Here is a 72,089-nt window from a genome sequence, read left to right on the forward strand (position 1 = left end):
AACAAATATATCTTTAATCAAGTTGAACATTTTTATTTCAAGAAAAAGGTTCAAGAATTCCATTCAACCCCCCTTCTGTAATTCTTGCTAGATTGTTAAGGGACTAACAACTCTCATCGTCACTTTCATCACTGACCATCTCAATATTGTCGAATTTGAGGTTCTCATGGTAATCTCCATCTTTCAGTTCTTCAATCTTTTTATCATCAAACAGAACATGTATAGATTCCACAACAATGTTGGTTCTTAGATTGTAGACTCTATATGCTTTACCAACAGCATATCCAACAAAAATTCCTTCATCTGCTTTAGCATCAAACTTCCCATTTTGATATGTTTGATTTCTCAGAATATAGCATTTACAGCCAAAGACATGAAGAAAGTTTAGAGTTGGCTTCTTGTCCTTGAACAATTGATAAGGAATCATGCATCTTGCTTGATTAATCAGAGAGATGTTCTGAGTGTAGCATGCAGTGTTTACAGCTTCAACCCAGAAATATGTTGGTAATTTTGATTCTTCAAGCATTGTCCTTGCAGCTTCAATAAGTGATATGTTCTTCCTTTCCACTACTCCATTCTGCTGTGGAGTCCTTGCTGCTGAGAACTCATGTAAGATTCCATTTTCCTCACAAAATGCTCTCATGAAATAGTTCTTGAACTCAGTTCCATTGTCACTCCTGATTCTTCTAACTTTGAAATCAGGATGATTGTTAACTTGCCTTATGTGATTGATCATGATTTCACTAGCCTCATCTTTAGACTTTAGGAAATATGTCCAAGAGAACTTTGAAAAATCATCTACAATTACTAGGCAAAATCTTTTCTTTGAAATTGACAATACAATGACTGGTCCAAACAGATCCATGTGAAGCAGTTGCAGAGGCTCTTCAATTACTGAATCAAGTTTCTTCCTGAATGATGCTTTGATCTGCTTCCCTTTTTGGCAGGCATCACACAGTCCATCCTTTGTAAACTCCACTAGATGAATGCCTCTTACTAGTTCTTTCTTTACCAGCTCATTCATAGTCTTGAAGTTTAAATGGGATAGCTTCTTGTGCCATAGCCAACTTTCATCTTGACTTGCTTTACTGAGAAGACAAGTTACAGATTCTGCTTTAGTTGAGTTGAAGTCAGCTAGGTACACATTTCCTCTTCTCACACCAGTGAGAACCACTTTGTTGTTTTGATTATTAGTCACAACACAGGCTTCTTTGTTGAAGGTTACTGAGTTGCCTTTGTCACAAAGCTGGCTGATACTCAACAGATTGTGTTTGAGACCATCCACTAAGGCAACCTCTTCAATGATGACATTGTCCTTTGAAATCAAGCCATATCCCACAGTATAACCTCTGTTGTCATCTCCAAAAGTAATACTTGGGCCATCTCTCTCCTTAAACTCTGTGAGCAGGGTAGAATCGCCAGTCATGTGTCTTGAACAACCACTATCCAAGTACCAAAGATTCTTTCTGTTTCCCTGCACACATCAAAATCAAATCAAGTTGATTTTGGTACCCAAGTTTCCTTGGGTCTTGCCTTGTTAGCTTTCTTCTTCTGTTTCTTAGGTTTTATATCATTTGACTTAGGAATTTTAGATTCTTCCTTAGTCAATTGGGTTGTACCTTTGAAACCACTAAATGCAATAGAATTATCATGCATGTTATGGATAACGGGAAATGTCATTCTTGGTGCAAACATGTTATTCCAGTAAGGCATGCTAAATGGCATTTGAGGCATATTGTATGCAGCATAATATGGATTAGGTGCAAATGGCATATTAGCAAACTGTGCATTCATATTCTGTGTAGGAATAGCATTAACAGGCATGGGAGGCATGGCATTCATGTTAGGAAATTGAGGCTGAACAGACATGGGGGTAGGCATGGTAGATTTGCAATTAACAGACAAATGATTTACACTACCACACTTGACACATATTTTTCTAGGAGCATATTTATCAGGTGTGTAGTTATTGTGTTTGTTAATCCCTACTTTACCATTCCTATTGTTTTTCTTTTTAGTCTCTGTTTTTACCTCTATTTTCTCAAGTCTGTCACTTAACTGTTTGACAGTCATGTGACCAACATTAGCCCTTTTCCCATTCTTAGCTTGACTTGACTCTCCTGAAACAAATTTCTTGGAAACAGACCCATACTTATCATTTAGCTTGATTAATTTGGCTTTGCTAATGGGTTTGCTTACAGCCGACGGATGAGGATTTTTATCATTCGACGGATAACACTTTTTGTTATCCGACGGATAGTCCTCATCATCCGTCGAGTCTACATCTGTCAGCAACCCATCTATCAAAATAGGTTCTAGTTTATCTTTATTCTTTTTCCAGGCTTCATCACAAAAAGACTCAATTCCTTGAACTTTGGTGATTTGAGCATGAACATCCCTAGATGTTTTCTATGCTTTAATCACCTCTTGTTCACGCTCGAGCTACTTCTTCAAAATTTCTTCCTTTTTCAAGGACTCAGTTAATTCCTCCTTGGCAATCTTACACTCAATTTTTAGTTTCTCAAACTCAAAAAACTGAGACTCAAGCACATTATTCCTCTCACTTAAAAATAAGTTATTTTCTTTGATTTTATCATTTTTTTTAGTGAGGGACTTAAGTGTAACGCGCAAATGATACAGTTCTGTAGACATGTCATTTATGGCATCATTACACTCAGCTTTAGATAAATGTGCAAGGTTTGTAGTGATTACCTGATTGCTTGAGGAACTTGTCTCTGTTTCATCAGACTTGGCCATTAGGGCTATATTGACATAGCTGACATATTCATCTTCATTCACACCATCTGCTGCCCAGTCATTCTCTTGTGTAATAAAAGCCCTTTCCTTTTGTTTGAGTAGATCAAAGTATTTTTGCTTATAATCCACGGACTCAAACCTTTTCTTACTGGAATCTGACTTTCTACACTCATTTGCAAAATGCCCTGCCAAGCCACATTTGAAACATTTGAATTTTGACTTATCCACCATGTTTCTATTTGGCTTGGCTGCTCCAAAGTTCTTCTTGAACTTGATCTTGGCAAATCTCCTTGAGAGAAATGCTAGGTGCTCATCAATGTCCTTCATGTCATCTTGGCTTAATGATTCTTCACTTTCTGCAGCTAGCCCCTTACCCTTATTCTCACAGACCTTTGAAGTTGATTCTACAGCTTCCATCTTCATTTCCTTCTCCTTTTCCAGATCAGCAACTAGTGCAATGGATCCTCCTTTCTTCTTTCCTCTCTCCATTCTTTCATCCTGCTCTATCTCAAGCTCATAGGTCTTCAGAATGCCATACAGTCTCTCCAAAGTAAACTCCTTATAATCTTGTGAGTTTCTTAATGAGACTGTCATTGGTTTCCATTCCTTTGGAAGAGATCTGAGAAATTTCAGATTGGAGTCTTTAGTCTGATAGACTCTTCCATGCAACTTAAGAGCATTTAGTAGTTTTTAGAATCTACTAAAAATATCAGTGAGTGACTCACTTTCTTCATTGTGAAAATGCTCATATTGCTGAATCAGGAGCTACATTTTATTTTCTCTTACTTGCTCAGTGCCATCACAAATTATCTGTATTGTGTCCCAAACTTCCTTGGCAGTTTTGCAGTTGATGATGTTATCAAACATGTCTGCATCAACACCATTGAACAGAATGTTCATGGCCTTTTTATCTTTCCTGACTTGTTCAATGTCAGGATCAGACCATTCATGTAACGACCGAGGAATTACGCTAGTATTATATTATAATAATTCTAAATTATGTGTATTATGATGTGATTAAATGTGTAAGTTGTTAAACCCTAACTGCTATGTGTTATGTGTTGGCTGTTTTGATCCAAACGTGTTTTGGATATTTATTGAACGTTTTATAGTCAGTTATATATATTATATCAAAACCTGTACAGCTCAAAACTATGTTTTAAAAGCCCGTATTTCAAACAAAATCATTGGCCCTATTTTGCCAAAAATTCCCTATACCATATCGCTATTCTGAACCCCTAGACGTTTTACCAATTGACCTTTTTCGCGAAAAACGACTTTTCCGGATCCCTTCGGGTATCAAAAACCCCACAAAAATTATATTTTATTTTTATATGATCATGAAATTATCATATATCATTTTTCTTTGTATTTTTGTATTTTTCACAATTTTTGGGAATTTTTAGTATTTATTTAGTATTTATTGGATATTTAAAAATTCAATATTAATACCCAAAAATTATAAAAATTGGGGCCAAATATTTTTATTAGGAGTGTAATTAGACCCTTAATTTTACTTAGGGGTATTATTTTCATAAATATAAATACCTGAATTATTATTAATTAAATCAGTTAATTATACAGAAAAATCAGAAAAATAAAAAGAAAAAGAAAAAGGGAATTAGGGTTAGGGTTTGTGAAGAACAGAGCAGGAGGATCAAAGGCGATTTTGATCGTGATTCCGGAGTCCAAATCGAGCGTGTGAGTATTCGTTTTGAAGCTTATGATCTCTAGTTTTCAATTATGTAATTGTTTTTCGTGTTTAATTGATTGAATAGAAATTTATATTTTTGGGTTTAATTCTTGAATTCGGGTTTTGATTTCTGTTGATTGTTTGATGATTCTTGTTTTCAAACTCAGACCTTAAAAGATCCTGAGTAGTGATAGTTCGGGGTAATTATTATATTTATATTCCGCTTGTGCAGGTATAGTTGGTAATTGTTGTTAATAATGCCCCAAATCTATACCCCGGATTTGGAGGGTGTTATAGTTGGCATCAGAGCTTAGGTTTGACCTTTGAAAACAAGAACGTTAGGGTTAAGATAAGATAGGAAAATGAGATAGGATGAGAGTAAGAGTGTTAGGATTGTTTGTCTATGTGATTAGAAGTTATGAGTTGTAGGATTGTGATTTGATTGTTTTTGTGTTATTATTTTTATGTATATTAGATGGCTTCTTTATCATCGTCTACGGAGAGGACCGAGACAGATCCAGTGGATGCACCAGTAGTAGCCCCAGTGTCAGAGCAGATCTTACCTCCATTGCCACCTGAGCCAGCACCAGAGATACCACTTCCCCCGGAGGTACCAGGTTTTGCAGATTATTTTCCATACTTTGAGCCAGAGATACCAGATATTCCACCATTAGAGTTTCCGATGTTTGATATTCCTGATATGGTTGATCTTCCGCAGTGGGAGGATTTAGAGCCTCAGATTCCGATGCCACCAGTCGAGATTCCAGAGATGCCACAGATGGAGCCAGAGGCAGAGCCGCCAGTGTATGCGCCTATGGAGCAGCATGTCTTATTTCCTGCCCCATTAGCCATTTATGCACCTGTTCCTGGAGTTTATCAGTTTCCTCAGCCAGAGTTTATGGATGAGATCGTGGTAGATGGACCATTACCTTCTCGAGGTTCCAGCACTGATCTTCGTGAGCATCATACAGTGACTTACCAGCGCTTTCAGGCAGAGAGGGAGGAGAGGATTAGATGGCAGAACCAGTGTAGAGAGATCCTTGGATTGTATGAGACGCAGGAAGATGGTCCTGTTAGAGCATTACGACCAGATTATATACTGAGAGAGAGGCTACATAAGATTCATCGGATTAGTTCTCAGCAGCTTACTGATTTGAGACAGCAGGATCTTAGTGCGGAGACAGCATATCGCAGAGCATTAGGACTTACCGAGGCAGTGCTAGAGGCATTGCAGGAGGAGTTGAGCCACGTACCACCAGGATTTTGAGACTAGCAGATCGATGAGTGTTGTATTATGTATATTTTGTAGATAGAGGTAGTATAGTATTGTATGACTAGTTTGTATGAGTGTAGTTACTGACTTTGACCGATAGTAGTAGTAGCAGTATGACTGTTATATCATAGGTTTTTGTATCAAGCACTGACACCTGTAGCTGGTGTTCTACCTATATATATATACGAGATGATCTTTTGCACATTTTCTTTATTTTATTTCCAGTTATTTAAGCATTTATATTTATTTCAGTACCATTGCATATTTACAAATGTTGTTTTATTTACGATCATGTTGTACCCTTATGTTTTAAAAAAAAATTTAAAAAAAAAACACATCATACTGTTTTATCTATTCAGTTATTTAATAAGCTGTTTTATTTTCTCAAATTGACTGTTTTAATACATGTTTAATATACTGTTATTAAAGAAGACTCATTGTTTATTTACCAGAAAGATGGCACCTAAAAGAAAAGCACAACTCGACTCATCGAATGGAAACACCGAGGGCCAAAACAATAATAAACAGATGGATCAGATGTTTAATCTCATGCAACAGCAGATGTTGATGATGCAACAACAAATGCAGCAGCAACAACAGCAGTTCCAACAACAGATGTTACAGCAAGCCGCTCATCCAGGACATCAAATACCACCAGCAGCACCTACGACTACTTTCAAGCAATTTCAGTTGGTGAAGCCACCGGAATTTATGGGTTCCACGGATCCTACAAAAGCGAGAGCTTGGCTGAAAGAGATGGAAAAGGCTTTTTCGTTGGTAAAGGTTGAGGAAGAGCAGAAGACGGATTTCGCTAGCTATTTCCTAAAAGGCGAAGCTAATTAATGGTGGGAATCAAAGAAAGCTTTGGAAGAAGAAGGTGTGGTGACCTGGAATAGATTCACTGATCATTTCTTGGAGAAATATTTTCCTCGTTTTATGAAGAACCAGATGGAGATCAAGTTCCTGGAGCTGAAACAAGACAACTTATCGGTTGCGGATTATGAGACCAAGTTTACTAATTGGCAAGGTTTGTTCCAGAGCAGGTGGATACGGACGAGAAGTGGGCCAAGAGATTTCAGCAAGGACTGAAACCATGGATTCATAGCAGGGTAGCTGTGTTTGAATTGACAACTTATACGGCTGTTGTTCAGAAGGCTATGATTATTGAAGGAGAAAGCGAAACAGCTCAGAAAGAGAAAGGACCAGGGAATTTTCAGAATCGTTTCAACAAAAGGCCAGGATTTCAAGCTCGATGAAAAGTAAACTTTAGGAGGCCAGAACAAAACAACCAGAGGATGGGTAATCGACTACCTGCCCCAACTCAGCAAAGGCTTATTCGACCGCCTGTACCTGATTGCAGAACGTGTGGTAGAAAGCATACGGGAATTTACAACAAGCCAAATGTCATGTGTTTCAAGTGCAAGCAAAGGGGACACTATTCTGGAGAATGTCCGATGGGAAAAGCAGAAGTTACTTGTTTTCAATGTGGGAGAAAAGGACATATCGCCAAAGACTGCAGAGGAATTACAATGGCTGCTAGTATTCCAAGAGTTTTAGCATTACCTCCACCTCCACTACCACAGCAAAATCAGCCCAGAGCAAGGACTTTCAACATGTCAATGAAGGAAGCGGTACAGAGTCTGAATGTGGTTGCAGGTACACTCCCTGTAAATTCCGTAAATGCTTTGGTATTGATTGATTCAGGAGCTACTAGATCTTTTATTTTTGAAGCTTTTATCTCTAAGATAGATTGTGAGGTTAAGTGGTTGGATGAAGTGTTAGTCATAAAATTAGCGAATAATGATCAGGTTGCAGTAGATCGAGTATGCCCGAGTTGTGATATTGAGATAGGGAGATGTCATTTTTCAGTTGATTTGATACCTTTTAGATTAGGGGAGTTTGATGTTATTTTAGGAATGGATTGGTTATCTAGTAATAATGCTCAAATTGACTGTGCAAATAAGAGAGTGAAATTGCAAACTGAAGAAAATGAAACGGTACTATTTAAAGGTGAGAAGCAAAAGCAGAAATTCCTATCAATAATGCAGACGAGAAGATTGCTACGTCAAGGATGTCAAGCTTATTTAGCCTATGTACGGGATGCTGATAAGGGAAATTTGAAGATTGAAGATATTCCTATAGTTTGTGAATTTCTTGATGTTTTTCCAGACGAATTACCAGGACTTCCACCAGATCGAGAAATCGAGTTCACTATTGACTTGACGCCAGGGACCGAACCAATGTCGAAAGCTCCATATCGAATGGCACCTGTTGAAATGAGGGAATTAGCAAAGCAGTTGCAAGAACTTCTTGACAAAGGAATTATAAGGCCAAGTGTATCCCCATGGGGTGCGCCAGTATTGTTCGTGAAAAAGAAGGATGGTAGTATGCGACTGTGTATTGATTATCGTGAGCTGAACAAGTTAACTATCAAGAATAAATATCCTTTACCTCGTATCGATGATTTATTTGATCAACTAAAAGGAGCAGCATGGTTTTCGAAAATCGACTTACGATCAGGCTATCATCAGTTAAAGATCAAGGCCGAAGATATTCCAAAGACAGCGTTTAGAACGAGGTACGGACACTATGAATTTCTTGTGATGGCTTTTGGATTGACGAATGCACCTGCAGCGTTTATGGATTTGATGAATCGAATATTCAAGAAGTATTTGGATAAGTTTATCTTTGTATTTATTGATGACATCTTGATCTACTCAAAGACGGAAGAAGAGCATGCAGCGCATTTAAGAACGACATTGGAGATATTACGAAAGGAGCAGCTTTATGCAAACTTTTTAAAATGTGAATTTTGGTTGAAAGAAGTGCAGTTTCTAGGGCATATCATCAGTAGAGAAGGCATTCAAGTTGATCCAGCAAAGATTGAAGCTGTGTTGAATTGGGAAAGACCAAAGACGCCGACAGAGGTTCGAAGTTTCTTAGGATTGGCAGGATATTATCGAAGATTTGTCAAAGATTTTGCGAAAATAGCGACAACGCTGACCAAGTTAACTCGACAAAGTGAAAAGTTTGAATGGAATAGTAAGTGTGAAGAAAGTTTTCAAGAATTGAAGAATCGGTTGGTGACTGCACCAGTATTAGTACTGCCAGACGAGCAAGGAAATTTTGTTATTTACAGTGACGCTTCATATCGCGGTTTAGGATGTGTGTTGATGTAACATGGTAACGTCATTGCATATGCGTCGAGACCACTTAAACCTCATGAGCAGAAATATCCTACGCATGATCTGGAATTGGCAGCAATTGTATTTGCATTGAAGCTTTGGAGACACTATCTGTATGGTGAAAAATGCGAAATCTACACGGATCATAAAAGTCTGAAGTATGTCTTCACGCAAAAGGAACTAAACATGCGACAACGTCGATGGCTGGAATTAATTAAAGATTATGATGTTACAATCAGTTATCATCCAGGAAAAGCAAATGTTGTAGCAGATGCACTAAGCAGAAAAGAAAGATTGAATCGATTAACTTCATGTGAAGAATTGGTTAAAGAATTCGATAAATTGGAAATTGAGATTCGTATTCCTCATGAATCTGCAGGAACTATTTATGCTATGACTTTTCAACCAGGGTTGCTAGAAAAGATTCGCCATTGTCAAGATAAAGTGATGAGTCAAGACGACAACTTAACAGGAGAAGAGATTACAACTCAGAAAGATAATGAAGGAATTTTACGTTTTGCGTCAAGAATCTGGATCCCTAACGTGGCAGAATTAAAAGAAGAAATTATGCGAGATGCGCACAATTCGAAGTATTCCATTCATCCAGGAAGCACGAAAATGTATCGCGATTTGAAGGAAAACTTTTGGTGGCCAAATATGAAGAAGGAGATAGCAGAATGGGTGAGTAAATACTACACATGCCAGTGAGTTAAAGCAGAGCATCAACGTCCGAGTGGGTTATTGCAACCATTAGACATTCCAGAATGGAAATGGGAACATCTAGCGATGGATTTCATAGTGGGACTTCCAAGGACGAAATCCAATCACGATGCAATTTGGGTTATTATTGATCGATTGACGAAATCAGCACATTTTCTTCCAATTAATGAGAGATTTTCATTGGACAAGCTAGTGCACTTATATCTTAAAGAAATTGTGATGCGTCATGGAGTACCAGTATCAATTGTATCGGATCGAGATCCTCGTTTCAATTCAAGATTTTGGAGACAATTCCAAGAATGTCTAGGAACGAAGTTGAATATGAGTACAGCCTATCATCCGCAAATTGACGGTCAAAGTGAAAGGACAATTCAAACGATTGAAGACATGCTACGAGTTTGTGCGATCAATTTTGAAGGTAGTTGGGATGAACATTTACCCCTAGTGGAATTTTCTTATAATAACAGCTATCACGCCAGTATTGGAATGCCACCGTATGAAACATTATATGGAAGGAAATGCAGATCACCAGTGCATTGGGATGAAGTTGGAGAACGCAAGATTTTGGGTCCAGAATTAATTCAGAAGACAAAAGAAAAGATTAAACTTATTCAAAAATGAATCGAGGCAGCACAAAACAGACAAAGCAGATATGTAGACCAAGCAAGGAAGGATATGGACTATCAGGAAGGAGAACACGTATTGCTCAAAATATCGCCATGGAAAGGATTGACCAGATTTGGCAATAAAGGGAAATTGAAGCCACGATACGTTGGACCATTTGAGATTTTGAAGAAATTTGGGAAGGTTGTGTACGAGTTAGCTCTACCACCCCATATGCAGCACATTCACAACGTATTTCATGTATCTATGCTTAAGAAGTATAATCCTGATATAAGGCATGTAATAGAATATGAACCAGTAGAATTTCAGGCAAATTTGTCGTATGTAGAACAGCCAATAAGAATTCTAGATAGGCAAGAGAGGGTATTAAGAAATAAGTCTGTGTCATTAGTGAGAGTTTTATGGAGAAACCCAGTGGTTGAAGAATCAACCTGGGAGCTTGAGAGTGAAATGTTAGAAAGGTATCCTCAGTTATTTGCATAATGTGATTCTGAGGACAGAATCTTGTTAAAGGGGGGGAGAATGTAACGACCGAGGAATTACGCTGGTATTATATTATAATAATGATAAATTATGTGTATTATGATGTGATTAAATGTGTAAGTTGTTAAACCCTAACTGCTATGTGTTATGTGTTGGCTGTTTTGATCCAAACGTGTTTTGGATATTTATTGAACGTTTTATCGTCAGTTATATATATTATATCAAAACATGTACAGCTCAAAACTATGTTTTAAAAGCCCGTATTTCAAACAAAATCATTGGCCCTATTTTTCCAAAAATGCCCTGTACCATATCGCTATTCTGAACCCCTAGACGTTTTACCAATTGACCTTTTTCGCGAAAAACGACTTTTCCGGATCCCTTCGGGTATCAAAAACCCCACAAAAATTATATTTTTATTTTTATATGATCATGAAATTATCATATATCATTTTTCTTTGTATTTTTGTATTTTTCACAATTTTTGGGAATTTTTAGTATTTATTTAGTATTTATTGGATATTTAAAAATTCAATATTAATACCCAAAAATTATAAAAATTGGGGCCAAATATTTTTATTAGGAGTGTAATTAGACCCTTAATTTTACTTAGGGGTATTATTTTCATAAATATAAATACCTGAATTATTATTAATTAAATCAGTTAATTATACAGAAAAATCAGAAAAATAAAAAGAAAAAGAAAAAGGGAATTAGGGTTAGGGTTTGTAAAGAACAGAGCAGGAGGACCAAAGGCGATTTTGATCGTGATTCCGGAGTCCAAATCGAGCGTGTGAGTATTCGTTTTGAAGCTTATGATCTCTAGTTTTCAATTATGTAATTATTTTTCGTGTTTGATTGATTGAATAGAAATTTATATTTTCGGGTTTAATTCTTGAATTCGGGTTTTGATTTCTGTTGATTGTTTGATGATTCTTGTTTTCAAACTCAGACCTTAAAAGATCCTGAGTAGTGATAGTTCGGGGTAATTATTATATTTATATTCCGCTTGTGCAGGTATAGTTGGTAATTGTTGTTAATAATGCCCCAAATCTATACCCCGGATTTGGATGGTGTTATAATTCATGCCTTGGCTTTGGAACAGATGGCTCGTTTCCTGTTGCAGCTCTCATTGGAACATGAGGGCCTCTTTCTATGCAGTCCACATAGGCCTCATCTTGAGAAAGCATATGAAGATGCATCTTTACCTTCCAATGATGGTAATTATCTTTATCAAGAAAAGGAATCTTGACTCCAACATCTTTCTTGTTCATCTTGCTGAATTGTTTTGATCTTTAAACTCTTTGTAGATTAAGAGCTTGCTCTGTTACCAATTGTTAGTCCCTTAACAATATAGCAAGAATTACATAAGGGGGTTGAATGGAATTCTTGAACCTTTTTCTCGAAATAAAAATGTATAACTCGATTATAGAAATATTTGTTTTGATTAGCACAATGCGGAATGTAAACTTAATTGAATCAAAACATAAGTAATTAAAAACAAGAGTCTTTAAAAACTTTCTGGTGGATTTAAACAATTCCACCAGAGATATATATTATATATCGAGAGGACTCTATGTGCAAGAATGCTCACAGCTGCTTACAAATTGAACTACTGAGAATACAGGAAATGCTAATAATTCTGCTTACAAAGATTTCTCTATTTTTGTGTTTCTCAGCTATCTCAGTTGTTTTTCTATTTGCTACTCTCTTGGTTTATATAATACCAAGATTACAAAGTCAAAAAGACTGAACAAATATAAAAACTATCAGTCTTAAGCTTGACTGCTTTTCGTCCTCTATTACCCAGTTAATGGGCTTCCACAGTGTATTTGTATACATCTCGACGGCTGTGTGTCAGCTTTCACTGTTCAACTGCTGTTTGAATTCTTCATATGATCATCCGTCGACTTTCAGAACATCCGTCGATGGTTTAATTGATCATCCGTCGACTGCTATATTAAACATCCGTTGATAGTCATTTGATCATCCGTCGATGGCTTTGTTAATCATCCGTCGGTAGCTATTTTGACACTTGACTCTATTTCACTTATGCAGAATTACAAGACATCATTTATGTACAATTAATCAACCTATTCTGCATATCTAGTTAAAGTCAACATGACTTATATGCTACTACAGATTCTATACAAAGGTGCATATATAACTGTGCTACAAACTTATTATTACATAAGCTACTCACTCGATGGATAATAAGTTAATCATCCGTCGGGACTATAATGAGTTTCCGTCAGGACTATAATTCTTATCCGTCGAGTGCTACATAATTTCACTAAGTAAAATCTACTTAGATGTTTTGTTTATGAAATCATCAAGTACACAACATATGCACAACAACTTATTATCCATCGAGTGAGTAGCTTATGTAACGATAAGTCTGTAGCACATTTTTGCATACACATTGTTTAGAATATGTAGTAGTACTTAAGTCATGTTGACTTTAGTTAGATATGCAGAATAGGTTGATTAATTGTACATAAATGATGTCTTGTAATTCTGCATAAGTGAAATGAAGTCAAGTGCCTGATTGCTACCCGACGGATAAACAACAATGAATTCGACGGATGATCAACAACCCGACGGATGATCAATAACTCGACGGATGATCATGAACCCGACGGATAAAGAATTCAAATATCTGTTGACAGTGACAACACAGTCACATGCGTCGAGTGGATGCAAATGGAAGGTGGTAGCCTATTCAACTAGGTTTTCGAGAACAAAGAAGCATTGCCATTTCCATGATATTATGAAGATATTCAAAGATGATGGAATAGAGTAATGAAGTAGCATTGTAATAGACTAGATAGTTTTTGTTTTATTATCCTGTCTCATTACTTTGTAATATTGGTGATATATAAACCAAGAAGTAGCAACTAAGGAATAATTAAAGATACAAGCAGAGAAACATTTGTAAGCAGAATTCTTAGCATTTCTCTGCATTCTTAGTTGTTCAATATTTGTAAGCAGCTGTGAGCTTTCTGCACACAGAGTTCTCTCAATATATATTATATATCTCTGGCGGAATCATTCAAATCCACCAGAAAATTTTTAAAGACTCTTGTTTTTAATTACTTGTGTTTTGATTCATTTAAGTAACTATTCCGCATTGTGCTAATCAATTCACACATATATATATATTCGAGTTAGAATATTTTTATTTCAAGAAAAAGTTTCAAGAATTCCATTCAACCCCCCTTCTGTAATTCTTGTCATATTGTTAAGGGACTAACAATACCTTTGTTTTCGATTTCAAATTACACTCCATTCTTTCGCTGAAGTTATGTTCTTATATCTTCATCTTTAAACCTAATTCATTTTTTTGTTTTTGACAAAAAAACCCAATTCAATACATTCAAAACCCAGTTTAATATTTGAATGTGTTTAAATTAGATAACCTGATGAGCCTAGATCTTTATCTATAATTTTTTTACAGAAGATCTCACACTTTTTTATTTTACTAAATGGTTATATTGGTGACAGATCTATATTTAAAAAAAAATTCTCTCTATTTTCAGATGGATATCGACAATTTTGAAGCTAATTTGTGAGCAGTTCCGTGGAAGAGAATGAAAACTCTGTGTTAATCTTTCATGTCCTTATGATTTCTTATTTTTTTAGGTTCAAAGATATATTTTGATATTTGCAGGTTCTGGTCATATTTTTTTTAAATTAATCAGGTAGCATGTTTTCATTTACAGTTTTTTAATCATGTTTATTTGTAACTTTTTAAAATCTTGAGACTTGGCAAAAAAAATCTTGAGATGAAAAAATTGAGGCCCTGTGTATACTTTCATACTGTATGAATTATTTCATACATGACTTATCACATATAAATCATCTATAACTTTCATATTTAGAAGTATATTTTAAATGAGCAATTTTTTATATGTTATTAAGTGTTTGATTAAATGTCCAAATAAGTCTATTTTTTGGTAGCCCGGATGAATACTTTTTATGTTTATCAGGTATTATTTTTTATGGTTATTGGTTATTCTTTGTGGATAAGATTGTTAATATTAAAAATTTATTTCTTTGTTCATGTTGCGGGGAAAGAATATCAATGGCAAAGTCATGTCAAATGTGTAGTTTGTTGATTTAAAGCTTTTGATTACTTTGACATCATAATTATTAAAAAAGGTATACGATTTAGACATCATATGATATGTGTAGGTGATATAAAATGATGTGGATTCTTTTTATTTTAGAAAATTTAGATAGGATATATTGTTATACTCTATATTATATTAAGCCCATATTACACTAAATATTTTACACTTATAAGAGGAAGTGTTGTTAAGTGTTAAGTGGCATTTATATTTACTTATAGCACTTCGTAAAGCTTTGAATTGATGTTTTATACTCAATTTATTTGTGTTTTGATGTGTTTTTTGTAGTATTTTGTATATCAAGCATATATCAGGAAACCAGGTGATTTAGCATCGCGTTGATGCTAAAATGGTGTTTGGAAGGTGTCATGAAGATCGCTTGTGCAAAGACCGTCAAGAACCAGCAATTAAAGAGAAGCAAAATCAGAAGTTTTTCCAGAAGGATGGCGCACCCACGCTGGGCTAGCGCGCGGCCGCACCAGAAGTACAGAAGGTCAGCGCGCCTGCGCGCTTCACCAGCATGGGATGAAAGAATCCTGATTATCTTACAATTCTGATTTCTAGGCTTCTAATCTGCATGGGCTGCTATATAATGACAACTTAAGATCATTTTTCAAGAGAGGAGACATAACAGAGCTTAAGAAGAGATCGACAAGAAGACCTATAGCATAATTCAACAAAGGAGAAGTAGTCCTAGTTTATTCTTGTGATTCTTTGTTATAAGTTGTAATCTTGGATGCTCGTTTCTTGTTGTTGAACCTATACTCTTATTACGTACTTGGTTTATTATTTATTTAGCATAAAGACTATGTTTATTATACCATGTTAGATATATTTGAGATTTCATGTCTAATATGTTTCATGTTTAGTTTTCAGATCTTAACAAACAGGAAATATCAGTACTTACTGGAATCAGTACCTACTGGAAGTTAGAACTTAAGGATATCAGGACTTAGGTTATCAGAAGATAAATATCAAAAGATAGATATCAGAACTTAAGTACGGGAGGACTTACAGTTAAGGAAGGAAGCTGATTTACAGGAAAGAAGATCGAGACTAATACAAAAGAAGATATGCATGGAAAGAGTTAGAAGATAAGAAGACTTGTATAATATATCTGATTGATATATTTTAGGAGACAGAATTATATTCCATATCAATTAGAAGTTATCTTGTAACTGTGTACTATATAAACACAGACATAGGTTTACACTATATGTGTTATCATTATCGAGAAGATCATACATTGTAACCTAGCAGCTCTCGTGATATTTGTTCATCACTGAGAGAGAACAGTTCCATTGTAACAGAGTTTATTATATTGAATATATCTGTTTACTGTTACTTATGTTTGAATTCGATTTGATTGTATTAAACACTGTATTGAACCCCCTTCTACAGTGTTGTATGACCTAACAATTGGTATCAGAGCTTATCTGTTAACACACATACAGTAAAGATCCAAACAATCATGTCTGAAGAAGCGGAAAATTCAACCAAGCCCATAAAAACTGAAGAAACTCAAAAGACTCAAATCCACAGTCGATATGAGACTATTAGGGTTCCCATACTGAGACCTTCTGAGTATCCCATATGGAAAGTGAAGATGGCTATGTTTCTGGAAGCTACAGATCCAGAATACCTTGACAGAATTAATGAAGGACCACATAAGCCAACCGAGCTCTCTGTTGTAGTTACAGATCAGCCAGGAAAGACCATACCAAAGGATAACAATGAGTATACAGCTGAAGATATCTCATCCATTGCCAAGGATGCAAAGGTAAGGTATTTGCTGCATAGTGCCATTGATAATGTCATGTCAAACAGGGTAATTCATTGCAAGACTACAAAGGAGATATGGGATGCCTTAGAGACAAGATGCCAGGGAACTGATCCAATCAAGAAGAACATGAGGACTATACTCACTCAAGAGTATGAGCACTTTGACTCAAAAGGTGATGAGTCATTAACTAACTTATATGACTGGTTTGTCAAACTCTTGAATGATCTGTCACTGGTGGACAAGGAATATGATCTTGAAGATTCAAATCTAAAATTCCTTTTATCTCTTCCTGAAAGTTGGGATTTGAAGTCTACTACTATAAGAGACAACGGTGCTCTTGATGAAATTACTCTTGATGAAATTTATGGTATGCTCAAGACTTATGAACTTGAGATGGATCAAAGGAGCAAGATGCATGGGAAAAAGTCAAGGACAGTTGCTCTTAAGGCTGAGGAGGAATCCTACAAAGTGGTTGTCTCAAAGAAAGGCAAAGGAAAGGCTCTCATCATAAAGTCTGATTCAGAATCATCAAGTTCTGATGATGATGATCCAGAAACTTAAAGTTTACCTGAAATAGATGTTGATGAAGAGATGATGAATTTGTGTGCTCTTATGGTGAAGGGTATCACAAAGATAGCCTACAGGAAATTTAGAAGGGGAAAGAAGTTTTCCAAGAAAGAAGGAAGTTCTGATAAGAAAGGGTTCGGAAAGTATGAAGGCAAAAGTGCAAAGTCTGACAGAGGATACAACTCAAATGTCAAATGCTACAATTATGGTAAAAGAGGCCACATGTCTCCTGACTGCAAGAAAGGAAAGAGTGACAAAGGCAAGACATTTGTCACAAAGAAGAAAAGCTGGACAGACTATTCAGATTCTGAAGATCAGGTGAATTATGCTATAATGGCAAATGCAGATGGAAGCCCTGAAACTGCTGAATTGAAGGTACCTCAAATAACTTATGCTTTTCATACTGATGATATTACTGAGTTGAGATTATATCTTAAAACCATGTTTATTAGCTACAGAGATCAAACTTTAACATGTGAAAGATTAACTTCTGAAAATCTTGCTTTTAAGAAAAGGAATGATTATTTAGAAAAGGAGTTAGTTAAGTTCCATCAAACTCAGAAAGAAAGAGATGATGCTTTTTATGTTAGAGATGAAGTGCTAAAATTGAATAAATCTCTAAAAACTGAGTTAGAAAAAGAAAAAGAGATTATCAGGACTTGGACTAACTCTGGCAGAACAACTCAGAATTTATTAAGTAGTGGAAACTGGAAAGAGGGCTTAGGTTATGGAGATGATAAAAGTGAAAAAGGAACTAAACAAATTGAGCCAATTGTTGTTAAACAAACTGCTAAGCCAAAGGTAAATCCTGTTAAGTTTGTAGCTAAAACTGTAAAGTCTGATTCTGAAAAGATGAAAGAGTCTGTAATAGAAGTAAAGGAGAAGTCAACTTCTGACAAATTAGAACAGGATAAACCAGCTGAAGTCAACATAGGCTTAATGATGAAGAAGCAACTTAAGCATAAGCTGAAAGAAATAAGGAATGTCAACAAGATAAAGGCATCTAGGAAAAATAGGAATGGAAAGGAAGGTGTGAATAAAAGCAATAATTATATGCCTATTCCTAATGCTCCTAGAAAGAAATGTTATAACTGTGGAAACTCTAACCATCTTGCTTCTCTTTGCAGGAAGAATAAGAATATAAACTCTTTACCTCCTAAGTCAGGAGTAAAGAGTCAGTCTGTTAGATTTAAGCCAAAAAATCCTTGTTTTTATTGTGGTAGTTTATGGCATTCCATTTATACTTGTAAGGAATATCATATTTTATACTATGATTATTATCAAATAAAACCTTCTTTGAAGAAAGTTGCTTTAATTCTTTATAGTGTAAAGTCTGATGCAAAGTATGAAATAAGTTCTGATAAATAGCATGTTAGCATAAACTCTGATATTAAATCCGCTGCAAATGCTAACAAACTTAAAGAAACCAAAGGATCCAATCAAGTCTGGGTCCTTAAAACTAACCATTAGTGGTCTTTGTGATTGCGGGGCAACAGGAAAAACATCCTAGTACTGGATAGTGGATGTTTAGGAAATATGACTGGAAATAAAGCCCTGCTCTCAGACTTTGTGGAGAAAGCTGGCCCAGGAGTTTCTTATGGAGATGGAAACATGGGAAAAACTCTGGTATATGGAAATATTAATCTTGGGAATGTCATCATTGAAACAGTAGCTCTTGTCTCAGGACTTAAACACAATCTGCTGAGTGTGAGTCAAATCTGTGACAGAGGTTATCATGTGGATTTCTTTGAAGAACACTGTGAAGTTGTAAGGAATTCTACAGGCAAAATGGTTCTGAAAGGTTACAGGCATGGTAACATTTATGAAGCCAGACTTTCAATAAGTACTGATGCTTCTGCAATCTGTTTGATAAGTAGAGCATCAATTGAAGAAAGCTGGAATTGGCATAAGAGACTCTCTCATTTAAACTTCAACAACATAAATGAGCTTGTAAAGAAAGATCTTGTGAGAGGACTTCCAAAATCAGTATTTGCTCCTGATGGCCTTTGTGATTCATGTCAAAAGGAAAAACAAAAAAATCTTCTTTCAAGAGCAAAACTGAGTCATCAATTCTTGAGCCTTATCACCTACTACATGTTGATCTATTTGGTCCAGTCAATGTCATATCCATTGCAAAGAAGAAATATGCTATGGTTATAGTGGATGAGTTCACAAGGTACACTTGGGTGTACTTCTTGCACAAGAAGAATGAAACTGCATTTACTCTAACTGATCATGTCAGACAGCTGGATAAGTTGGTCAAAGATTCTGTTAAAATTATAAGAAGTGATAATGGCACTGAGTTCAAGAATTCAATCATGGAAGAGTTCTGCAAAGAGCATGGAATCAAATAGGAATTTTCTGTACCTGGAACTCCACAACAAAATGGAGTTGTAGAAAGAAAGAACAGGACTCTCATTGAAGCTGAACAAACTATGCTTGATGAAGCAAAGCTGCCAACCTATTTTTGGGTCGAAGCTGTGCAGACTGCTTGTTTTACACAGAATGCAACACTCATAAACAAGCATGGAAAAACACCATATGAGATGGTGAAGAAAAAAAAGCCAAATATGAAATAATTTCATGTTTTTGGATGTAAGTGTTTTGTTCTTAAGACTCATCCTGAACAGCTGTCAAAATTTGATCTAAAAGCTGATGAAGGAATTTTTGTTGGATATCCACTTTCCACAAAAGCCTTCAGAGTCTACAATTTAAGAACAAAGGTTGTCATGGAATCTATCAATGTATCTTTTGATGATAAGAAGATTACCGGACTTGAAGATTTCAATGATCACGATCAGCTGAGATTTTAAAATGAAGACTTAAATTTTGATTCTGTAAATAGTGATGACTTATACTCTGATCATGTAAGTATAGATGTCATTGAATCTGTGGTAACAACTACAAAAGAAAATGCACCTGTCCAGGGGGAGCAAGCTGAAGATCCTACCATATCTCAAGACTCTCAAGAAGCATCAGAACCTTTCACTGGCTCTTCAAGTTCTGATTCATCTAGTTTTAATGAGCCAAATTCTGGTAGTTCTAGAAACTCTGATACTTCAAATCCTAAAGGATCCAAGTTAAATTCTGAAGTCTCAGAGAGCATAACTACAGGGGGAGAATCAGAAAATGTTGATGGAGACACCATGGATCATGGGGGAGGATCTAGTTCTAGAAGTCAACTTCAATCTGCAAGGAAGTGGACCAAATCACATACACCTGACTTAATTATTGGATATCCTGAAGCAGGTGTCAGAACTAGAACTACAACATCAAATGAATGTCTCTATCATTATTTTCTATCTCAGATTGAACCAAAGAAAGTGGAAGAAGCTCTTCAAGATGCTGATTGGGTGCAAGCAATGCAGGAAGAGTTAAATGAATTTGAAAGAAATAAAGTCTGGACCCTAGTGCCAAGACCAAAGAACAGATCAGTAGTTGACATAAAATGGGTGTTCAGAAACAAAACTGACTGTGATGGCATAATTAAAAGGAATAAAGCAAGGCTGGTTGCTAAGGGTTACTCTCAACATGAGGGTATTTATTATAATAAAACATTTGCACCAGTTGCTAGATTAGAAGCCATAAGAATCTTTTTAGCTTATGTTGCTCACAAAAAGTTTAAAGTCTTTCAAATGGATGTGAAAAGTGCTTTTATTAATGGAGAATTGGAAGAAGAGGTCTATGTTGAACAACCTCCAGGCTTTGTAGATTCAGAATTTCCAAATCATGTCTACAGGCTTGACAAAGCACTTTATGGCCTTAAGCAAGCTCCTAGAGCATGGTATGAGACTTTAGCTCAATTCCTTCTGGAAAGTGGATTTCACAGAAGTACAATTGATAAAACACTTTTCTACCTCAACCATGGAAATGACTTACTTTTGGTACAATTATATATGTTGATGATATCATATTTGGTTCTACAAATGCCAAATTCTGTGAGAGGTTTGCAAAGTTAATGCAGTCAAGATATCAAATGATTATGATGGGAGAACTTAGTTATTTTCTGGGCCTTCAAGTCAAGCAGAATGAAGAAGTTACTTTTAACTATCAATCCAAGTACACCAGAAATTTACTGAAAAAATTTGGAATGCAACATTGTTCAACTGCAAGTAGACCTGATATCATGTATGCTACCTGTCTTTGTGCAAGATTTCAGGCTGATCCAAGAGAACCTCACTTAATAGTTGTGAAAAGAATTTTCAAGTACCTTAAGGGTACAGCTGATCTGGGATTGTGGTATCCTAGAGAATCAGATTTTAAGCTAATAGGTTACTCAGATGCAAATTTTTCAGGATGCAAAATAGACAAGAAAAGCACTAGTGGAAGCTGCCAATTTCTTAGAGGCAGATTAGTTTCTTGGTTTAGCAAGAAACTGAAGTCAATTTCCACATCAACTGCAGAAGCAGAATATATTACTGCAGGAAGCTGTTGTGCACAGATTCTTTGGATGAAGAATCAGTTACTGGATTCTGGGTTAGAATTTTCTAAAATCTCTATTTATTGTGATAATCAAAGTGCTATTGCTATGACAGGTAATCCAGTTCAACACCCAATGACAAAGCACATCAGCATTAGGTACCATTTCATAAGGGAACATATGATAGAAGGTACAGTGGAATTGTATTTTGTTCCAACAGATCAACAACTAGAAGATATCTTCACAAAACCACTATGTGAAGCTACCTTTACAAGAATGGTAAATGAACTTGGAATGGTTTCAGGTTCTTTCTCTAAATCTGCTTAGTTTTTGTTCTAATGCATCAGACTTTATGATCAGTATTTACAGATTGTTTTATTTTCATATAATATGTGCTTTAATTGAAATTCATTAAATGCTGATTGTTATCTGATGTGGATCTATATACTCTGATAAGTGTTTAGAATTTTCTGTGACTATTCAATCCAATGAGGATAAATGTGCTAGATGTTGACCTAATAGTCTTTAACATACTAGAAATCCCATGTTTGAATTAGTTGTTTAAGTGGAAACTCATTAACACAAGCAAATTCTGATATTGAGTTTAGTCAAGTGTACTATGTGTATCTTATTTCTAAATCACAAACTAGATTCTTGCTTCTTATCTGTCAGATTCCGATGTCAGTAAATCTTAAGGATGAACTAAATGCTGATAAGCCTCACTTATCAAAAGAAAAGAAAAGAAAACCAGATACTCCTTTGCTCTATTTAACTGCAAGTAGACCTGATATCATGTATGCTACCTGTCTTTGTGCAAGATTTCAGGCTGATCGAAGAGAACCTCACTTAATAGCTGTGAAAAAAAATTTCAAGTACCTTAAGGGTACAGCTGATCTGGGATTGTGGTATCCTAGAGAATCAGATTTTAAGCTAATAGGTTACTCAGATGCAAATTTTGCAGGATGCAAAATAGACAAGAAAAGCACTAGTGGAAGCTGCCAATTTCTTGGAGGCATATTAGTTTCTTGGTTTAGCAAAAAACATAAGTCAATTTCCACAACAACTGCAGAAGCAGAATATATTGCTGCAGGAAGCTGTTGTGCACAGATTCTTTGGATGAAGAATCAGTTACTGGATTATGGGTTAGAATTTTCTAAAATCCCTATTTACTGTGATAATCAAAGTGTTATTGCTATGACAGGTAATCCAGTTCAACACTCAATGACAAAGCACATCAGCATTAGGTACCATTTCATAAGGGAACATGTGATGGAAGGTACAGTGGAATTGTATTTTGTTCCAACAGATCAATAACTAGAAGATATCTTCACAAAACCACTATGTGAATCTACCTTTACAAGACTGGTAAATGAACTTGGAATGGTTTCAGGTTCTTTCTCTAAATCTGCTTAATTTTTGTTCTAATGCATTAGACTTTATGCTCAGTGTTTACAGATTGTTTTATTTTCATATAATCTGTGCTTTAATTGAAATTCATTAAATGCTGATTGTTATCTGATGTGGATCTCTATACTCTGATAAGTGTTTTGAATTTTCTGTGACTATTCAATCCAATGAGGATAAATGTGCTAAATGTTGACCTAATAGTCTTTAACATACTAGAAATTACATGTTTCAATTAGTTGTTTATGTGGAAACTCATTAACACAAGCAAATTCTGATATTGAGTTTAGTCAAGTTACTTTGTGTATCTTATTACTAAGTCAAAAACTAGATTCTTGCTTCTTATCTGTCAGATTCTGATGTCAGTAAATCTTAAGGATGAACTAAATGCTGATAAGCCTCACTTATCAAAAGAAAAGAAATTAAAAGAAAAGAAAACCAGGTACTCTTTTGAGATCTAGAGTAAATAATATGGAAGGGAAGACCCAAGTGCATTGCTGGTATTAAGTAATATGCATTAGAAAAGCAAATAAATTTTCTTGGTGACTTTTCACATTCTCTGATTAATGGAGAAATACTCTGACATCAGCATAAATTCTGATAAGCAGTCGTGACTCACGTACACTGAGAAGCCACTGTAAAAAGGAATTTCAAAAGATGCATAAAATGAGCACAAACAGTTGAGGTGGATTCTTGCATAAATTTGTTCTTGAGTAGACTTCATGATTGATGACAGATTTTAAGCACTTTTCTTAGTTATGCCTTATTTCTAAGATTTACCGAAGTTTATCAGACTTTAATCTTTATCTGATATTCTGCTGAATGCACACACTTTCACTCCATATGAATGATGAAAATTACTGTGGTGATTAAGTTGTTTTTGACAAACAGTTAAGTGTCATTTGCATAAATTCTGAGGACAAGTTCTGATGGAAGTTCTGATGATTAAACTCTGAAGAAAACAAGTCAATATTTGTATGAAGAATCACTGAAAAAGATATTCACTTTTTGAGTACATAAGCCATATTCTGATGACTGTTAAAATCTGATATAAGTTTAAGTTCTGATATTAAATCCTGATGGAATCCTTAATGCTTACGTGGCATTATTCTTTACTTGACTTATTTGTGGTAAAAACTGAAACAGTCATATTTAATCAGAATATTTAGGTGAGATAAAAATAGTCATAATTATTAAGGGTTAGTGGTAAACGTGTTTGTCTTGAAAAACTGCATGTGCATATTAATTATTGTTTATTTCTCGTGCCCATTAACTCCTGCTTTAACTTTTTACTGACTGTTATTATTACACATCGGTCTAAGGAGACGAGGCATCACTATTTCTACTCTTAATCATTAAATAGTCCTGAGTCCCTTAGTATTCCGATGGCTATTTAAACCGACAATTCATGTCAGCCATATCATCTTTCATTTTCTCACAAACTCACTCTCTCTCTTAATTCTCATCATTTTTCTTCTTCATAAACAAAAATGGTTCTTTTCAACTTGTTCATGAACTATGAAACTTTCAATGTAGAGTTGAGTTGTGATGACTGGCAACAAGAGTGGCATGTCACCGCCATTCCTGAAGAGATCTGGAACTCTGTTCCACAAGAGGTTCACACAGACCTCTTGTTCTTCTCGATGGACTATCAGCTCCATCTTGATCAATTGGAAGAAGAAAGGAAAGAGGCTCTCCTTCAGCAAGAACGGATCATCCGTCTTGTAGTGCTCTTTGTCAGCAACAGGAGGAACTAGTCGATAGGTTTTCTTCTAGGACTAAGGCTGTTGATGTTAAATATCTTAGACTAGGACTATCTTCTAATTTTTGCATGTAATCTATAAATTTCATGAAATGTACTCGTCTGATATATTAATGAAATTTCCTTTAATTGCAAGATTTAGTCTTTGTTTCTCTCATATTATGTGATTGTGAATTTTCTTAGTACAACCTATTAATCTTTACTTCATCCACTTAAACTGTATCTTTTGATGGATGTTTTGATTAAAATTATGGTCAATAATAAATTGTGATAATTTGAGAGACAGTTGAAGCACAGGTTCATGCATCAGAACCTGTGATAGTTGAAGCTGAGAATGTTACTTCTCAAAAAGAAATAGCAGCTAAAAGTTCTGCTACTTTGAAAAGAAAGAAATCTGTAAGTTCTGAAGCTGCTGAAGCAACTCCTTCATTGGCAAGGAGATTAAAGAAAATGAAGGCAATGAGGTATTTGTCTAAGGCTCCATCAGAAGATACTGAAGAAGCTGAGGAAGGGGATCAGGAATCTCTGATCTCACAAGAACCAATTGTCATTGAAGCCGTTTCAGCTCAAGTCAAAGACACTGTTAATGATACAAGGGTTACCCCTCATGTCTCTCCTATTAAAGCTACAGATGATGCTAAAGAACAAATTGAAAACTCTGAGTTAGATATTCACAATTTGAATATACCAAATGCTCTTTATCTGGAAGCTCCATCTACAGAAGCTCAGCCATCTACAGTTAACTCTCCAATCTTAGATGCTGAGAGACCATCTACACCAGCTCTGGAGATAAATTCTGATGCTCAGAATTTAAATGAAGTTGTTCCTGAATCTCCAGTTGCTTCACACACTGTTGTGCTGTCTGAACATAATGAGTCTTCATTAAGTTTTGAAGACAGTGTTTCTATTAAGACTCTAGTTCCCATACTAGGCAAGGAAGAATTCGTGAAGAAATTTGTTGAACAGGAAGCACCTATTCCTTGGGAGGATACTCACAGAGGTGTGGAGTGAACCAAGAAGTGGAATGAACCAGATTTTATTTCAAGCTCTAACGTTATGACAGAGCATATTGCTAAAGATGATGAGTTGCTCACAAATGCTAATTTAAAGACACAACTCAAGATCACTGCTCTATCTACCAAACATCTTCAAGGTCTATATTCTTCTACTCATGAAAAGATTGATACACTAAAGGAAAAAGCTGATAAGCTAGATCTACAGATCAAGCTTGACAAGAATAGGTATATCAGATCTACTCTTGAGAAAATTAAAGCCATTAAGAAAATTCAAGAGAAGCAACAGGCTCAAATTGATGAGGTTCTGGCTAACCAAGCTTCTCAGAAAGCTCAATTGGATGAAATCCAATCTTCAGTTGAACTTCTTCTCTCTCTCTTAATTCCTGATGATGCCAAAAGGGGGGAGAAAGTAGTTAAGTCCAAATGCTCACCTACTCAAATACTGAAGAAAAAGGATGATAAAGGTGATGACCAGGGAAACTCTGATAAGAGCAGAGGTCAAGGAAAAGTTCAAGGAAAATCTTCTACACATAACAAGTCAAGTTCTGATGCTGTGAATGCTAAAAGTCTGAAGTCAAGTTCTGATAAACAAAGTCTGATGTCAAGTTCTGATATTCTGATTCAGTCAGGATCCAAAGATTCACAGAAGTTTTTACAAACTCTGAAGCTAAAAGGGAAGCAGGCTACTGATTATTACAAAGATACTAAAATCCAGACACTTGATGAGGAGATAGCTAAAAGATTATTTCTGAAACAAAATCTAGGAATGGATTTGGAAACTCTCAATGAGGAAGAAGCTAGATTTGCAGCTGAGAAGACAAATCTTAAGTCTAAAGCTTCTGATGCAAAGAAACCTCCAAGGCCTAAGGAAAAAGGCATTGTGATCAGGGAAAAGTCAAATTCTAAGGCTTCAAAGTCCAAGACTAGATCACAAACTGAGATTGATCCTAAGACAAAAGGAAAAGAAAAGGTTGGTGAACCTTTAAAGATTGAGAAAAAGATAAATTCTTCCATTCCAGTCTATCAAACTACAATCATGATGATGATTTGATAGAAGATGAAATTGTTCAAATTCTGAAAAGAAGAAAGATAATTGAAGAATCTAAAACAACCTCTGACACTGCTCAAGTTATTCAGAATGAAGAACAACAAGTTACAGAAGAAACAACAAATTCTGATCAAGTTGATTTGAAAAAGATGACAATTGCTGATAAGAAGAAGATGTTATGGAAGAAATCTACTCCAGTTGAACCAAAATCCAATCTTATGATTAATCAACTCGCAACATTTGGGTTGAGAGCCAAGCAATCTAGAGATAGAGCTGGATTAGGTTCTGATGAAGAGAAGATACAAATAGGAGTAGAAGTTACTCTAAGAGATCCTTTCATGTTGACTGAAAAAACATATGAAAAAATCAAACAAAAGCACCTTGACAAAGTGCTGTCTGCTCAAATTATGATAGATGCTCATGATAAGGATAATCCAAAGGAAAAATTGATTTTATTTCTCAATGATGGACTAACTTACAGACTAGCTGATACTGATGTGCTAAAGAAGTCTGTCAGAGAACTTCAACATATTCACTATCTTCTGGAAGTAAAATCTGATGTTACAAGAAGATGGTCAGAATCCATTTTGAAGGCTATAAGAGATCTACTTAGAATCTCTGGTACAAAGACTTCTCAGTATATAGCAATGATTACTGAAGGTGATGGAAGAGAAATTCCTATGATGAAGAACTCTGCTAAGATGGAACTCTGTTAAGAATCATTATGGATTCAGATTGATCCATTGATGTTGGTAAAGCTACAAGGACTGTAAGTTGTAGTTAATAGTCTTATTAAACTCTTATTGCATTTAAACTTAAATATTTTTGACATCATCAAATCTATTAACTTGTATATTTTTGCACAATATACAAGTTGGGGGAGATTGTTAGATATATTTGAGATGTCATGTCTAATATGTTTCATGTTTAGTTTTCAGATCTTAACAAACAGAAAATATCAATACTTACTGGAATCAGTACTTACTGGAAGTCAGAACTTTAGAATATCAGAACTTAGGTTATCAGAAGATAAATATCAGAAGATAGATATCAGAACTTAAGTACGGGAGGACTTATAGATAAGGAAGGAAGCTGATTTACAGGAAAGAAGATCGAGACTAATACAAAAGAAGATATGCATGGAAAGAGTTAGAAGATAAGAAGACTTGTATAAGATATCCGAATGATATATTTTAGGAAAAAGAATTATATTCTATATCAATTAGAAGTTATCTTGTAACTGTGTACTATATAAATACAGATATAGGTTTACACTATATGTGTTATCATTATCGAAAAGATCATACATTGTAACCTAGCAGCTCTCGTGATATTTGTAACACCCCCAAATCCAAGGTCATGAATTCGGGTCGTTATGATCACTTATTAGTTAAATAATTCTCTTTTCATAATATTACTCGACCTTTTATTCAAACTCACACACACACAGGTTATATGCTTGGAAATAGTATCAAATAAATCATCTCCACTTATCTACCTGACGGGGCTGGCGTACAAAAAGCCTACGGAACTCACGAGCGTTCCTTACCCGCCTACGGACAGCAGTCCTGATCTGATCCATGCTGGTAGTCTGTTGTGATATGATATATAAAAGCAAGGGTGAGCATTATAGCTCAGCAAGGTATATATCCCCATAATTAAGTATGTAAGGATAAATAACACCAATAATTATACTTTGTATCTCCAAAGCGGTCTGAAAGTTTATATGCTTGTCAAATTTATAAAATTCTCAAAATCAACTACAATAGTATATCCACTGAATACTTGTATTCATCTTTTTCTCAAAATTATTTTATACTCGTACTCATTTTATTTCAAAATCTCAAGATGTTACTCGAACCAAGATTCTCAAATGGGTGTGATATATATTCCTCAACATCCCAATTTAAAACTCAGCCTTATCGGCAGATTTCTCAAATGGATTTGATATATATTCATCAATATCCTTGTTTAAAACTCAGCCTTATCAGTTCTCTGTTATATATTTCACAACAGTTTTTCCAAAATGGAAGAAAGGGACTATACTGGAATAAACCACGTATCGGTGATCAGCCGAATACGAAATTTTCTCTACTAGTAGAAGGAATACAAACCTATCCGCCTTTGGGCTCATCAAGACACTACACGGTGGTTGTCCATTGCCATGCAAGTTCGAAGTTCAATGGTCACATAGACCATATAACCGTACAATACGCCGCTCTGCGCTTGCATAATGCACCACTCCGTGCCTGGTCACTGCCCGATACCACTCCGTGCCGGGCAGGCCACATTCCAGTCCCAAAACAATTATATCTTTTACTCAAAATCCTTTTTCAAAGGAATAGGTCGTTAAAAGTTGACCTGTAAATAAGATGATTTATTCATCACTTTTAACTCAATTGATCTTTGGGAGTTGTCGGAGTTTTGAATTTAAAATCATTTTCAAATCCCTATCTGTAGTAGGGTGACACATATATTAGTCACTTGTTCTTTATTGAACGAGGAAGCAAAACTCTTATGCTTCTAGACTAAGTTCCCTAAGGTTTTGATACGTTTCAAATGATTAATCTCTTTCAAGAGTTTTGAATAATTTAGAAAGTACCTTTGGGAACTATGTCTATTTTTAAATAAGTTTTTAGAAGTTCGAAGATATTAAATATCTAAGGTCTCATAATAATTTAAGAGGGATTCAATGAATTGATAAAATCTTATAAATAAAACATCTATGTATAAGGTTCAATGAATTGATAAAAACCTTATATATAAAATATCTCTGAATATGGTTCAATGAATTGAGACACCTTAATCAAATAATCAAAACAGGATTTGGTACCCTATAATTGCTTTTTGAATAGTTAAATCTTTATTAAATAACGTGAAATGATTTATAAACTATTCAGTATATTTTTAAATACTTTCTGGATATTTAATAATCCCTTAAGTATCGCTTTATAAAATAATCAATCAAGTAAGGGTGTCCCTTAAATAAATAAACCAATATTTCTCGAAGTTTAAATCAAAATCTCAATCGTTCGCTTGATATATATATTACGCGAATGTACTTTGTTTATCGAAATAGAAATCTTTCGCGTCCGGCTCTCTCCGGAATTCAATCGTTATTAAAATATCTCCGACTCCCATTATCATATATTATATTTGAAATACGTTTCAATTTCTCATACTTGTGTAAAACGAAATTTGTTTTCGTAAACAATCGCATAATTCGTATGCATTGATATCATAGACAAGCATATATATTTGAACTGTAAATCATGACATCAATATCACAACAGTATATATATAGTATGGATCGTATGAGATAGGGTTTCGAAAACTTGCCTCGAGTAATCGAAGTGGTATGGTCTCTGGTGTTTGGTTGGCGATCTATAAACAAGAATCAACGGTCTAAGTTAGTACGCGATTAACGTCTCGCTTTTATTAAGAAACTTTCGCAACTACTCAAGTATAACGAATCTTCAATCATCACATTCTCAACACTTATATTATCACTTTATAACATGGTCGAGTTTTGAAATCAATCGTTCTCTTTAGAAAGTCCATTTCGAGTTTTAAGCTCGAACGTGAGAAAACGCGCGTCAAAACTAGGTTTTTATGCATTTCTCGCTTGCGCTCCCTTTACCAAAACATTTTTATAAAATCGAAAAATTAATATTTTCCCAAAATTCCTTTTGGACGGTCTTCTCCACTGTCATATCCATTTTTCATAATTTTTCCAGAATCTCGAAATTATCTTAAGTCCTTCAAAATCACCATGCAAGTTGACTTAAGTGCAGTTGGCTAATCGCAGAAATATTTTACACTAAAATGACCATAACTCCTAAACCGTAAATCTTCTCATGATGATCTACACATGTATAGAAACTAAAAAAAAAGATCTATCTAGTCATGGCCAGTGGTTTTCAAATTTTAACAATTTTCAAGGCCGAATGTCCTGTAGAAAATAGATCAAGTGCAAGAATGCCCAAACTCAATTTCTACTACTTGATCTTAACACAATCACTACCTATAACCATCATAAACACAAGTACTTCTCAAGATACACCCACATAAACCTTATATGCTCTATCTATTATCACATACATGGATTACAACTGAACATCTCAAGCCTTTAGCAAGAACATAATCAATACAAACACAATCCTTTGGATCTTAACACTACAACAAACATAACTCTTAAATCCAACCATAAAACCTTAAAGGGTTGAAAGTTATACCTGCTTGGACACTAGGAAGGTTAGTTCTAAGATGATTGAGGCTTGGTTTTCTTAGAAAACACTTAGAAGGGATAGATCCTTAAGAAACAAAACCAAGAAACAAGTTAGAATTTCGGAGTTACTTTTCAGCACCTCATTCAAACATTTTTATAAAATTGAAAAATAATAATTTTAGGCTGACATTTGGTACGAAGCTTACCCATGATATAGAGAAGCTATGGTAAAAACTTCATGATATTTGAATGAGTATATTTTGAGTTATGAATTTTTCTTTCTCCCTTGCTCAGAAAATCCGAACTGCTGGAATGAAAAATGGGAGAGCTTTATGTGAGGGAAAAGGGGTTGTTTTCTTTTGTGGCTAAAGTGTGGGAGTGTATAATGAATATATATGATGTATGCAGCAGATTTGACAATAATTTGGCAAAGTTATGGGTTGGTTTGATTGTGTGGTGAAGTGAGAAAAGGGAGAAGTATGGCTTGTGTACTTGTTTGTCTCCCATCACTATTCAACACTATTCCACTAACTATTCTAGTTAACTTCTAATCATCTAGTTACACTCCTAACTACTAGTTAGGACTTGGTTATGCATGGCCAACTTGCATGGGATTTAATTTCTCATTCGTTTATTTATCGTAAACGCAATCGTCGTTCCATTCCGATAGTTTCCACGTATAACGACTTGTTTCGTAGCGATTTCTTTTATCGCTTATATCCTATAACCAATTTCATTCCTTCTCTTGATTATAGAAACACCTTGATATATTATTTATTTCACGTAGTATTCCCGGTTCTACGCCATTCTTTACGGATACAAAAACACGTAGTATAATCGTGAATCTTCGAATTCCGTCGGCTTTTACATTCACTTATTTTCCTCGATAAACAAGAATATGATCTCGGATTCTCAAAATTCCACTATTTATTTTATGATGATCCCCATACGTATTACTTAATCAGCTCAAGTTACTATTCACAGAAGTTTTAAAATATTACAAAAATCAGGGTTCTTACAGTCTCCCCCCCTTAAAAGGATTCCGTCCCGGAATCAACTCATAAATAGATGGGGGTACCTTTCTCGCAGGTGGCTCTCTAATTCCCAAGTCGACTCCTCGACCTTGGGATATCTCAACAAGACTCTGAATAGCTTGACACTCTTATCCCTGAGTACTTGCTCTTTTTAACCAATGATTTCAACTGGTTGCTCAATGTAGGACAGATCTAGTACTTACTCATGTTTCACTATATTCTTGGTATCCGCATTATACTTTCTCAACATTGGCACATGAAAAATACTATGAACCTGTTGAAGGTTTGGAGGTAAAGCCAATTCGTATGCCACGGTTCTATTCGTCACAAAATCTCAAAGGACCCATATATCGGGAACTCAGCTTCCCTTTTTTTCCAAATCTCATCAGTCTTTCCCATGGTGACACTTTCAAAAATACCTGATCACCCACTTCATACTCTCTGTCTTTTCGTGCTAAGTCGGCATATTTACACTGTCGATCTTGGGCTGCCGCTAAGCATCCTCTGATCAACTCAACTATGTCCCTCGTTCTTTACACCAAGTCGGGACCTAGTAACTTTCTTTCACCAACTTCATCCCAGTACAAGGGTGAATGGCACCTCCGACCATGCAGCGCCTCATGTGGGGGCATTTCTATACACGCATGATAACTATGATTGTAGGCAAACTCTATCAAAGATAGGTGTTCATCTCAATCACCTTAAAAATCAATTACACAATTTCTCAACATGTACTCCAATGTCTGAATGATTCACTTACTTTGTCCATCGGTTTGGGGATGGTATGCAGTACTCACATTCAGTTTGGTTCATAAGCATTCCTGAAAGCTCCTCAAAAAAATCTGGAGTTGAATCGGGGATCTCTGTCAGATACGATAGCTACAGAGACTCCATGTCTTATCACAATTTCCTTGATGTATAGCTCTGCTAATCTATCCACCATGTAGGTTTTCTTGATTGGAAGAAAGTATGCTGACTTGGTCAGTCGATATATAATTACTCATATTTCATCACGATTAGCCTTAGCTCGGGGAAATCCTACCACATAATCCATGGCTATTTGTTCCCACTTTCACATCGGAATTCCTAAGGGTTGTAGGAGTCCCCTCGGTCGCTGATGTTCCACCTTCACTCTTTAACAGGTCAAACACTTACTGACCTAATTGGCCACGTCTCTTTTCATGTTGGGTCATCAATAATATTCCTTTGGATCTCAGTACATCTTGGTACCTCCAGGATGAATTGAATATCTAGAATTATGTCCTTCGCGTAAAATTTCATCTTTTAATTCTCGAACATTCGGAATCCAAATCCGGTTCGCACACCTCATAATTCCCTTCTCATCTTTCTCACATTTGACTTCTTCTCAGTCAAACATTCTCGCTCTTCATTCGTCTTCTCTTCCTGACAATGTCCCATCTTTTCTAAAAATTCCGGTTCTAATTTGATCTCAAATAGTCCATCAGTCCCTTTACTGGTGACTTCGCCTCTATCTCCATCTCCTCGAGTTCTCTCACTAGTTCCTCCGGCGTTGTCAACATCTTGAGTCTCTCTTTACTACTAAGGGCATCGGCCACCACATTGGCCTTCCCTAGGTGATATAAAATCTCATCGACATAGTCTTTCATTAACTCTAACCATCTCCTCTGTCTCCTGTTGAGTTCTTTCTGAGTAAATATATACTTAAGGCTCTTATAGTCCGTGTAGATCTCACAATTTTCTCTGTATGGATATTGTCTCCAATTTTTCAAAGCAAAACTATTGCTGCTAATTCTAATTCATGAGTAGGGTATCTTACTTCATATTCCTTCAACTGCCGTGAGGCATAAGCAACCACTTTCCCATGCTGCATGAGCATGCATCATAATCTTTTATGTGACGCATCACTATAGATCACAAAATCACCCTTTCCATCGGGCAATGCCAGCACGAGGGCTGTTACCAAACTCCTTTTCAATTCCTGAAAACTTTCCTCACATTTTTCATTCCACACAACCTTTTCCGTTTTGCAAGTAGGCCTAGTCAAAGGTCCTGATATCTTAGCGAAATCATGTACGAACCTCTCATAAAACCGGTTAATTCCCAAAAAGTTCCTATTTCCGTAGGTGTGGTTATTCTTTCTCATTGGAATACTGCCTCAACATTGGTAGGGTCAACTAACACTCCTTCACTGCTCATCAATTGTCTTAAGATCTGAACTTCATTTTTCCAGAATTCGCACCTTGAGAATTTGGCAAACAACTTTTCTCTTCTCAATGCTTCTACCACTATCCTCAGATATTCCGCGTGTTCTTCTTCCGTTTTAGAATAGACTAAAATATTATCAATAAAAATAACGACGCACACGTCCAAATACTTTTTTAACACTCGATTCACAAAGTCCATGAAAGCTACTGGGGCATTTTTTAGCCCGAACGATGTCACCAAGAACTCATAATGTCCATACCTCGTGCGAAATATGGTATTTGTCCCCTGTTTTAATCTTCAGTTGGTGATATCCCATTCTTAGATCGATTTTCAAAAAGTGTACCATTCCTTCAAGTTGGTCAAATGAATCGTCAATTCTAGAGAGAGGGTATCTGTTCTTAATAGTCAGCTTATTCAGTTCCCTATACTCTGTGCACAATCGCATACTGCCATCCTTCTTTTTGACAAACAACATTGGTGTGCCTCATGGTGACACATTAGGCCTCATCATTCGTTTGTTCAACAGTTCTTGCAACTGTGAAGTCAATTCTTTCATTTCAACCGGGGTTAGCCTATATGGGGCTTTTTGAAACTGATGATGTTCCTGATGCTAATTCGATAGCGAACTCTATCTCTCGGTCAGGTGATAATCCTGAAAGGTCTTTGGAAAACACATCCTCAAATTCGTTAACAGCTGGTATGTCACGTACATCGGGGCTTCTCTCTTGGTACCCGCCACGTATGCTAAATACGCTTTGCTATCTTTCCTCAATAATTGCTTCACTTGAGCAATATTCAAAAAATTTTGGGTCTGACGCTGACCCTTAATCACAATTTCCTTGCCGTTAGGTATTCGGATTTTAACTTTCTTTCCTTTATAATCAATCTGGGCACCATTGCTCGACAACCAATCCATTTTTAAGACCACACCAAATTCTCTCGGCCTGAAAGGAATTAAGTCCAACTTAAAGTCCTTCCCTCCTAGTTCCCACTTGTAGATTCGATGAATCTCATTAATTGGAACAACCTCTCGATTTACTATTTCTATTCGCAATAATTCTCGCGTTGGAATCACATTAAGTTTTAACTTGGCCAAAAATCTCGTGATATAAAATACTTAGTTGCTTCAGAATTAAACAGAATATTTACAGTAACCAAATTGAGTAAAAGGTTACCTGCTATCATGCCCTAGCTGGGTTGGGGCAGTTACTAGAATAATGTCCTGGTTGGTTGCAATTAAAGCACCTCAGTAGCTCTTTTCCCAAATTACATACCCCGGGATGTTTCTCCCCACATGACTTATGATCTGGTAGGGGTGACCGAAACTGGTTATGAAACGTAGTCTTATATTGACCACCTCCCTGGGCGATACTCTTGCTTACCGGTTCGCTAAACCTGGTACCCACGGCGGGTTGGGACACCGCTCCCCTCTCAGTCCTAATCGGAAACTTCTGTTTATCGCTCTGCCGCCTTGGCTACCGAACTCCTCTTCTTGCTCTCTTCCTCTTTTTGATTTTGCTCACTCTCTGCCTCTACAATCGAGGCCTTTTTGCACATAGTCTGTTATCTCAAGTAATGACATTCGGTCCTGAATCCATTGTTTCAGCCCTTGCTGAAGTCTCCTTGCCTTTTTCTCTTTCATGTTCACAAACTCCAGCACGAATCTCGACAGTTTAATAAATTTGGCTTTATACACAGCCACTGACATCTTATCTTACTTAATCTCTAGAAACTTCAACTCCATCTGAGGCTCCATAAACCTGGGAAATACTTTTCCCCGTGTGATAATCACATCAGTCTACAGGGTTCCTTTAGGTTCCCACTAATAATTTGCTTCTCCTTTCAACATAAAATTGGTGAACACAGTCTTTTGCGTCTCTTCTATGGGCACTATCTCAAAGCTCTTTTCCATTTCTTTCAGCCAAGCTCTGGCCTTAACAGGTTAGCAGTCCCTTGAAATTTCTGGGGGTTTTAACAACTTAAAGGCCTTAAAGACATTAGTAACTGGAACATGATCAACCTGGGTTGAGGGTGAAAATTTAAATTCTCTCGAAGAAGATTCATAATTTGGTCCATGGGGTTTCCGCTCTGGCCTTCCCCCTCGTTAGTATCCATAGTTTCTTTTTCATTATAATCCTCTAAGTCGAATTTATTATATTCGACTTCCTCGTGTTCTTGGTTATTTTGGTTTACCAATTCAGCAGGGTTTGCTCTAGTTTCCCAATATGCCGGGGTGGCATCGTTATGCTAATATAAAAGATCACCAATATAACATTATTCGCGTCCCTACTCATTATGTTAAAGTCGCTTAATAACTCGCTTTGTCACAAATACATTCTTCATTCCTCTTTAGTTACTCGTAACGTTGTGCCCGCGTACCTGATTTGATGTGTTAACAAAAGACGACATCATGTCGAGAATATACACGTAGCTCCTAGTGACATCCCACTCTTGGAATTCTGCGTCAGACTTATTGGTCTTCTCCTCCAGTAGTTCGGAGCTTCCTGCGTTGATTGCAGGAGCATGAAACTTTTCAGAAATTATTCTGTCGATTCTCGCTTTCCATGCCGAACCATAATGGCTTAACGGACGAAATGATTTCATATTATCGCATAGCATTCTCATCTTGGGACACGCTAAAATCTTCCTTATAGGACATAGATTCCTTAATGGTATAGCGAATACCCTTCTTGGTAGAATCGTTGTTCGTCATGTATTGAACCCTTATTATCGGAACAATACTTTCAACCAATTCAGGTAACGTAATAACCTTAATAGTAAAAGAATTAAGCATCTTGATTCTTACCTAATATATTTCCTCAAGGACACTCTATAAAGAGCTATGAGTGGCAAGACTCGGGTTTTCCAATCAACCCATGGTATTGGGGTATCGTTTTCATCCCGCTTTCTCCGGAGACTTAGCTCCACTTCTATATCAACATTATAAAAATCATGTATAATTTTCTCCTTTCCTCATTCTATCGATCTTAAACGATTCCATCAATTTCTGTATAACACTTCACATAAACACTTCAACATAACTCCTGGTAGTCCATCAACAAACTCTATCGGCTCAACCAATGGATTCTCTTTTGCAAATAACTCTTATCACTCTTTTCTCTGAGTGCTACAACTCATTCTCTTCCCTTAATGCTGGCTTTTCAATCGACTGTTAATAACTCATCCAATGCCTCAACTCTTAAGGCTAAGGTCCCCTTGGGTACTACCGTCGCGACTACTCCATAGTAATCCGACTACGAACTCGATGAGAGTTCTTGTTAACTTTTAGATCCTCAGTCTACCCATTTTACTCTTACTGTTTCCAAGACTTATAACCTTTGGCTCTGATACCATTTCTGTAACACCCCCAAATCCAAGGTCGTGAATTCGGGTCGTTACGATCACTTATTAGTTAAATAATTCTCTTTTCACAATATTACTCGACCTTTTATTCAAACTCACACACACACAGGTTATATGCTTGGAAACAATATCAAATAAATCATCTTCACTTATCTATCTCACGGGGCTGGCGTACAAAAAGCCTACGGAACTCACGAGCGTTCCTTACCCGCCTACTGACAGCAGTCCTGGCCTGATCCATGCTGGTAGTCTGTTGTGATATGATATATAAAAGCAAGGGTGAGCATTATAGCTCAGCAAGGTATATATCCACATAATTAAGTATGTAAGGATAAATAAAACCAATAATTATACTTTGTATCTCCAAAGCGTTCTGAAAGTTTATATGCTTGTCAAATTTATAATATTCTCAAAATCAACTACAATAGTATATCCACTGAATACTTGTATTCATCTTTTTCTCAAAATTATTTTATACTCGTACTCATTTTATTTTAAAATCTCAAGATGTTACTCGAACCAAGATTCTCAAATGGGTGTGATATATATTCCTCAACATCCCAATTTAAAACTCAGCCTTATCGGCAGATTTCTCAAATGGATTTGATATATATTCATCAATATCCTTGTTTAAAACTCAGCATTATCGGTTCTCTGTTGTATATTTCACAACAGTTTTTCCAAAATGGAAGAAAGGGACTATACTGGAATAAACCACGTATCGGTGATCAGCCGAATACGAAATTTTCTCTACTAGTAGAAGGAATACAAACCTAGCCGCCTTTGGGCTCATCAAGACACTACAAGGTGGTTTCCCATTGCCATGCAAGTCCAAAAGTCAATGGTCACATAGACCATATAACCGTACAATGCGCCACTCCGCGCTTGCATAATGCGCCACTCCGCGCCTGGTCACTGCCCGATACCACTCCGTGCCGGGCAGGCCACATTCCAGTCCCAAAACAATTATATCTTTTGCTCAAAATCCTTTTTCGAAGGAATAGGTCGTTAAAAGTTGACCTGTAAATAAGATGATTTATTCATCACTTTTAACTCAATTGATCTTTGGGAGTTGTCGGAGTTTTGAATTTAAAATCATTTTCAAATCCCTATCTGTAGTAGGGTGACACATATATTACTCACTTGTTCTTTATTGAACGAGGAAGCAAAACTCTTATGCTTCTAGACTAAGTTCCCTAAGGTTTTGATACGTTTCAAATGATTAATCTCTTTCAAGAGTTTTGAATAATTTAGAAAGTACCTTTGGGAACTATGTCTATTTTTAAATAAGGTTTTAGAAGTCCGGAGATATTAAATATCTAAGGTCTCATAATAATTTAAGAGGGATTCAATGGATTGATAAAATCTTATAAATAAAACATCTCTGTATAAGGTTCAATGAATTGATAAAAACCTTATATATAAAATATCTCTGAATATGGTTCAATGAATGGAGACACATTAATCAAATAATCAAAACAGGATTTGGTATCTTATAATTGCTTTTTGAATAGTTAAATCTTTATTAAATAACGTGAAACAATTTATAAACTATTCAGTATATTTTTAAATACTTTCTGGATATTTAATAATCCCTTAAGTATCACTTTATAAAATAATCAATCAAGTATGGCTGTCCCTTAAATGAATAAACCAATATTTCTCGAAGTTTAAGTCAAAATCTCAATCGTTCGCTTGATATATATATTATGCGAACGTACTTTGTTTATCGAAATAGAAATCTTTCGCGTCCGGCTCTCTCCGGAATTTAATCGTTATTAAAATATCTCCGACTCCCATTGTCATATATTATATTTGAAATACGTTTCAATTTCTCATACTCGTGTAAAACAAAATTTGTTTTCGTAAACAATCGCATAATTCGTATGCATTGATATCATAGACAAGCATATATATTTGAACTGTAAATCATGGCATCAATATCACAATAGTATATATATAGCATGGATCGTATGAGATAGGGTTTCGAAAACTTGCATCGAGTAATCGAAGTGGTATGGTCTCTGGTGTTTGTTTGCGAAAGTTGCTTAATAAAAGCGAGACGTTAATGAATATGATCTATAAACAAGAATCAACGGTCTAAGTTAGTACGCGATTAACGTCTCGCTTTTATTAAGCAACTTTCGCAACTACTGAAGTATAACGAATCTCCGATTGTCACATTCTCAACACTTATATTATCACTTTATAATATGGTCGAGTTTTGAAATCAATCGTTCGCTTTAGAAAGTCTATTTTGAGTTTTAAGCTAGAATGTGAGAAAACGCGTGTCAAAACTAGGTTTTTATGCATTTCTCGCTTGCGCTCGCTTTACCAAAAACATTTTTATAAAATCGAAAAATTAATATTTTCTCAAAATTCCTTTTGGACAGTCTTCTCTACTGTCATATCCATTTTTCATAATTTTTCCAGAATCTCAAAATTATTTTAAGTCCTTCAAAATCACCATGCAAGTGGAGTTAAGTGCAGTTGACTAATCACAGAAATATTTTGCACTAAAACGACCATAACTCCTAAACCGTAAATCTCCTCATTATGATCTACACATGTATAGAAACTAAAAAAAAGATCTATCTAGTCATGGCCATTGGGTTTGAAATTTTAACCATTTTCATGGCCGAATGTCCTGCAGAAAACAGATCAAGTGCAAGAATGCCCAAACTCAATTTCTACTACTTGATCTTAACACAATCACTACCTATAACCATCATAAACACAAGTACTTCTCAAGATCCACCCACATACACCTTATATGCTCTATCTAGTACCACATACATGGATTACAACTCAACATCTCAAGCCTTTAGCAAGAACATAATCTATACAAACTCAAACAAACATAATCCTTTGGATCTTAACACTACAACAAACATAACTCTTAAATCCAACCATAAAACCTTAAAGGGTTGAAAGTTATACCTTCTTGGACACTAGGAAGGTTAGTGCTAGGATGATTGAGGCTTGGTTTGCTTAGAAAACACTTAGAAGGGCTAGATCATTAAGAAACAAAACCAAGAAATAAGTTAGAATTTCGGAGTTACTTTTCAGCACCTCATTCAAACATTTTTATAAAATTGAAAAAAAATAATTTTAGGCTGACATATGGTACGAAGCTTACCCATGATATAGAGAAGCTATGGTAAAAACTTCATGATATTTGAATGAGTATATTTTGAGTTATGAATTTTTCTTTCTCCCTTGCTCAGAAAATCCGAACTGCTGGAATGAAAAATGGGAGAGCTTTAAGTGAGGGAAAAGGGGTTTTTTCTTTTGTGGCTAAAGTGTGGGAGTGTATAATGAATATATGGGATGTATTCAGCAGATTTGACAATAATTTGGCAAAGGTATGGGTTGGTTTGATTGTGTGGTGAAGTGAGAAAAGGGAGAAGTATGGCTTGTGTACTTGTTTGTCTCCCATCACTATTCAACACTATTCCACTAACTATTCTAGTTAACTTCTAATCATCTAGTTACACTCCTAACTACTAGTTAGGACTTGGTTATGTATGGCCAACTTTCATGGGATTTAATTTCTCATTCGTTTATTTATCGTAAACGCTATCGTCGTTCCATTCCGATAGTTTCCACGTATAACGACTTGTTTCGTAGCGATTTCTTTTATCGCTTATAATACTATAACCAATTTCATTCCTTCTCTTGATCATAGAAACACCTTGATATATTATTTATTTCATGTAGTATTCCCGGTTCTACGCCATTCTTTACGGATACGAAAACACGTAGTATAATCGTGAATCTTCGAATTCCGTCGGCTTTTACATTCACTTATTTTCCTCGTTAAACAAGAATATGATCTCGGATTCTCAAAATTCCACTATTTATTTTATGATGATCCCCATACATATCACTTAATCAGCTCAAGTTACTATTCACAGAAGTTTTAAAATATTACAAAAATTAGGGTTCTTACAATATTCGTTCATCACTGAGAGAGAACAGTTCCATTGTAACAGAGTTTATTATATTGAATATATTTGTTTACTGTTACTTGTGTTCAAATTCGATTTGATTGTATTAAACACTGTATTCAACCCCTTTCTACAGTGTTGTGTGACCTAACATACCATATTTTCATCAGAACCCACGTTGATGATGAGTCCGATTATGGGCTAATCGTTATCGTGGGGTTCTAGCGGATTTACTTATGAATTTATTTAGTTAATATGTTTTGATACCTTAGTGTGTGGTGATTGTATGATATCCTAGTATTGGTTGTGCTTATTCGTCTTATGAGCGTCGCGAACTTATAAGATAGCGTGTTAATCTCTATTGAAGCGAAAGTGAAAATAGGGGTTTAGAACTTGTCATGCTAGCATAGGTTCATGTATTTGTTATGCATGATTCGTAGGTAATTTTAACCATCTTACTTTCCCTATGTAATCAGGATAGATAACTTGTGCATTAAACTGTTTTGTTGTCAAATTCTATAGACATATAGGGTCTCTATATAATTGGTGTCTATTCAGCTTCTATCTCTTTTGTGGATGCCTGGTAGTAGGGTACTCGTACAACGAAAGTTGGCGTTTACTAGTTTCGTGTTATCTGATTAGTATCATCACCATTGCATGCTAAGGTTAAGAACAAAAAGGCTATTAAATGAAGTAGTAATGAAGTTAGAATCCCATATTTATGTTATATAATAAATTGTTAGGTAATGAATCACACACAGAGGGGGGCGAATGTGTTTTTCTGATTTTAGGCTTTTCTTGAAAGTTAATGGTTGAACAAAGTAAATTAAATCTTGTATAGAAAAGTGTTCATGCAGAATCTAAACTTGCAGAAAATAAAGAACACAGATCTTCAAAACTCACTTAATTTTTATATTAAAAATTAAGACTGTTTTGCTACAAAAGTTCTAAGCTCTTTGATGTTAAAGAGCTCAGCTTCTTCTTGAGAGTGAGACAAGAGATTTGATCTAAATTGTTACCACCAACTAAAGGACCAGTGTTAACTTTATAACTCAGTTAACTACTGGTTTACACAGTGGATAATAAACATGCTATTAGATTTTCTAATTTATCACTTGTCATTTCTATTTATAGAAAAGCAAAACTTCCATTTATGGCTTAGCATATCTTTAGCATCCCGTGTTCACTTTAATCTTTCTTTGTCAGTTAATCTTTGTCATTGATCTTGCACACTCTTCAAGCTGCTTTTATTAGACTTGTGAATCCAGCTGTTGGATTTTTTGTTGATTGTTTATCTTGGATATTGAACTGATCTGCAATTCTGTATTTTGAGACTGTACCTCGAGATCTCCAGTTTAAATCAATAGAACACTTGACATCTCGATAAGTACATGGGCTTATCGAGATCTCTAGCACTCCATATTAATTTTGGCTTGTAGAGGTCTTCAGCTTGTCGAGATCTCTAGTCTTCACATCTTCACTTTGACTTATCGATAACTCAGAGTTCTCTACTGAATGTAGACTTGTCGATAACTCTAAGTTTTCTAGTGAAGGAATGACTTGTCGATATCTTCAATCTTTATTTCTTCAATTTTGTTTTTCGATATCTTCCTGAGTTCTTTAGTAGCTTTCCTGACTTCTCCACTCTGAATTCATTCATTTCTTCTATCCTGGTGGATATTGCTCATCCGTCGAGTAGTGATTGTATCCCGACGGATGTGCCTAACAGCAGTCATCCGTCGACTAGCCAAACTACTATTTCGATGGATGTTCCTCATCCATCGGTACTCTCTGTAACTTGAATGACTTCTCGATAAGCCATTCTGGAGTTCTCGAATGACTTCTCTATAACATTAAATGTAACACCCCCAAATCCGGGGTCGGGGATCCGGGTTGTCACGAGTTCCATTTCCCTTAACAACACCCAATCTTAATAAATAATCAACTACTCTGTACTGTGACCCCACCATTAAACACACACACCACAAGTTATAGCCTCAGAGATGAATATCCAAAAAAGTAATCACAAGTCGTTTTATTCCACAATTATATGCCAATGCACCTTAAACAGGTTTCTGAATAAATTTACATTTCTTTGCCATTATTACAATTCATAATATACATAAGTCTGGTACATTATTAGTTGAAAACTTAGCCTACTGGTAATTTCTACCTCAGCTACAGCGGCCTCAACGCTTCCAGAAAGTTGCGGAACATTTCCTATCCGCTTGCGAATTGGGAGCTTGGTCCTGTTCATCTTACCTATCTGATGTTGTGTGATGAAAGAAGAAGCAAGGGTGAGCAGCAAGCCCACCAAAATAATATGTATAATGATTAATAATATATGAGCCTTCTCATAGTACTCATGAAAGTCTTTGTCAAAAGAAATGAACCAAGTTGATATCTTAATGCGATGAAGTCGCAAAATATTCAGTATATATATATACATATATACTTTTCAAAATATGGGAAGTCCTCTTCCATGCATAATACACACAGAGTTCCAGTGTATAACTGTATAAAAATATCGTTGCAAGGTGATCTCATATATCTAACCTTGTCTCAACGTTTTTCTAAAAATCTTTGTCATGCATAAGATAATCATTTACTAGATATAAGTTTAAAAGATGAAGTTACAAGATACTCCAATATACTTATATCTTTTCCAAATACTACTTGAACTACCACCGTTCAAGTTATAATTAGTTTCAAAAGTTCATCACACTGATGAGACTACAAGATAAGACTTGAATAGATTCAATCTTTGAAATATTTTGAAGGAAATGAAGTTATGATATACTTCATTAAGTCCCGATATATATATACACCTATATATATACATACGTTTCCTGAAAACCTCTGTCATGTAAAGTATGAACAGAATTGCAATATCCAATAAATTTGGAAAGGAAAGAATTTTGACATAAACCTGATATCTTGCTGATCAGGCAAAGATACCAATAAGTAACCTTTTCTACTAGTAGATGGACGAATTCCCCACTGGTCATCACCCTGGTCGTAATAGGACCTTATGCTGGACTGCCACTCAGCCACTTATACATTTGATGGACTCCCACTGAGCCACTTACACTATCATGGACGCCCACTGAGCCCATGTTGCTTATGCCGACTCGATAGATGGACTTACTTCCCGAACGTTGGGTAAGTAATCAATTCATTTACCAAAACTGCAACCTTGTTGCGAATATAAAATACACCATAGAGCCGGATCCCTCAAGTTTTGAGCGAGTATTTAAATCCCCTTTTTAAAAGGAAGATCTTAAATATAAAAATGAGTTTTGGGATCCGCTCTAACTTTTTAAAAATCATTTTGAAGACTCGAAAACACTTTAAAGAGTGTTTGGAGTAATGCTGATTTAATGAAGTAAATCAGTCCCAATATATTTAGAAAATGTCTGAATATTATTATTTAAATAATATTCCCATAAAGAATAATCTTTATACAAATAATTGAAGTAGAAGTTGTAAGACTTATACTTGAAATGAGTATTAAATAACCAAAGATATACTTATACGAAAGTAATATCTTTATTTGAATATCAAAAGTAAGTTTGATTATCGAACATTATTCTTAAATAAAATAAAGAATATTATTAAATAATAAGCAGAGTCATAATACCTCGAATGAATATTATAAATAATATTCATTAAATAAAATAAAGGAGTCAATACATCCTCAAATGACTATCCAATTAATAATCATTAAATAATATAAACTGAGTCATAAGACCTTGAATGAATATTAGATATAATATTCAATAATAAAATAAAGGAGTCATAAGTCCTCGGATGAATATTCGAAATAATATTCAATAATAAAATAAAGGAGTCATAAGTCCTCAGATGAATATTCGAAATAATATTCAATAATAAAATAAAGGAGTCATAAGTCCTCGGGTGAATATTCGAAATAATATTCAATAATATTATAAAGGAGTCATAAGTCCTCAGATGAATATTCGAAATAATATTCAATAATAAAATAAAGTTAAAGTTATCGAATAAACCTTATTCGATTAATAGTTTTGAAAATTATAACCATATATATATAAAAATATATATATTATACTCGGGAACATCGACTCCCGATTTAGAAATATGTTCACCATTTGATCCCCTATACTAAGGGTAAATTCAAATACTGCTTATCTCTAGCATAGGTATTATGCAACTGTAAGCATTTTAACCAACAGATATATAATCCAAGAATATGAAACAGGCATGCATATATACCATATCACATGCTACAATATATCGCAAGAATTTGCATATACACATATACATCACAACAACAGTAAAACGGGTAGAAAACTTGCCTGAGCGACTGGGGGTTACGAATGGCTCGGGACGAGTCTGGTAACCTATAAGCAACAAGTAAGTTGGAATTAAACCAAAGTCACTTGTAAATCTATACTCTAACCAACTCAGACTCTAACGCTCGTTTTGCGCTTACTAATTCTCTTAAGTCACTCGAGTACCCTCGGCTCCACCATTTTTAATAATTTAACCATTACGAGTTTTAAGGCGATTCCTTCGCGAGTGTCTTACCAACTGCCTATTACACCCTACATAAATGTTTCATACTTCAATTAGTCCTTCAAGGTCTTTAACCTATGTTTCAAAGTAAGGTGAGGGGTAAGGGTTCGTTCGCGAAACGTCGTTACTTAAAACGGCCGTTTCTCCTAAACCGTTCATCGGAATCAAACGAACCACATATCAAAACAAAGCTCGTAACATGAACTATCTAAAAATGGCAATGGTCAAAACCTAGCAGTGAGTTCAAGGATTCTGATGTTAAGAACAAAAATAACAGTCTACGATAAATCGGGCATTACGACGGCTATATTTACGCGATTTCCCAAATTTATACCATTCCAAATCCACCACAATTCAACCCCAATTCACAACCCAATCAAAACTCCATCCAAACTACATCATAACAGCCCCCAACACTCAATATTAACAATTTATACTTATTCCCCACATGAACTAAAAGCTTTACTTAGGTTCTTTAACTAATTATCAAGATTTACAACTCCAAAAATACCACCAAACCAACTAATCTCTACAAACTCAACCAAACTTTAAACAAACAAGCATCATGCTTCACATATACTATATCAAACATATTCATTCCTAATTACTCAAAACTAAAGCTAAGGTTTGTAGTTTATACCTTCCTTGGAGAGTGGAGAATCATGAGAATGGCTTGGAATCACCCTTAAAGTCCTTATCCAAGCTTAATCTAAACAAAACTTCAAGAACACAAATTTTAGTTCTTGAAAAACACTATTCACCATCTTCTTCCATGATTTATAGAAAAAGATTGGCTTGGAATTAGAAGCTTAAACTTATAGGGAGTATGTAACTATCCATGGGGAAGCTTAGATAAATACCTTGCTAAATAGTAAGTGGTGGAGCTTGGATCTTCATTTTGTTAAGAAAGAAGCCGAGAGCTTCATGAAGAAATGAAATATCTTTGTGTTTTGTGAGTTGTTTGCTTGGTTACTAGCTTTTGATTTTGGGTAAATTACCTTTTTAACCATGACATTTGTGTGGTTATTAATCAACCACACCTCCTTCCCTTATGTCATGCTTAGGTCATCCTCATGATGTCATCCTCCCCTCCTTGTCCTCTTCTCATTGGTTGGGTGACATCATCCTCTCTAATCCCTTTGATTAACTTCCTAATTGTTTGCCTAATGACCGCTGATCTGTTATACGGTTTGCTTAACTTTCGTTTTCGTTTATCGTTTGAGGGATCATACCCGGGATCTTATTACTTAGGTTCCCTTAACCTTTCTCAATATATTGTATTCCTTTTATGATCCTCTCTTATAATCCTTTAATTTAAATCCTTTTTATCCTGTTACCTTATACTCAATTCTTTCCGTATCTAGTGGATTTCCGGGAAAAATCAAAGTGTTCGGAATTGGATTCTGACGATCTTTACATACACTTATATGTCATATAGAGTGCCAATAAAATCTCAGAATATCCATAAAAGAACCCCTATCTAGTGTGGCATGAAAAGTTTTCTCATTCAGCAAAAACACTATTCATAAGGGTTTCAAAAAATTTCCAAAAATTGGGGTTATTACAGTCTCCCCTCCTTAAAAGGATTCCGTCCCGGAATCAGATAGAAAATGAATAGGGATACTTTCTTAACATTGCACTTTCTAACTCTCGAGTAAATTTTCCCACATTGTGGTTCTTCCATCAAACTTTGACTAGTTTGATAACCCTTCTCCTAAGCACTTGTTCCTTTTCGATCTATAACCCTTTCTGGTTGCTCCCTATAGGTTATGTCTGGTCGCATGCCTATGCGCTCATATGCCCCTATTTATCTGGCATCCGAATTACACTTCCTTAACATTGATACGTGAAACATGTTATGACTTGCTACATGTTCGGGGGTAGGGCTAGCTCATATGCTAACTTCCCAAACGTCTTAATATATCCAAGGGTCCAACAAATTGTAGACTTAGCTTTCCTTTCTTTCCGAACCTCATCAATCCTTTCCAAGGGATACCTATAACATTACTAGGTCCCCTATTTCATACTCTTTGTCCTTTCGTGTCAAATCAACATACTTATCATGTCCATCTTGGGCTACTACCAGCCGTCCTCTGATTAGATCTATCATATCCTTGGTCCTTTGGACCACTGCTGGTCCGAGCATCTTGCGCTCTACAACTTCATCCTAACATAAGGGAGATCGACATTGTCTTCCCTCAAAAATCTCATAAGACGACATCTCGATACCTGACATACAATTTATTATCGTGAGAAAACTCAATCCGCGTTAAGTGATCATTCTAATTTCTTTCAAGTCTATTGCGCAGATCTCATTATAGCTTCTAGCATTATAGCTTTTGCTTCTCACTACCCATCCTTTTCCAGTTCGTAGTCGTTACTATCTTCCGTACATAATATTATACTGGTTACACTTTTGCTCGTTAGCGTTCTATAACCTTTTAATAACCATGCCAACCTTAGTATCACGAATGTGTTTCCATTCCGAATACTACCACAACTTTATTACTCCTTTTTCAGCTGTTTCTATTTTTGAAAGCTTAATCCTTCATATAGAAGTAAAAGAATTTATTGAGAGATCACTATGATCATGAACACTTGTTATATCGCATAGTTAGTACAGAAGGTGGCCAGCTTTTAGTACTTGACAAGCAATTAAACAATAGATGGTATCCTACTAGGCTTCTATCACACAGATAGATAGTCATTCGGCAATACCTCCCCTTTCTGGAAGGGTTGTTCTTCTCAGCTTACATGAAATGAAAAGAAGAGAAAAGAACGAATTGAAGAGAATTGTATATATGAAAAAAATATAATGCCACAAAATATCTGGCTTGGAACCTACCTCTGAACTATAGAGGTTTGTCATAGGAGAACAAAACATAAATGTATTTATATCAACATCAAGTATTATAGCATCGTATTTCACATGCCTAAATATTTTCGCCATTCCGTCCATCATTCTATGGACCCATGCTCTTCCTCGAGCTTATACACAATCACGTTTGAAACTCCCTCGATATCGAAAATCGAATCTGGGATCTCATTCTAGACATCATCGTTACTAGAATTCTATGCTTGCACCGCAACCTTCCTCATATAGTAATACGACTCTCTATTGATAAGAAAGAATAAATATTCAATAGGTAGATACTCTACTTAATTAGTCTATCAATGATAACTTATACACTACCACGGCCCGATTAGTGGTACCCAATCTCAACATCCATTCCAATACAACTCTCACGGTTGTAACCAGCTCATTACTCGCAGAATCATTGCTGCATTACTATGGTCCACTACTGACCTACTGTCATCATTCACGTTCTATGAAATCTTAATATCTAACCATACGGAGTCCATACATGTCGTATCAAATCCTTCTAAGGAGGTAACATAATCACCATTCCTGATTCATGAAGAACACTCCTGATCCTGACATACATACATGACATGAAGCAGATAAAATTGCAGAAGAGTTTCAATCAAAGCAACGATAGCAGGTTAATACCATTCTTAATCATATGCCTTAATTAGAAGACTTAACTCAAGGTTCGTTTAGTCCTTTTTTGAAATATGGTCCTGGATTATTCTCAAGATAGTACCTTCTGAGATAGATAGCCCGCTCATGGCGATTACACGAATTAAACCTTTACCAACCACTATTACGGTTGGGTATTGCACAGTCATCAGAAGGAATGTTAATCTTCCAAACCATAATACAACCTGCATAGCTTTAACCATCATCACTGTATTCCTTTGGTACAAGCGCCTATAATTATCCTCTTACCTTTAAAGTGTCGGCCACCTCTTTGGCCTTTCCTGACAGTAAAATTTCCTTACAGTCAATGTCATTTTAACCACCTCCAAATAAATTTTCTACCTTATTTCAATCACAGCTTATGTGAAGATGTTTTCCTTAAAATCTGATGAGTAAAAAAAAATTTACCATTTTTCCATAAGTTATTACCTCAGTCTTTAGAGGTTAATCACTGTCATGACTGACTCTCAATCATAATTAGAACATCTTTTATCTTAAGTCCTAATTGCCCTGAACAATTTCGACCATTACTGGTTCGATCCATACCTTCTCGTGGTTTAACACGTGCCCACCTGGCATTATTATAATTACGCCATATTTCCTTCATCAAAATTTCTATTCTTGAGAACTTTGAATATTACCTTTCTCCTTGTAAAACCTCTTAAGGTTATCCTTAAATCCTTCATCAGGTACACCCTAGGCACAGGGCATATCAAGATACCATTTATTAATACCAGAATCATTGTCTATATACTTCTGAAAAATTTCTCCACTGATCCTTAAAGGTTATTATTACCTTAATCCTTTCCAATTCATACTGTCAAAACTCATACTATCCCTATTAAGGGTGAAATGCCAACCTTTATGCATTCCCCTAGGATTCATTTTAAGTTACCGATGTTTTATCCTTAGTTCCACCTTTAAAAGGTATCTGCATCCTTCCATGGATAAATCAAGTCATATAACCCTGATAAGGGTGTCTTATTCAATCATTTCCACCTCGATAGTATATGCCTAATTTCACAATAACATCTGTATTCAAAATGAGGTCAATCAATATGGCCTCCAAAAGATAACGGCAGTTATCCGCTTTTCTTTCCTAATTTGGTAACGATAACAAGGATGTTCTGGAAGATATTGGTCGTGTTCAACGCGAACTTCTTCTTAATAATTCCTTATTTACTTTTGTTGTTTATCTCAACAGTCATCTCAATGTTGGGATATCTTTCATACCTGGCGTCTCCCTTTCTGGGTATCAAGCCACCGGTCTTACACTTCACATTCTTGAAGGTCACTTCCTTCATCCAATTTTTCCTAATTTCTTACTTTCTTGTCTCCTCAGTCTATCCGTGTCTCAATATTTATCCTCCGAACTATCTCAAGGTTTCCTCAAATCCTCCCAACTTACAGGGGATAAAATATATGTATCTCTTATTCCTTCAACCATCAATTTAACTCATGGTGAATCACCCTCATCCTGACGATTACATACTTTTCTATTTCTATTGCTACGAGTCTTTAGGGTTTCCTCATACCCAACTTCCTTATCATTCCTCAAACTCTATTGCCTTTATATTCCTTTCCACTTCAGTTTCTTTTCTTTTTTATCCTTTCTCTTATCATTATTTCATGAACCAACCCAACATAAGCATCGATTTCAAACATCCCGTCATTCTGGATTCGTGTCCTCGGAACGAATCTTGACAACTTTTACAACTTAAATTCATAATTCATCATACTCGTCTGCCTTTGTTCTGGCTCTAAAGCTTTTACACTATCCCCATAACCTTGGGAAGTACTTTCCTGAAAATAATTGACTGAACTTAAATCAGTTTATTATAATCTCTTGCTCCGTGCCTTCCTTGGTCTTTCACCAGCGGGTGGTCTCCCTCTTACGAGGGTAAGTGACAAAAACAGTCTTTTGTGGTTCGTCAATCATTTAGAATCTCAAATGATTCCTATATTTCCTTTAGCCAAGCTCTGGCCTCAACTGGGTCAACTTGTTCCTTGGAACACTGAGAGCTTAGCGATTTAAAGGTCCTGAAAGAATTTCCTACCGCATTGTTTCCTCAAGGTGGTGGTTGGGGATAATAGTCTAAGTTCTGTCTAGACAGGTCCATAAATTGCCGTATAGGAGTACCGTCTCAGGTCTCCTTTCCTTACTCGACTTTCTGTTTCCTTAGTATGAAATGTTTCAACCTTCTCCCATAATCGGGGTTATCTTATACATTAAAAACCTTGTTTTCCACTATATTATGTTATGGGTTCTTTCGATCTTGATGGCGACCTCCCTGACTATCACGTTCAGGGTTTGCTCTAAATCTTATTCCTCAAACTAGCTTTCATCTAAGATCTCATCTTTAAGCTCTTGAACATTTGGAACTCAAATTCTGTAGGAATACCTCATTATTCCCTTATCATTTTTCTCGATATTAATCTTTTATCTAATTGTTGGCTCTCTGCCTTCATTCATCACTTTTTCTGGCACAATATGTTCTTTTCCAAAAATTCGGTCTGTATTGCAATCTCAAACAGCTTTTCGGTACCGGCTCCGGTTACCTTCACTTCTATTTCCATTTTCTCAAAATCTCTTATAAACTCTCCCAAAGACATTATTATCTTGAGTCTCTCCTTTTTTACTAAGGGCATCAGCCACCACATTGGCTTTCCTTGAATGATAAAGAATCTCCCAATCATAATTCTTGATTAGCTCTAACCACCTCATTTGGCGCATGTTGAGCTCTTTCTACGTGAAAATGTACTAGAGTTCCTATGGTTTGTGTAAATCTTGCACTTCTCTCCGTACAAGTAGTGCCTCTAATCTTTAGGGCAAAACTATTGCCACGAGCCCAAGCTCATGGGTGGGGATATCGAATTTTATATTCCCTTAATTGTCTTGACGCGTACGCGATTACCTTGTTGTGCTGTATAAGAAGCACCCTAATTCCTTATGCGAAGCGTCACTACACTTCACAAAATCTCATTTCCCATCCGGCAACGCCAACATAGGGAACGTCACCAACCTTTGCTTCGGTTCTTAAAAGTTGTTCTCGCATTTCTCTATCCATTCAAACTTCTCAGTCTTACGAGTAAGCCGCGTTAAAGGGGCTACTATCTTTACAAACTTGAACGAACCTCCGGTAGTGACCGGCCAATCCTACCTCCGGTAGTTTCCCTAACCATGGTTATTAATTCCTCAATGGTCCTTTATTCATTCTTGTCAGGATCCTCCATGGGATCCTCCTCAGCAACTGTCCCTTCTAGGACAACATCCTCAACCGTTACATCCTCAATATCAACATCATCTGGTCCTGCGTTAGGACGCTCTATCGGATCCATAATCTGATCTCCAATAAGTAATAACACATCATCGCGTTGTTGCTGTAACATCCGGGAAATATCGTGTCATTATTTGTATCAATATATGATTATTATGTGAATATTATATGAATTTTTGATGAATTATCTGATGATTGATAATAATATTTGGATGTTTGTATATAATAAAATGTGAGTTTGTTAATTTTAATATGTCCAGAATAAAATATAGATAATTAAGGTATTTTTCTGGTAATTTTTGGAATGTTAGATGATTTTATAATGATTTATGAATTATTAATTATTTTCTGAATAATTACAAAATTATTTTATAAAGCCGGGAATCGTCCGACTTCAACCATTTTTACGTTTTTACAACCCGAAACTCTTCCGAAAATTCCTTCCTAACCTAATCTGGTAATTCCGGACATTTTCCGTGTTTTGACTTTTTCGATCCGGATTACGGTTTGACCCGTGCGCGGCCCGACACAAAATTTTTCGATACGATAGTTATTTTGATAAATCGATAAAACCCGTATTCTCGAGAGACGAGATATTTTTATATTGTTTTCGTATATGGTGTTTTATGAAAAGCCCGATTTTGATGATTATCCAATTCTAGTATTAAATTGTATCGTTTTTGTAGTTACTTAGCGGCTAAGCAACTAATTTAACGATCCAAAATGATCTAGAACGATCCAATATTCCGTAAATATAAATAGCTTATTTCTGATTTCATTTATTTCGTTTATTCATTTGCAACCAGTAAAAATACCGTAAATACAGAGAAAACCCTAGAAACTGATACGTTCCTGAGAATCAATCGTACGAACGAAGGCGTTATCGAACTCCGATTCGGGCGTGCAGCATATCAAAACGAAGCTCTCGAAATATAGAAACTGAATCAATCATCAATTTCAACCCAGAAACATCAGGTAATTTTCTGTTTAATTGTTTTAATTTGAATTTATTAAGGATTTAAATACGAATTTTTGTTCTTGAGGTTGTTGATATGATTTGATGCTATAATCATGTAGGGAATAATTTTCTGATCACTTTGGTATATCATATGTTTGATTTTGAGCTTCACATCATATAGAAACGAGTGTTTGATTTTCGAAAATTAAAATTAGGGTTCTTGGGTTGAATATTCTTAATTGATAATTGGGGGATTTTGATTCTGGGGTTATTGGATGCAGTTGATGATTGGGTTAGCTGTATCTTATCATTTGCAATCGATTCCCGTATTTATTTGAACCAAACGATTCCCGGAGTGGCATATTCGAATTCTATGGTTCTAAATAATTTCGAATAATCGTTTTTGATTTTCTAATGATCTGAGGTTAGTATGAGCTTGGGGGTTTGATTGTGCATATTACAAGCGTCATTTTCGTATAGACATCGTCGAGTTTGAGTTCTGATTCTGCAGAATCGTGTTTTCGCCGGACATGGCCGACGTTTCGCTGGGAAGTCGCCGGAATCGACGACGGATGGTCATTTCTGATGTTTACCAATTCCTGGGTGTTTTATTAATGTATACGAACGATTTGCAGCAAGAAATAGGGCCGAACCGAGTTGTTTTGACCTCCGTTGGGACTGGTCGGAGAACCGCCGGCGATATTCGGAAACTGGGAAGAAGCACCGGTGTTCTTCGCGACCCGGTTGGTTCTTTTCGACCCGCCATGACCCGGGTTCGATCCGGATTTCCCCAATTCTGTTTTAAAAATAATGTTTCTGAAAATTCTATTTTCAAATAATTCAAAAATTGTATTTTTATTTTCTAAAATCTATTTTTAATTTCTGAAAATTCATTTTTATGATTTATAAATTCAAAAATAAATCTAAATTATTTAGTTAATATTTAATTAATTAATTAGTCAATTAATTTAAATATTAATTGATTAATTAGTTTAATTATTTATTAATTAAATTTAACTGATTAATTAATTAGATTTAATTATTCATTTGGATTTAAAAATTCTGAAAAATAGTTTCGAGCTTTAAAATATTATTTTAAATTATTTTCAAGGCTTGATAATTATTATAAAATTATTTTAAAGCCAAATTCGGGTATTCGAACCCTATTGTTTAATTATAAAATAATTCGGAGATCGTTTTAATTCCGAAAAATGATCAAAAATTCATAATAAATCAACCGTTTGTCAGTTTAATACGAAACGAACGCCTCTAGACTCAGAAAAATATTTTGCTTTTATTAAAAATAATTTTGAGACCTAAATTCCTTTGTATCTAAATGACGTTTGTTTTATGGATCATTCCGAGTCAATAATTGATTGATAAAATATTCTTTTTGACCCAACTTCAACTCTAAACATATCGAGACCTATCTGTTGACAATTCAACTTATGTGCTACATGAATTACGTGATTATGTGTTATGTGGATAATATGATTAAATGCTCTATATGTACGTATTATGTAAATAATGAGTCAGCCTGTCTTTTGAACGTTATCTGAATGAAATGTGATTCTTATATATTATTATCGGGCGGGTAGACGATAGGGATAAGTGTATAGACTAGTCAATTATATATTGTCAGTTCATTGAATAGTATTATTTGTGATAGATGCACATAGTGCGAGACGTTCAAAGCCAGATAGAGATTGTAGAAGTAAAGCCCGATTGCGTGTAATACTGAAACGAGTGGATTCAGAATAAAGATAAACCTAAGAGGGTAAATGATAAGAAAGGTCAAGTAGCCCGTCAAGGGTAATACAGATGCGACAGGACTGAGTGATATGGCAGCTAGTTAAAGATCGGAGGATTATCAATTGAGGCAAGTATTCTTAATTTTCTTTTAAATACTGCAAGTATTCCTAACCTTTCTCCTTAAATACTGCAAATATTTATTCGCTCCTATTCTAAGTTCAGAATAGTTAAACTGTTTTATATTTCGCTGCAATTACTCTTATTATGCCAGTTCTTTCCATTATTGTTTCTATAATTCGATTACTCTCTTGAGCAAATTTCCATTCGTTCGGGTTATTTGCGAACCCTAATTTGGGATGTTTTGAAATCAAAATGATTTGATATCAAAGTACTCTACTGGCTGGACGGTTATTATGAGGACCAGTGATGAGCTGGATCCTATGGGCCGGAGATGGACCGGACCCCTTTAGGCCATAGTTGCCTGGGTGCCCCATCCTTGCTTTGTGAACTCTTATTTCTTTCAGTATCAAATGAGGGCAAGGTGAATAGCTTTTAGTAGACAGCAAAAGTGGTGAGATTCCAGCTGAAGAAATGTGGAGATGTTGGAGTGATCAATACAAGGAAATTAGTAGTGAGGTAATGAAATTGTATTTAGACAATGTAAAGTTTAAAAGGTTAGATTCTTGTTTCATACTATAACCTGTAAGCGATCCTGATTATGAGGGGTTATCTGTATATTATTTTAATATACAGTTTTTTTTATTATTATTTAAAGTTGTGTAGTGACACCCAATCCTGACCCCGGATTTGGGGGGCGTCACAGTTGCTCCTCAACCTCAGGGTTCGGTGTCCCACTACCATATACGATAACGAACACAGATCTTCAAAACTCACTTAATTTTTATATTAAAAATTAAGACTGTTTTGCTACAAAAGTTCTAAGCTCTTTGATGTTAAAGAGCTCAGCTTCTTCTTGAGAGTGATACAAGAGATTTGATCTAAATTGTTACCACCAACTAAAGGACCAGTGTTAACTTTATAACTCAGTTAATAACTGGTTTACACAGTGGATAATAAACATGCTATTAGATTTTCTAAATTATCACTTGTCATTTCTATTTATAGAAAAGCAAAACTTCCATTTATGGCTTAGCATATCTTTAGCATCCCGTGTTCACTTTAATCTTTCTTTGTCAGTTAATCTTTGCCATTGATCTTGCACACTCTTCAAGCTGCTTTTGTTAGACTTGTGAATCCAGCTGTTGGATTTTTTGTTGATTGTTTATCTTGGATATTGAACTGATCTGCAATTCTGTATTTTGAGACTGTACCTCGAGATCTCCAGTTTAAATCAATAGAACACTTGACATCTCGATAAGTACATGGGCTTATCGAGATCTCTAGCACTCCATATTAATTTTGGCTTGTAGAGGTCTTCAGCTTGTCGAGATCTCTAGTCTTCACATCTTCACTTTGACTTATCGATAACTCAGAGTTCTCTACTGAATGTAGACTTGTCGATAACTCTAAGTTTTCTAGTGAAGGAATGACTTGTCGATATCTTCAATCTTTATTTCTTTAATTTTGTTTGTCGATATCTTCCTGAGTTCTTTAGTAGCTTTCCTGACTTCTCCACTCTGAATTCATTCATTTCTTCTATCCTGGTGGATATTGCTCATCCGTCGAGTAGTGATTGTATCTCGACGGATGTGCCTAACAGCAGTCATCCGTCGACTAGCCAAACTACTATTCCGATGGATGTTCCTCATCCGTCGGTACTCTCTGTAACTTGAATGACTTCTCGATAATCCATTCTGGAGTTCTCGAATGACTTCTCTATAACATTAAATGTAACACCCCCAAATCCGGGGTCGGGGATCCGGGTTGTCACGAGTTCCATTTCCCTTAACAACACCCAATCTTAATAAATAATCAACTACTCTGTACTGTGACCCCACCATTAAACACACACACCACAAGTTATAGCCTCAGAGATGAATATCCAAAAAAATAATCATAAGTCATTTTATTCCACAATTATATGCCAATGCACCTTAAACAGGTTTCTGAATAAATTTACATTTCTTTGCCATTATTATAATTCATAATATACATAAGTCCGGTACATTATTAGTTGAAAACTTAGCCTATTGGTAATTTCTACCTCAGCTACAGCGGCCTCAACGCTTCCAGAAAGCTGCGGAACGTTTTCTATCCGCTTGCGAATTGGGAGCTTGGTCCTGTTCATCTTATCTATCTGATGTTGTGTGATGAAAGAAGAAGCAAGGGTGAGCAGCAAGCCCACCAAAATAATATGTGTAATGATTAACAATATATGAGCCTTCTCATAGTACTCATGAAAGTCTTGGTCAAAAGAAATGAACCAAGTTAATATCTTAATGCGATGAAGTCGCAAAATATTCAGTATATATATACATATATACTTTTCAAAATATGGGAAGTCCTCTTCCATGCATAATACACACAGAGTTCCAGTGTATAACTGTATAAAAATATCGTTGCAAGGTGATCTCATATATCTAACCTTGTCTCAACGTTTTTCTGAAAATCTTTGTCATGCATAAGATAATCATTTACTAGATATAAGTTTAAAAGATGAAGTTACAAGATACTCCAATATACTTATATCTTTTCCAAATACTACTTGAACTACCAGTGTTCAAGTTATAATTAGTTTCAAAAGTTCATCACACTGATGAGACTACAAGATAAGACTTGAATAGATTCAATCTTTGAAATATTTTGAAGGAAATGAAGTTATGATATACTTCACTAAGTCCCGATATATATATACACCTATATATATACATATGTTTCCTGAAAACCTCTGTCATGTAAAGTATGAACAGAATTACAATATCCAATAAATTTGGAAAGGAAAGAATTTTGGCATAAACCTGATATCTTGCTGATCAGGAAAAGATACCAATAAGTAACCTTTTCTACTAGTAGATGGACGAATTCCCCACTGGTCATCACCCTGGTCGAAATAGGACCTTATGCTGGACTGCCACTCAGCCACTTATGCATTTGATGGACTCCCACTGAGCCACTTACACTATCATGGACGCCCACTGAGCCCATGTTGCTTATGCCGACTCGATAGATGGACTTACTTCCCGAACGTTGGGTAAGTAATCAATTCATTTACCAAAACTGCAACCTTGTTGCGAATATAAAATACACCATAGAGCCGGATCCCTCAGGTTTTGAGTGAGTATTTAAATCCCCTTTTTAAAAGGAAGATCTTAAATATAAAAATGAGTTTTGGGATCCGCTCTAACTTTTTAAAAATCATTTTGAAGACTCGAAAACACTTTAAAGAGTGTTTGGAGTAATGCTGATTTAATGAAGTAAAATCAGTCCCAATATATTTAGAAAATGTCTGAATATTATTATTTAAATAATATTCCCATAAAGAATAATCTTTATACAAATAATTGAAGTAGAAGTTGTAAGACTTATACTTGAAATGAGTATTAAATAATCAAAGATATACTTACACGAAAGTAATATCTTTATTTGAATATCAAAAGTAAGTTTGATTATCGAACATTATTCTTAAATAAAATAAAGAATATTATTAAATAATAAGCGGAGTCATAATACCTCGAATGAATATTATAAATAATATTGATTAAATAAAATAAAGGAGTCAATACATCCTCAAATGACTATCCAATTAATAATCATTAAATAATATAAACTGAGTCATAAGCCCTCTAATGAATATTCGAAATAATATTCAATAATAAAATAAAGGAGTCATAAGTCCTCGGATGAATATTCGAAATAATATTCAATAATAAAATAAAGGAGTCATAAGTCCTCGGATGAATATTCGAAATAATATTCAATAATAAAATAAAGGAGTCAAAAGTCCTCGGGTGAATATTCGAAATAATATTCAATAATAATATAAAGGAGTCATAAGTCCTCGGATGAATATTCGAAATAATATTCAATAATAAAATAAAGTTAAAGTTATCGAATAAACCTTATTCGATTAATAGTTTTGAAAACTATAACCATATATATATAAAAATATATATATTATACTCGGGAACATCGACTCCCGATTTAGAAATATGTTCACCATTTGATCCCCTATACTAAGGGTAAATTCAAATACCGCTTATCTCTAGCATAGGTATTATGCAACTGTAAGCATTTTAACCAACAGATATATAATCCAAGAATATGAAACAGGCATGCATATATACCATATCACATGCTACAATATATCGCAAGAATTTGCATATACACATATACATCACAACAACAGTATAACGGGTAGAAAACTTGCCTGAGCGACTGGGGGTTACGAATGGCTCGGAACGAGTCTGGTAACCTATAAGCAACAAGTAAGTTGGAATTAAACCAAAGTCACTTGTAAATCTATACTCTAACCAACTCAGACTCTAACGTTCGTTTTGCGCTTACTGATTCTCTTAAGTCACTCGAGTACCCTCGGCTCCACCATTTTTAATAATTTAACCATTACGATTTTTAAGGCAATTCCTTCGCGAGTGTCTTACTAACTGCCTATTACACCTTACATAAATGTTTCATACTTCAATTAGTCTTTAAGGTCTTTAACCTATGTTTCAAAGTAAGGCGAGGGGTAAGGGTTCGTTCGCGAAATGTCGTTACTTAAAACGGCCGTTTCTCCTAAACCGTTCATCGGAATCAAACGAACCACATATAAAAACGAAGCTCGTAACATGAACTATCTAAACATGGCAATGGTCAAAACCTAGCAGTGAGTTCAAGGGTTCTGATGTTAAGAACAAAAAAAACAGTCTACGGTAAATCGGGCATTACGACGGCTATGTTTACGCGATTTCCCAAATTTATACCATTCCAAATCCACCACAATTCAACCCCAATTCACAACCCAATCAAAGCTCCATCCAAACTACATCATAACAGCCCCAACACTCAACATTAACAATTTATACTTATTCCCCACATGAACTAAAAGCTTTACTTAGGTACTTTAACTAATTATCAAGATTTACAACTCCAAAAATACCACCAAACCAACTAATCTCTACAAACTCAACCAAACTTTAAACAAACAAGCATCATGCTTCATATATACTATATCAAACATATTCATTCCTAATTACTCAAAACTAAAGCTAGGGTTTGTAGTTTATACCTTCCTTGGAGAGTGGAGAATCAAGAGAATGGCTTGGAATCACCCTTAAAGTCCTTATCCAAGCTTAATCTAAACAAAACTTCAAGAACACAAATTTTAGTTCTTGAAAAACACTATTCACCATCTTCTTCCATGATTTATAGAAAAAGATTGGCTTGGAATTAGAAGCTTAAACTTATAGGGAGTATGTAACTATCCATGGGGAAGCTTAGATAAATACCTTGCTAAATAGTAAGTGGTGGAGCTTGGATCTTCATTTTGTTAAGAAAGAAGCCGAGAGCTTCATGAAGAAATGAAATATCTTTGTGTTTTGTGAGTTGTTTGCTTGGTTACTAGCTTTTGATTTTGGTAAATTACCTTTTTAACCATGAAATTTGTGTGGTTATTAATCAACCACACCTCTTTCCCTTATGTCATGCTTAGGTCATCCTCATGATGTCATCCTCCCCTCCTTGTCCTCTTCTCATTGGTTGGGTGACATCATCCTCTCTAATCCCTTTGATTAACTTCCTAATTGTTTGCCTAATGACCGCTGATCTGTTATACGGTTCACTTAACTTTCGTTTTCATTTATCGTTTGAGGGATCATACCCGGGATCTTATTACTTAGGTTCCCTTAACCTTTCTCAATATATTGTATTCCTTTTATGATCCTCTCTTATAATCCTTTAATTTAAATCCTTTTTATCCTGTTACCTTATACTCAATTCTTTCCGTATCTAGTGGATTTCCGGGAAAAATCAAAGTGTTCGGAATCGGATTCTGACGATCTTTACATACACTTATATGTCATATAGAGTGCCAATAAAATCTCAGAATATCCATAAAAGAACCCCTACCTAGTGTGGCATGAAAAGTTTTCTCATTCAGCAAAAACACTATTCATAAGGGTTTCAAAAAATTTCCAAAAATTGGGGTTATTACATTAAATATGTGACTTGTAGAGATCTTGACATAGGGTATTTTTCTCCAAACAGATTTATTCAACTTCAAGCTTCTTCAAAATTCTTTTGAGGCATGATCTGCTGGATCTTCTTCCAAATAAAATCCTTAGGCTTGATACTGTTTTAGGAAAAAGACTCCAGTCTGCTCCTTTGCATTTTACATATACTAAGTGTTACAAGTTTAAAATATAAATATAGATAACAATACAACTTACTTAGGGTTGACAAATTGTCTTAGTCTTGTTAAAGTACAGGCATGTCTTTTACAACATAAATCAACCTTTTTATTCTCGTAGTTAATTGCATGTTAGTTAATAATCTTAGTTATAATCAATCTCAATTTGTATTCTGTTAGGAATATGTTGTAAAATTGATGATAAATTGAACAAAACACCTTAGTAGATTTTAACTTAGTGTTTTTGTAGCTGTCGATGAATGTTCTAATATAGTCCCGACTGATGAACTTTATAGTCCCGACGGATGACAATTTGACATTCATCGAGAGTGCAGCTTATTTAATAATAAGTCTTATAGCACATTTCTGCAAATAACAATGTATTAGTTGAGTAGACACTGCAGGATTCTTCAAGTCATGTCGACGGATGACAATTTGACATTCATCGAGAGTGCAGCTTATTTAATAATAAGTCTTATAGCACATTTCTGCAAATAACAATGTATTAGTTGAGTAGACACTGCAGGATTCTTCAAGTCATGTTGACTACTAGATTGATATGCAGAATAGGTTGGCTAATTATAAATATAAGATGTCTTGTAATTCAAGATAAGTGAAATAGAATCAAGTGACAGAAAGACTCCCGACGGATGATCTACAAAGACTCCCGACATATAATCAACAAGGCTCCCGACGGATGACGAACATAGTCCCGACGGATGATGATATTCAAAATAGCAGTTGACAGTGACAACACAGTCACATGCGTCGGGTGTTTGCAAATGGAATGTGGCAGCCTAATTGCAGGATTTAGAGAACAAAGAAGCATTACCATTTCAATGCAATTATGAAGATATTCAAAGATGCTGGATAGAGTAATGTAGCAACATGAAGTTAGACTAGATTTAGTTTATCTTATTGGACTATCTTACTATCATGTAACTTTGGTAATATATAAACCAAGTGTAGCAAGTAGAACCAAAAACTGAGTAAGCATAATTTTCAGAGAGATAGAAAAAGTTGTCTTTGTTAAGAATCTCTTTGTAATTCTGTAAGTTCTCTTGTAAGCAGCTGTGTGCTATTCAAGCATCATAGAGTTCTCATCTTTATATATATATATATATATATCTGGTGGATAAATTCAAATCCACCAGAAAGTTTTAAAGCTTTATGTTTTATTACTTTGTGCTTTGATTTTCATTTTACTTTCATTCTGCACTTCTTGCAAAATCAAACACAGTTATATATTAAGTAAGAACATTCTTAAAATTAGAAAAAGAAGCCATAATTACATTCAACCCACCCTTCTGTAATTCTTGTTGCATTATTTGGGAATAACATATTCGTCTTAGCATTGAATAATAATCATACCATTGTTGCATAAGTACATTGATTGAAATTAACCTAAACCAGTTTATGTGGGAACGAACTAGGAATAATTCTATATTACGTGTGATCGCGTATACTTGCGTGAATATTAGCGCGTGTTTTCGTCCTAACATTAAGACTCAAGGAATTGTAAATAATGAACCGTTAGTTATTAAACCCTCTTCATTATACTTTTAATTTGATTGTTATTATACTTGCGATTGCTGATCACTATGTTGAAAGTGGGTACTTTAACATATTGCTTGAGTTTGTTGTCTCGCCTACCTTTTGAATATGTATATTAGCATAATCGAAGGCATATTTTTCAATTATTTTTCTTAGATCAAATAAATATTTCACCAGCTATATATGGATAATGAAGTCAATATATTTCTTTTCCAGATTCGTTGTGCTGCTATTTTTCCAGCAACCTTGACACACTTAAAAAGCAATAGTACAGCTCATAACTTTAACTTGCTAAAATTTGTTTGCTATTGTTAAAAGATCAAATGTTAACTTGGACCACTGATTTTCATTTATAATGTATATTCCGTTTACTATTGTTGTATTAGTGATTTAAAGAAAGTTTTTAGTTTCCTAGGTTCATGATGATCCTCTTAGTGCTCCTTTAGCCACACAACGGGTAAGTTTCCTGAGAATGCTAGAAGCCAAGAAATCATCTAAATGTACATTCACTGATCCATATTCTCTATATATGCACACATATATATGTATATTATGTTGGTGTTGCCTTAGTTAACTTTATTTTTGGTGTACAAATATTTGGTTGCAGGAAGTGGATCACTAGATAAACATATGCAGGGAGGTTATGTTTGCAAATGGAATGTGGCAGCCTAATTGCAGGATTTAGAGAAAAAAGAAGCATTACCATTTCCATGTAATTATGAAGATATTCAAAGATGCTGGATATAGTAATGTAGCAGCATGAAGTTAGACTAGATTTAGTTTATCTTATTGTCTTGTATTACTATCATGTAACTTGGTAATATATAAACCAAGTGTAGCAAGTAGGACCAAAAACTGAGTAAGCATAATTTTCAAAGAGATAGAAAAACTTGTATCTGTTAAGAATCTCTTTGTAATTCTGTAAGTTCTCTTGTAGGCAGTTGTGTGTTTTAAAGCATCACAGAGTTCTCATCTTTATATATATATATATTGGATAAATTCAAATCCACCAGAAAGTTTTAAAGCTTTGTGTTTTATTACTTTGTGCTTTGATTTTCATTTCACTTTCATTTCGCACTTCTTGCAAAATTAAACACAGTTATATATTAAGAAAGAACATTCTTAAAATCAGAAAAAGAAGCCAGAATTACATTCAACCCCCATTCTGTAATTCTTGTTGCATTTTTATGGGAATAATAATTAGTATCAGAGCAAGCTCTTGAAGTACAAAGAGTGTAAGGATCACAAAAATCAACAAAATGAACAGAAAAGATGTTGGAGTAAAGATTCCATTTCTGGACAAAGACAATTATCACCATTGGAAGGTGAAAATGCACCTGCATCTCCTATCTCAAGATGAATCTTATGTGGACTACATTGAGAAAGGTCCAAATATCCCTATGAAAGCTGTTATAGGAAATGAAGCATCAGTCCCAAAGCCACAAGAAGAATGATCAGATCCAGATAAAGAACAAGTTCAAAAGGATAAAAAGTCCATAAACATTCTATTTAATGGTGTTGATAGTGATATGTTTGACAACATCATAAACTGTTAGGAAATGAATAACATACAAAGGTGGGGTGAATGTGTTTTTACTGTTTTTGGTCTTTTCTTGAATGTTTATGGTTGAACAAAGTAAATTAAATCTTGTAGTAAAATGTGTTCATGCAGAAATTAAGCTTGCAGAAAATAAAGAACACAAATCTTCAAAACTCACTTAATTTTATATTAAAATTAAGATGGTTTTGCTACAAAATTTCTAGGCTCTTTGTTCATAAAGAGCTTAGCTTCTCCTTGAGAGTGTTACAAGAAATTTGATCTAAATTTTTACTTCTGACTGAAGAACCAGTATTAACTTTATAATTCAGTTAACTGCTGGTTTACACAGTGTACAATAAGACATGCTATTAGCTTTTCTAAACCGTCACTTGTCATTTCTACTTATAAAAAAGTAGATCTTCCATTTCTGGCTTAGCATATCTTTAGCATCTTGTGATAATTTTAATCTTCCTCTGTCAATTAATCTGCACCATTGATCTTGCACATTCTTCAAGCTGCTTTTTGTAGACTTGTCAATCCAGCTGTTCAGATTGTTTATTGATTGTTAATCTTGAATATTGAACTGGTCTGTGATTTTGTACTTTGAGAATTTTACTCGAGATCTCCGATTAGACATATAGAGATCTTGACATCTCGATAAGTACAATGACTTATCGAGATCTCTAATGCTCTACTGAATTTGACTTATAGAGGTCTCTGAGTTCTCGAATGAAACTTTAGCTTGTTGAGATCTCTCAGCATCATGTCTTCACTTCGTCTTGTCGACAACTTAGAGTTCTCTAGTGAATTTTGACTTATCGATATCTCTGAGTTCTCTAGTGGACTTTGACTTATCGATAACTCAGAGTTCTTTAATGAATGTAGACTTGTCGATAACTCTGAGTTCTCTAGTGAAGAAATGACTTGTCGATATCTCCAACCTTCATGTCTTCTTGACTTGACGATATCTCTTTGACTTCTCTAATAGCTTTCCTGACTTCTCGATAAGTCATTTGGAGTTCTCAAATGACTTCTCTATAACACTAAATCCGTGACTTGTAGAGATCCCGACTTAGAGTATTTTTATCTAAACAAATTTATTCAACTCCAAGATTCTTCAAAATTCTTATGAGGCATGATCTTCTTGATCTTCTTCCAGATAGAATCCTTAGTCTTAATACTGTTTCAGAAAAAAGACTCCAGTCTGCTCCTTTACATTTTTACAGACTTTAAGTGTTACAAGTACAAATACAAACTAAGATAACAGTACAACTTACTTAGGGTTGATCAGATGCATTAGTCTTGTCAAAATACAGGCAAGTCTTTTACAAAAATCTCCCTCAATTTGTGAGAAGATTGCTTAACACAAATTCATGCCTGTTATTAAGACTAACCCCAAGTTTAAAATGATAGAAGATAAAATTAATACATAAAGCTTGATAGAATTTATAACTTGTACAACATGAGATTCATAATGTTCCATGGTTACAAGTATCAGGTAAAGATAATTTTTATGTTTGCTTCTTCTCTAAGTTTATCCTTCAAGTGGTCAAGAATTTCAAGTTCTTCTATGATAAGTGTTCCACTTAGAGCTTCTACAAGATTTTGTCTTGCTGCCATAGGATATCCATTTTCTAGAAACTCTATGCAGAATCTTGAGAATCCACCAGATTTGATGTTTAGAAATCTCCCATATTTGGAAATTCTGTTCATTCCTTTTGCTTTCAACTCTTCAGATCTTTTTATGTACATTTCTATTTCTTCATCATGCCTCCTTCTTCTTTCTTCAGCTTCAGCCTCATTTCTTTTCTTTGTTTCCTCCCTTTCAATCAACCATTCAGCTAGAGCTGATCTCCATGCCATTTTAGCAGTATCCTTGTACTTTAACAAACTTATCACTCTCTTAATTTTTGTGAGAGACAAAGAATCCATTAAGTTTTGCCAAGAAAAGTGAATGTACCATCCTTAAAATAAATTCTAACTTCTCTCAAAGATACAATCCAAACTCTAATAATTTCCTCAGCTAGATGTTGGAAATGGTCTTCATCTGAGGTGCACCAATTTAGAGGTAGAAATTCAGACTCCTTAAAACAATTCCAGATGGCCCTTTCAGTGACTTCTTCTTTCTTTATAGACTTGACTTTCTTAGGTTTTCTCCCAACAGGTTTGAGCTTGAATTTTAGTGAGGGCTTGGCCAAAGGTAGGATTGTCAATTTTTTGAGATTAGTTTGGCTTGATGTGATTGGAATTTTTAGGAAGGAGTTGGCTGTTTGTTTGTACAGAAATTTTGGCTTAGATGGTTGGAAAGGCTTGATGTTTGAGATAATTGATGTTGTAGTTTGAGCTGAGATTTGAGTTGGTTGTGTTTGGATTTTTAGGGTTTACTGAGCTTCTGAATCATCATGAGGCTTTCTGCTCTTCCTCTCACCTCTTCTCTTCTTATCTTCATCTTTCTTGTCATCCTCCTTCTTCTTCTCACCAACCTTGCTGCCAGGTGGCTTACTGGACTGACTTGGGTTTGAGCCAGAAGTATTTTGATCATCTTTCTTCTGCTCATTATCATCCAAGTCATCCTTGTTGACTTGTGTTTTGGGCAAGTTGGCTTCTGTATTGTCCAGATATCTCCTCAGTAGGTTTATCATTTCCATATCATCATTGCTCTTATTTTTCTTAGCTCTTAAGCCAGTTCCTAGGATCATGATAAGCTTCTTGTTGCTCATGAAATAATGTTTGGGGATATTGAAATGTTTGAATTGTTTGGTGTTTTAACAGATGTATGCTATACCCTTGCTTGGTTGTAGATATGCTTCAGGAAAGGCAACCACTTGAGCATCTCTCAAATCAGTAAATAGCATGGTATCTTCACGAGTTATAACTTTAAATTTGTTGATAAAGATATCTAACTCAGATGCCCTCCTTGAGATAAGGTAATTAAGGGACACCTACATACATCTGTCTATCCCAGAGTCATTTGCATTGATCACTATCCTTTTATGCAAAAAGTTATCCTGATTGACCATGATCACTCTTATGAAATTATTTGTCTTTTCCAGGGCCTTCTTGTATGTGAAGTGATTATTATTGAGAGAAGCTTTTAAATCTGTGAGTAGTTCATCAAACTCTCTGCTCAGACTAGGTCCTTCAGCAGCCCTAATAAGTCTCTCCATGTCAAGATCAACTTCTTTAGATTTCTTTTCAGCACCCTGGACTTGCTGTTGAGATGACCTTGATCGTGTCAACAAAGCCTCGATCTCCTCCTTAGTCTTGTTGACAAGCATTAGAAGGGGAGTAGGGATTTCAGGCCTTACTTGTTCAGGCAAAGAAGGTAGTGGTATGTTGAGTTTACCCATGATGGCTCCCAAGGCTAGAATTCTATATTTGAAGATGCTTATAGGAGTCCACCAGGGTTTGGATATCTGTTTGTTGGCTTTTGACAAGAGATGTCAAGGCCTGAACTTGCGTAGTGAGAGAAGAGTTCGAGTCTTGCAATGCTGTGACTTGACCTTGTAGAGACTGAATTTGCAGATTGGTTGAAGTGGATCCAGGCTGATAAGAGCTGCTAGATGTGCCAAAGTGTTCTTCTACTGCCTGTTTGATCCCTTCCATTAGCAAAGTTGAACGCCTATATCTGCTCTGGTGAAGCTGATCCAGCTGGACCTTGGTCTCATTTGAGTGAGTAATTTGTTGCTGGATCACTGTATGGAGATTGACGAAAGATAGTTTAAGGTTTTTGACTTCCTTCTCAATAGAGGCAAGATCCATCCTAGCCATTTGCTTAGTAAAAACCCTGAATTTAGTAGAGATCTGCTCTTGAAATGGTATGATCTTGTCCATTTTCTCATTCACCAGTTTTCTGATTATGTCTTCATGGCCAGTAAGCTTGATTTCAAGAGCCTTACCAAACAGATGAAATGCTTTGAGCTGAGCTTTGTATACATCTGTGATGGCATCATAGGCAGCTTCTGGACTCAAGTCTTTTGCATTGCCTCCCAGAATAGTAACATACTCTTCTCTGAATCTGGCCAGAACTTGATTCATCTCTAAGGAAAAATCATCAGACAGACATGCATCCACATTTCCATCTTGCTCAGCATAATTGACAGTTTTCTCCTTTTGCTCCTCAACCTCTTCATTGGAAGCAAGCATAATAGCTTGATAGTCCTGGTTGCTTATATTTGAAGTCAGGAGATGCTGTGAGATGTTGGCCAGTCCAGATATCTGCTCTACTAGTAGATCATCTACAGAATCTGGTTGAGAAGCAGATTCTTGCAGCCACTGAGAGAGTATATGAGGTTGTTGAGGTTGTGAGGTGGATGGTTCATCAGAAACACCTATGACTGGGGTTACAGTTTGACTCACAGATTGCTCTATGGTTTTGACAATGTGTTGTTCTTCACTTGTAGTGGGAACCCCCAGCTGAATTGGAGGGGATTTGACTGGGTTAATGTCATATACACCAGCCTCAAACCCTTGTCTGTCTTGCAACACACTGGCACTTGAATGTATTATACTGGCCTCCCTAGGATATGATCATGGGCAATTGTACTTCTAGCTTCAACTGCCAAGGCAGTCTCTGCTAGAGTTGTGAGGGGAGTTGTCCCTACTTGAGGCTCAGGAGTACTACCCTCAAACCTTTTAGTCTGTGAAGACTTTTATGCACATGAAGGTGTATTAGAAGTATCCATGGGGTCTTTAGTAAAAACTGATGAATCCCCCATATTTGTGATGGTGTCATCAAGATCTACCCCAGCATGTAGCCTCTCACCATCTAAATGGAGTGTCTGGGTGGTGAGCAAAGCTTCTTGAGCTAAGTCACTTGAATTTTGTTGCACTTGAGAAGTGGATTCAAGTGGAGTTGGAATAGAAGAAATTTGAGTCATAAGAATTTGGTGCTCAGTTATGAGTGTTAGCATCTCCCCCCGAATGAATGAGGGAGCTTCAAAAGATGTGCTCTCACTGTGTGTGCCTTCCTTGTTTCTCCTACCATACACTTGAATTGCTTCTTGTGCAGGCTGTGTAGACTCACTATTGGTTAGTTTTACAACTGCATTATGTTGGGAGGATGCAGAGGTGGCTAGAGTGGTCATCTCAGTTAGTTTACTCCTTTTGGATCTCTTGACCAAGGATGACTCTTTCTCAGCTATGTCCTCTCTACTCTCAGTTACTACAGTTAAGGTTGCCCTATTTCTCTTCTTTTTACTCACCTCATCCTTTTGAGAAGATGAGGTGGTTGGTTTCCTAGCTTCCAAAGGTTTTTAAAGAATGGTTGCAGCTTGGGAAGATCCCTGTTGGTGTTCATGTGCTTGTACTTCCACAGGTTCAGGAATCATAGCTGAGCTAGGTTATATGTTAGATCTCATGTCAGGCATAGGATAAGGGTAAGTCCTAAACCTCTCCAACATAAATGGAGTGATTTTCAGACTTACATTTACCTTATTCTTTGTAGTAAGTGAGCCAAATATTATTTTGGACACTTGCTTATAATTGCCTATTTTTGTGCTATCTGTTCCATTCAGTAAGTGTATGTCTTCTACTTTTTGATTTAAAGTGGACATAATAAATCTAGGAAAGAAAATTTCCTTACCTCTAGCTGACAGGGGCATTGTTAGCCTGGTTGCAAGCTCTTCCAGGATCAACAGACCAACATTCAAGTGTCTGTTGTGGGTAATTGAATACCCCGGCTTTTGCACAACACTTGAAATATTATCATATCCTGTTTTTCTGCAAGTAAAGGCCCTTACCACAGAGTCAAAGATGAAAGACCAGTCCTTCCTCAGATTGGTCATGTTTAAGCTTGACAGGTTGATTCTTCCATCATAGTTGATGAAGTCCATGAACTCAGTCAGCTCATCAAGAGTTGGTACCTCCACCAGATTCTCAGTTGGCAACCCCAAATGTGATGGCCTCGACCCCGGGGTCAGGAGTTGACGTCACCAACAACAATAATAAACACAATATAATCCAAATCACTAATTATCCATAACCACGACCCCTTTACCAAGACCTTTTCCAGGTTTAAGTATGATTTAGATTACAACTAACACAAGCTAACTTACAACAATCATCATGACGCAGCTAACCTAACACAGCAACTCAACAGACCATCTTTGGTCCAGCACAACTACCTCAGAGGAGCCTGACACGACAGGAGCTGGAATTCTGCCCTGACTACCGCGCAAGAATCTCCTAGGCATCTGCAATACATAAGTAAAATATTCTGCAAGGGTGAGCAATCAATTGCTCAGCAGTACCACTATATGAATAACAAGTAAAAACGATTTAAAGTAAAGCAGTCATAGGAACAGAATTCATAACTTGCCAGAAACATGTAAAACATGTATAAAATGGATATCAAAACTAGCATGCTCTGTAAAACAATATCATTAGTAGTGTGCTGTGTATAAATACCAGAGTTTAATTTTAGCATGTTATCTTCATTTCCAAATCCACTGTATAAATCACTTGTTCCATTACGGAATCGCAAAACCCAAATCAGATACTTAGTGGATATGTGAAGATAGTTGATCAGGCTATCAACACCGGACATCTCCCACTGTCATCCTATATACCTGTTCCGGAACTCAGAGACTAGCTAGGTTTCTAACCTGCTGGACTAATCGGTTTTATATTGCGCGCAACCGAATTAGCCTCTTACGCCACCTCAATAGGCCTACTCTGGCCCTAATGTATCCCATATCTGACCGTTTTATCCAGTTTTCAAAACACTTGTACCTATCTCATTTTCAAAATCATTTATTTAACCAGCACACATATAAAATCCATTTCACAAATCATTTCATTCGAGATAGGTACATTTCGAAGTTACTTTTCCCCAAAACAGTTTGAAAACAGTGATTTATAACTACAGGGTGTAACACCCCCAGATCCGGGGTCGGGGATCCGGGTCGTCACGGTCTTTCTTTCCACAATATCACTTAACTTAATTAATAATAAATAACCTCATGTTGTGACCCCACA

This window comes from Apium graveolens, chromosome 10 (genome assembly GCF_009905375.1).
Source record: "Apium graveolens cultivar Ventura chromosome 10, ASM990537v1, whole genome shotgun sequence".
NCBI classification, from domain to species: domain Eukaryota; kingdom Viridiplantae; phylum Streptophyta; class Magnoliopsida; order Apiales; family Apiaceae; genus Apium; species Apium graveolens.